Raw genomic sequence first — 72,089 nt, forward strand, 5'->3', positions numbered from 1 at the left:
GAGGAGGATGCATCAACCAGTTCGACCCTACTCGCCTGTGGATCAACATCAATGATAGTAAGTTTTTGTACATCGATAAACATCTCAATTGCATGAACATCACAGGACAAGGCAATGGCCACGGACAATAGTTCAGAAATTTCTTGGCGATGGAAAGGATTAAGTTCTAAAGTAAGCAGATCCTTGATTCGATTTAAATAGTGATCTACCCTAACTTTAATTCTTTTCAGTTGTGCCTTAGAAGGCGTAACGTCAGTAAAAGAAGAACATAATTCTCTCAATTCATCAACGTTATCATGAATAAGGGTAATCGACTCACCAACTGCCTGCCGGTCCAATTCGGGTACCATGATTGGAAAGTGGGCGGATTCCCACAGTCTTTGAACTTTGACAGCATTGGTTCCACTGGACTCGCATCCACGAATGTTCAGTTCGTAAGACAGCTCCTCGCTTCTCAGCATGCTCGGATCCATTATCGACCGTCCAGCCATCATGGGGGTGTACATGAAACAAAAGCCAAAATAATCAGTGGGGTTCACCTCAGCTTACAAAGACATACATAAATATTTACTTATTTCTTGGTGTCATTCAGGCTGCCTGCGTGGCAATTTCATAACTAGCTGTACTGCGTAGCTTCAACACAGAAAACCACGCGACAACGCTACCACAACTGCAACGCCCCTAATAAGTATGAGTAAATGACGATGGTCATAGGGACGAGCGCTTACAAATAAATTTTCAACAGAGCAAAATAATATAACAGTAAAACATACCCAAGGAAATAGACAAGAGGAAGCATGTAGGGACCAGGAGCCTACCCATTTAAATGAGAGAGGACGGGATCAGGAAATTGCTTAGCAAACACACCAAGAAATGACACCAGAAAAATTCAAAAATTTAAAATAAAATATAATAAATAAATCTTTTACACTACAATTTAAACCTTTGGGTCAAATTTAAATAAACTGAAAAAGGTATTAAGCTTACAATTAGCACCCAACATTTAGGGTAAAATAAATATACAGAAAATCACAGAATTATATAAGTAGAAAGAAATTCATTGCTAATAAATAAAATCATTCATTTCTTTAAGAACAACCATATTCATACACCTATATACTGATGCATCAGGAAAACTACGTAGGTACCATGGTACGCACATGTTTGACGTATTCTCAAATTAAATGAAATTTTAACATTTAAGCCCGAAAGTGGAGAAAGGGTTAGCAAATCGAGGACTGAGACAGCACCCGGTAGAAGTAAATGGCCCGCACCAAACCCGGATACGAAGGCAGCACCACGGAACGTGACAGTCAAATCAAGCCACGATTACGAACATGTTACAATCACAAGCTCACACGGCACCGATTAAAAGAAATATCCCAAGTTACAATAAATTTTCAAACACCAAACCTAGGTGAACAAACGTAAACATGAGCCACAGTAACATCAAGAAAAGCACGAACAGATCACTTGGCATAACCCAGAACACAATATAAAACCAACAGATTCAGAAGAAAAAACTCAATACAACGAATAATTTATGAAGTATAATACACGATACAGTCATCGGGGCAGACACAACGCACACACCCATCACACACTAACAATGTTACATAACTGTCAGGCCCGAAGTGATAATAACAACAATACCCACACAAAAGGATAAGATAAGGAACCATCCCATTCTCCAGGGGTGTCCAGCCCTCGACCTACTAAACGTTACTTGTATTGTTGAAACTGATAACATTTATACGATATTACACCAACAATGGAATGATATTTAATTTAAAGCCCTCAAAGGGAAGGAATATAACTAAAACAGACTCAACTCAATTATTCACCAAGAAAATTAAGCATAATTCAACTTACCAAAGGTGACTAATAATAATAATAATAATAATTAAAAAAAAGATTAAAGAAAATTATGGAGAGAAATGTAAGTGCATTGTTAGGCCAAAATACGGGCACAGGATAGCCAAAACATGCGACAACCAACACAATTCGCACAAGGAGACAAGCAGAAACACGAATATACGCCAAAAATACAACACGTAAGAAAACGATAAAATACCACAGTATAAAAGGAAGGCGGCACACGCATACGGGCATTACAAGGAAAATCACAAGCAAAAACACCAAAAGGTAAAGCCCGAGCGAAGAGAATGACAAATTTAGAACAAGGACACGATAAAAATTTTCAAATGTTATCTTAGCACAAGGATAGCTCACCGTTATGTACATCACGTACACTAGAAGCAAAACACGGCATCAGTAAAACTTAGATGTCCACAATGTTCGTATTCCACCACAAATTCAAATATTACACACACGCAGTAAAATAATATTAATAGCAATGATACTTTAAAATACTTACAAGCAAGCCTTATGCCAAGATAACTCACCTCGTAGTTCGACCTAACAATATCACTCAACAAGTATAAATAAACTACCTATATAATTACATATTTACAAATTAACACACATATTATACACCAAAACAAAATACTTAAACTCCCATCACTCGATGTGGCCTTTTTTGTTTATCATCCAACACCAGTTGGATTACACATCGTTCTGGTAACAGTCTCCTCGGCCATCATTGCTACAACCAGCCTCCAAGACATCCTGCGCAAAATGTCGCGCTACCAAGTTCGCCGCTAGGCGTGACACCTGGCAGACTCGATACGCGCCCCTGGCGAGCAACAGTCACATCACACTCTTTGGTACTACATTCAATCTGATAGATAGCGTAGCAGTCCCCGTAGCTGGCCTACCGTGCAATTACACATTTAGAAACTACACACATAGAGTAACCATACAACGGAAAGTTCATCTCTCCTCGTATATGCAGAGCAGGTACTTAGTAGCCAAACGTCCAAGGTGCTAGGGCAGATATAATCCAAGTTCACAAAATATGAAGTCTTTCTTAATTTATACTTCAAATATAGTCGAACTCCAGCCTCATATGAACGTGGTAAAATAATAGTTCAACTCAGTTACTAGGCTGGGAACCCAAGGTCGTTAGCAGAGAATAAGAATTACAAGTGTCAAAAATAGACACAATTTAAATAAATGTCCAATATCCGTAGATGGTCGAAGGTATATGATTCAATAAGAGTTTCTATTTTAATAACGCCACAATGCTCTTATGTAAACACCTTCGAGCTGGTAAGGATTGTGCCGAAACATGGCCTCAATATTAATTTGCTAACCATCTTCGCACTACATACACTACTGCAGACACTACCATTGTTCAAGTCAATTCCTAAAGCACCTAAGACTTGACTATGTACAGATTACACCATAATCCTGTCGTCGAGCCTACATAGTGTCTACACACCCTAACAATAAAATCTATATACACACGCAGCATCCTAAATCTATCGTTGAGCGTAAACGGGGATGTGTACTCATTCGTATACTCCTATGATACGCGCAACGTCCTAAATCTATCGTCGAGCGGAAACTGGGATATCTACCCATCCTCTACAATGTCAAGCGAAGTCGTAAATTCAAACAATATCGCTGATATTTAACTGTGAACCTTGTCTAAACTCTAGCAAAATGAAGTGAAGCTTGCCACAGAATGAACTCAAGTCTGGAAATATAACTATGTCCATTCTTGTAAAATAAAACGTGAAATTGAAATCAAACAGAACGCGGCTACTTTAATCTATGTCTCAAACACAATCTCAACACACGCAGTGAAGTTCAGAAAATCCAGTATAAATTCAACACTCGTCTAACTTTACGTACATATCGCCAAAACAGTAATCACCACCATCGCAAAATCCGCAGTGTAATCCAAGCATGAAATTCGCAAACGGCCTACCGTTCTCCATATTCCAGACATTCATATCCATGAATTATCCATTGAAGCGAATTTTCCTCAATCTACCCAGCCAAACTATCACTTTAATAACATCCAATATCTCATCCCACAATGTTTCCGATTTAATGATCATTTCGTCTCGTAATAAGAAATATACTGAATGGAAATTTGTTACAATAATTCAATAACACCATAACCGTGTTTCAGAATGCCCTTCTGTTCGTGAGGTCGCTTACCATAAAATGCACTATGCTGATTTTACATAAAATCGTCATTTGGACTTAACTGCCAAGAGCTACAATCTTCTTCAGAAATTGTTTATCATGGGGAATTCTTGACTTGAAATCATAAAAGGCGTTACAACGCATTCACTTAGAATATGACCACCATTAAATCAGTCAGCTGTTCCGGATTGCTAACGGGACATCACATACAGCCTGCTTCAGAAATATCACATTTGATATACAGCCTGTCTCAAAAATTCTTCGTAATCGACAAATATAGCCTGTCTCAAAAATTCTTCTCCGTCGCATATCATCACGGCGGTATTACTCATGAAATACAGTCTTCCTATGCCTTCAACGTCTTCACAACTATTCTCTTAACATTTCATTCCGAAACAATCCATTTCTTCCTGCCCCAAAACCTTTCAAACCCCGGTACTCCCATGACGAACAAGTTTATAAGAATCTTTTCATTCACTTCTTTACATCTTTCGGACCTCAAGGACAAAATAACATACCGTGATTTCCTATATCACAAAATACACGGTGTTACAAAAATTACCTTCCCACGAATAAATATAACTTTATCAGACTTCACTGGATTTCGAAAACAAACGCAAATATTACTCGATATTACTGTTAAATACATTTTTTAACATAGAAAATTTTATCCTGTTGTAAATTATTATTATTATTTTTATTATTATTATTATTAATTATTATTTGCACTCATTATATTTGAATTTATCATTTTCACCACCCCTATCTTATCGTTATCACATTCCTAACTTTTATCAGCTCGAACAATATTTTTTCGATTTTTAGCACGACATTTAAACTTCGCATTTTACAGTTTCTTAACGTGATTTTTACTACACTGAAGAGTTTCGCCCACCGAAAAGGAATATAAACACTTCGCCTGAACATTTTTAAATACTAAATCGACACACGTACTGGAGAATGTTATTGGGACAAACAAATTCTATCTACAACATTAATACAAAATAGACAGACCTGTAATGGAGTCATCTTGGAGTTCTGGTTATATATTAGAAATCTGGCCTCAGATTTAGCCGCAACACTGGAGAACAGGGTTTCTTCTTATAAATTACCTATAACTACACAGATTTGCACTCTTCATTAATAAAAAACACAAATGATGTACTCCCCTCGACCGTTAGCACGCGAACGTATCTTCTCTCTGCCAGACGACAGCAAACTGTCTCCGGGAGCTATGTTCTCATCCACCCAGTTAGGCCAGATGTTCAAAAGATAACAATATCGGACCTGTCTCTGACTATCCTCCAAACCTCCGTTGACAATTTCCAAAACACAATGGAATAAATGAAATCAGCTACGTATTTTAAGTAGATATCTATGCCTTCACGTTTTCGTCGGCGGAAGTTCATGAAATTTTATTTCACTTGAAATAAATACTCTAACGAGAGTCACCTACATGAACGTATAACACAAGTTAGTCTGAGGAAACAGATACGGCACTTTTCTCGGATACGAGCGACGTGGGCTCCTCCGTCCAAACTTCCAGATCGAGTGTGAGAATACTGATGGGGTGGGGGTATTTATAATGATGTGAGCTGACGCTGCCCCGGTCCTGAAGTCTGGTGGTGCAGTCCTCTAATCTCACAACTGCTGGACCAATCTTACTGAAATTTACTCCAACAATTCAGACAGAATTACAATTCACTATGGTGTTATTTTTATATTTTTCCCATACTTGCAACGGGCGTAATAAATTTAATTCTTACATTAACTTGGCTCGCTTTCTTAGGAGTTGACCTTCGCACGTGCCCCAAATCTACCAGTACAGACGCCAACTCCTCTCCAGGCTTAATTACATTTAAATTCACCCTGTGGATTCTGTCTTCATTTAATGTTTATTAATAATTTCAATCCTTTATTCCTGTATTAACTATGTTGCCAAAATCTCTCGTTATGAAGATTTTCTATAAATTGTTAAATTAGTCAGTTCTCGAAATCAGCCGAAGCGTTCCGGCATTTCACGAGCGGATGACTCGCTCGCCGGGGTGAGTTCGGTTCCCCCGGAGGATGAGAGAATCCCGCAATAAAACATGGCTGCGCCAATAAAGTTATTTGTAGCTGAAATATTTATCTGCAATTATTTATCATAGTATAATTATGGGTTCAATATTATTTTTATATTTTATCTATATTTAGTGTCATGTGCACGCTATGGGGTACGTGCTATTGCGGGTGACTGGAGGAAGGAAGTCCTAGTGCTCATTGCCTCAGTCATCTCGTATTAGACATCGTCTAACATCGGACCCCGGGCAGTACCCACTACGACCAGGTGGGTATTGCCACGGCTGCTTTGTTCGGCTACAGAGACCCCTGATCGGAGTGAGTGGCATTCGGTGAGGATGATTTTGGGCATGGCTTCGAAACGTCTTCAGGCTGCTCAAGGTGGTTCCCCACCGAAGTCTTTAACTTTTGATTCCTTGAAGTATTCAACCCCCTGGGAATACGCGCAGCGTGAAGGAATGCGATTCAGCTTCCCTAGGTTTCTGGTTGCTACCAGAACTGATGGAATTGACTTCAAGCTGGTCAAGTCTATTTTGTTTAGTAGGCACATAGAACGTGTCTACGGTGAACTATAAGACCTGAAAAAATGCGCAACGGTAGTTTCTTGCTAAAGACGCGCACTGCCATGCAAGCTGATCGGTTGCTCAAGTGCGACCATTTTGGCGATAATCCCGTCAAAGTAGAGGAGCACAAAAGCTTGAATCTGGTTCGCGGAGTTATCTTCCACCGGGATCTCATCTTGAACACTGACGATGAGTTGATGGAAGATATGAAGCACCGTGGCGTGACACACGTCCGGCGCATTACGAGCAAAGTTAACGGTGAAGACGTTGCCAGGGGTGTGTTCATTGTCTCCTTCAAATTGTCAGTGTTACGAGAAAAAGTCAGTGTAACAACCTATCGCTGTGATGTGTTGCTGTACATCCCGGCTCCCATGCGCTGCTATCAATGCCAGAGGTTCGGGCATATGGTATCTCGTTGCTCGAATCAGTCTGTATGTGGTACATGTGTCAGATGAACTCACGCACGGAAGAGTGCACAACTCCTTACAAGTGCATTAACTGTTCTGGTCTTCATTCACCCCAAGATCGGAACTGTCCGATATATCTCCGTGAGAAGAAGATCCAGGAGATCAAGACCCTGGATGGTCTTTCCTACCAGGAAGTGTGCCGTAAGTTCAATTCTATGAATGCACCCGTCAAGACGCTAGACTACACTAAGATAGCACAGAGTCTTCTAGGTTCGTAGTTTACTCATCTACACCTGTTACGATCATTGCGCCCAAGGCGCTCCAGTGAGCAAACCGCAAAGAGTAAAAACTCGAAGGAGGGCACCCCACACCAAAACGTCGGCGCTTACCAGGCGCTCGCGCATTTCTCCTGCGAAGGGGAAATCGTGCCCTCCATCCGGAGGGTATGAATTAGAGCTAGCAGGTATAACTGCTCCTAAACCTGAGCGCTCCCCTCGTAGGAGAAAATCCCGCCCCCAAAATAGGTCGATGTTCTGGGCGTCAGTCCCCTCGTCCGTAGACGACGGGATGGATGTCGAGCTTTCATCATACGGATGTAGATGCTGATGTCAGTGTTCCCTTTCGGCCCACACTATGGCACTGTTACAGTGGAAGACCTCTGTTGTACACGTTTGACGGAAACGCACGCTTCTTAAAGTATGTCACTCTTCCAGTAGATAACACTTACTTGGGCTCCTTTTTGATAGAAAATTATTGTGGGAGTGACAGGTGCGAGAGTTAAATGCACTAAGAAGTTCTTACTGGCACTACTTGGGGGACAGATCGCACGGTGCTCCTACGATTTTATAGGACACATATTTTATCCAGGTTAGACTACGGGAGTGCAGCATATAGGTCATCATGTCAAAGCGTCCTGAATAGCATCGACCACAGCAGAGTTAGGTTGACAACGGTAGATTTTCTTACAAGCTCCATTGCTAGGCTGCTCGCAGAATCTGGTGTGCCGCCTTTACACTTGAGGTGCTAGCAAATGTTGCAAATTTGCGACAGATGCCACTTCACCCAAGCTATCCTTGCGTATACCGCAATGAAAACCGTCGGCTGTACGCCGCTTATCCTCGAGCAACGCAGCCGGTTGGAATACGCTTGGATAGCAGTCACATATTGTTTGACGTACCATCGGTTTCTTGTCTTGTCACACAACCAAGTGGAGTACCTCCGTGGATAATATGGTGACCAGAAATAATCCTGAATCTGCATACTAGCCCGAAGGCCAACACGGACCCCTCGATTTATCGGAGGCTCTTCCTGTCCGTTGGTGGCCGGTATCCAGATTCAGTCGTCGTTTACACGGATGATTCGAGGGCAGAAACGAAAGTGGGCTGCGCGTTCGTTGTCGACAATGATAGATTTATTTTTCCTCTCCAGGAAACCTGTAGTGTGTACACAGCAGAGCTCTATGCCATCTGTGAAGCTCTGCGGTACACGCTGTCCGATGAGCGCCGACACTTTCTACTGTGTACCAACTCTTTGAGCGCTCGTTACAGTCTATGGATACATGTTTCCTCGACACCTTCTGGTGCAGTGGATCCAGGACCTTCTGGCCGGATGTTCGGATGTCCGCACCAGAATCACGTTTATGTGGCTCCCAAGCCACATAGATGTAGAGGGAAACGAGTTAGGTGATAAGGCTGCCAAGGAGGCGTTGCCTTACAAGGTTTCAGCAAGTGATAGAATATTCACTCTCAGCTGAGACATTTGGTTATGTTCCATTGGTAGATGGAGTGACAGGCCACTCCACTCCCAGATAAGCTGAGAGCGATGAAAGGAACAACGAAGGTATGGAGAACTTCCCATCGACCTCCTCGGAGGGAAGCAGTGGTATTATGTCGTCTTCGGATCGGCCATGGTATAGTAACGCATTCTTGTTTACTGAAAGGAGATACTTGCGGCGATCATATTCTCGTGATACACACCCTTACGGAGTGCGTTGACCTGGCCGATCTGCACCGTAGTCTAAAAGTCACGAGTACGATCTCCCTCATCCTTTAAGATGATGAGCAGTCAGGAGACCTCGTGATCCGTTTTATGAGGCACAGTGGTTTGTTTTATCGTATATAAACGTACTGATTCGTATTAATCTTTATACATTTTACTTCTTACTACGTTCTATTCTATTGACTCTGTTTTAGTTTGTGTTTTTATATTTTAATGTGCTTTTTATATTAATTTTCAGAGGTAGTCGGATTTTTGAAGGGCGGAAAAAAGTCCACTCGACACTCCATGTTGTACGATGTCGGCATGTAAAAGATCTCTGGTGATACATTTGGTATTTACCCGACAGAATTAATTAAATCTCAGCCATAGACGCCCAAGAGAGATCCGGTTTACTCTCTCTGCCATCTAGTGGGCCTAGAGTAAAACGGAACGTCGAAATTGACGAGCAGACAGTCAGATGGCGTCAAATTGAAATGTCTGCACACGGTAGCTGAGGCCATACGATTATATATATATATTTGCATGATATACACTGCTGGCAAAATATTAGTACACCTTCTTAGAGTTTACCATTTCACTCAAGATTTATTGTTGAAACAGTGGATATGGAGTACATGAAATGATTACATTTTCAGATCAATAGCTCCAGCGATATGAGGTACCAGATATCGATCCGTGCTGAAACACACATATTAGTACGTGGTGTATCCTCCACGGGCGGCAATGCAATGTGTTCCTTGTTCCTCAATACTGCTTCTGTTCCTGCCTGCAGTTGACGGGGTCCAAGATTATTTAGCAGTCCACCACCATCTTCATCTGCCGAGTCCTCATCTTACTCAATATTTGGGTCCGGAGGTTCTATGAAGATGGCATCCACCTCAATTTCATCCTCGTCCTCTTCTAGTATTCACAAAACTTCATGGACAGTCAACCTAAACAAATCCAGACGTAAACATGAGTAATCTGCTTAGTGTGCCATATATGGCACGGCAATGTACTTCTGTAAATAGCTCGGTCAATTTTAAACAATCAGAAAAATCATTACAATGCACCTAAACTATGGCCTTTACAGTACATTACCATGAGAAAAAATTTCTGCCGAATGATTCATATTGTTCATAAATAATTGCATACCTTTCTTGTGCATTCATTTCCTCTCATCGAGGCACGCACTTCTCAATTCAATAATGCAATGTTACAATAATGCACGTAGCTGATAAAAAATGACAGTTGAGTCACAGAGTATATACAACAAATAAGTGCAACAGAGAATAGGAAATGAAAATTCTCTTCATTCCTAGTGACAACCATACCAAAATTACACTGTGCCATAAATGGCACGCTAGGCAGAAACGGGTTAAGTTACATTCTGAAGGGGATTGGGATCAGATCCTGAGAAAGGAGGATTATCTACAATCTGTACAAAAATCAGTCCGCAGTGAAAAGAATCAAATGTTAAGAAAGAGAAGCAGCAATCCAGAAAGACTCCAGTTTGTCTCCTCTCCTTTTCAGTGTTTATTTAGAACAGGCAGTAAGGGAAATCGAAGAGGAATTTGGAAAGTAATTACAACCCAAGGAGATGAAATCAAAATTCTGAGATTTGCCTACAATATTGTGATCTTATCTCAGTCTATAGTAGATCTGGAAAAATTGCTTAATGGTATGGACACAGTCTTGGAGATGCAGTACAAGATGAAAATAAATAAATCCAAGGCAAAATTAATGGAGTGCAATTGAATGAAGTCACTTGATGCATGAAGTATTAGATTAGAAAGAAGTCTTAGAGTAGATGAATGCTGTTCTTGGATGGTAGAATAACAATGGCAGAAGTAAGGGAGATATAAAATGCAGACTAGCCATTGTGGCATCCATTCGATCATACAGATGGCCAACGTGGGAATAGACAAGTAAAATATCATTAGCTGCGCAGACACTATGTATACTTGATATTTTATTGGAACTGTGCCAGTGGTGTGTATTTTGACAAGAGGAAGACTTGGAGGAATATTGTATTCTAAACAGGCAAAACTTGCAGCTTTTGATGTCGTAATCAAAACAAACGTTGGGGTGTTTAGAATGACTGACGCTACGTTTATTTCCTCATATAACTCGATAGTTACCAGTGTAATTTAATCGAGACCGTGAAATTTAAAATACTTACTTGAGTGTTAATAAGTCCGCCTCTATGGTGTAGTGGTTAGTGTGATTAGCTGACATCCCCGGAGGCCCGGGTTCGATACCCGGCTCTGCCACGAAGTTTGAAAAGTGGTACGAGGGCTGGAACAGGGTCTACTCAGCCTCGGGAGGTCAACTGAGTAGAGGGGGTTTCGATTCCCTCCTCAGCCATCCTGGAAGTGTTGTTCCATGGTTTCCCACTTCTCCAGGCAAATGCCGGTATAGTAGGGCCTACCTAACTTAAGGCCAAGGCTGCTTCCTTCCCTCTTCCTTGTCTATCCCTTCCAAATTTCCCATCCCCCACAAGGCCCCTGTTCAGCATAGCAGGTGAGGCCGCCTGGGTGAGGTGCTGGTCATCCTCCCCAGTCGTATCCCCCAACTCAGAGTCTGAAGCTCTAGGACACTGCCCTCGAGGCGGTAGAGGTGGGATCCCTCGCTGAGTCCGAGGGAAAAACCGACCCTGGAGGGTAAACATATGAAGGAGAAGAAGACGAAGAATAGTGTTAGTAAATGATTTTCTATTTGAGATTATGTAAAATGAATTTATTGTTTACAGCATTTTTAACTGTCTCAAATTCAATGTTTGAGAAAGTCATGCTTGGCAGAAAGTACTTACATATAAATAAAAGTTGACAATAATTACCATATGATCAGTTTGTTTCTAGCTTTCGGTTGCATTTCAAAAGATACTTTGAATTCTTAAATTAAGTTAAACAGGAGCCTCCGTTGCTCAGACGACAGCGCGTCGGCATCTCACCGTTGGATACCGCAGTTCAAATCCCGGTCACTCCAGGTGAGATTTGTACTGGACAAAGAGGAGGCGAGTCAGGTTTTTCTCCGGGTACTCCGGCGTTCCCTCTCATCTTTCATTCCAGCAACACTCTCCGTTCTCATTTCATAGAATCTATCAGTCATTAATAAATCACTTTGGGAGTGGCGACCCCATTGTATTAGTAGCCTATATTATGTGGTTCATACATTACATACCTGACCCGGTCAAAGACTGGAAAAAAGGTTGTAGGTTTTCATTTTCAATTAAGTTAAACATATCTTGAAATACAAACAAGCTATGATTTTTTTTTTCTCGTGAAACAATATAAGTTTTGTTAGATATGTCTTTTTAGCATATTGTAGTTAATTTAATGTTAAAAATTCTGTATCTCTTAGCTGTTACACTGGTTGAATTCTCCGGAACTATGTACTGCTGGTTCTGGTAGGAACACTTCATTAAATTTCAGTAACTCCCTGTGCGAGACACTTCCTTGACACAGTACTGAGTTTAAAGATCCGATAGAGGATGTCGGCATCCCAGATAACCACCGTAGCGGGACTGCGCTCTTTCTTTGGAGTAGAGAGACCGCCATTGTACGTCCACCCTTGATTGCTATCTGGAGAAGGCTGTCGGGGCCCGGAACATCTGCCTCGCTCAGGATCATCACCCCACTTGGACAGAGTCCTCTGCTGCACCCTCGTAAGTTCCAATTTGCTGAACAACATAGTTACTCATTTCTCAGCAATCATGTAAAGATGCATATTATAAACTTAGTGTTTAGACTTGGAGAACCAGCAGCACTGCTTTGTTTAGAAGCCATTATTTTCAGTGTTGTCATCTTAAGAGTTCGTAGTCGGCCAAAATGTTGGAAATTAATTTGGATGGAAGATCTAATTAAAGAGCAACAAGAACGCCTGTGATCAACAACTTTGCTCTCTCTGTAATTTAGTGGTATAGTATCGCCTCTCGTATCCCAAGATCACGGGTTGAAACCTACCAGACTGGGCGAGTTGGCCGTGCGTGTAGAGGCGCGCGGCTGTGAGCTTGCATCCGGGAGATAGTAGGTTCGAATCCCACTATCGGCAGCCCTGAAAATGGTTTTCCGTGGTTTCCCATTTTCACACCAGGCAAATGCTGGGGCTGTACCTTAATTAACGCTTCCTTCCAACTCCTAGGCCTTTCCTATCCCATCGTCGCCATAAGACCTATCCGTGTCGGTGCGACGTCAAGCCCCTAGAAAAAAAAAAAAAAAGAAACCTACCAGAGGTAGTCGAGTTTTTGTAGCGCGAAGAAAAGCCCATTTGGCACTCGGTGTCGTACGATGTCGGCATGTAAAAGATATCTAGTGACATATCTGGTGTCTAATTGACAAAATTAATTAAAATTTAGACATGGATCGCCCAACAGAGATCCGTCTGTCTGCCATCTCGTGGAGTAAATTGGCAGACAACCTACATGGAATCATCAAAATGCCTGCACACGATAGCTGAGGTCATGCGATTATTATTATTATTATTATTATTATTATTATTATTATTATTATTATTATTATTATTATTATTATTATTATTGGCATTGTATGACTTCCGCTCCATTTGTAGATATTTATGAATTGACGTCATTTTGGCTGCTTGTGTATCATTTTCAAAGTTTTATTTTTCTGTACGGGATGGTAGAGTATGTGAAACGTTTTTGGGTGCAGTTTTGCTGAATTTTAAATAATTTTGATGTGTAAACATCAGAGATATTTTACATGCCAACATCATACGTTATGGATCGCCAAATACATTGAAAAATTCATCTAGGTCTGCCGGGTTTGAACTTGCGATCTTTGAATATCCAGAGGCAGACACTTACTCATTGACATCATACTCGTCTATCATGCCTCAATAGAATGTATCACTCGCTCTCTTTCAGGTGAAAATCATTTCCCTGTTATTCATCTCTCGCACAACCTTTTGACATTTTAGTCAATGAGTAAGTGTGAGCAGATATTTTACTTTTGTTGTATATTGCATAGTATGTGTGTGTGTTGTTTATTTTCGTACTGTACAGAAGTTGTTACTGAAGATTTTGATGCTGTGGTGTGCAGCGATAAGTCATGGCATAACTTGTACTGATACAAAAATTTGTCATGTGTTTTGTTTGTGCTTGGTTTTGTTATTTAGCTGTTCTTTCTTAAGAGTATTTTAATTACCGCTGTTTTCTTTAAGACCGCATTTAATTTTTTACTATTGTCTTTTGTTAAGCGATACGACAGCGCAGTAGTACCCCGCGTTGCCTGGTGAAATTTAATAATAATAATAATAATAATAATAATAATAATAATAATAATAATAATAATAATAATAATAATAATAATAATAATAATAATAATAGTTTTACGTCCCATTAACTACTTTTACGGATTTTGGAAACGCCGAGGTGCCGGAATTTTGTCCCGCAGGAGTTTCTGCGTGCCAGTAAATCTACCGACACGGGGCTGAAGTATTTGAGCACCTTCATATAGCACCGGACTGAGCCAGGATCGAACCTGTCGAGTTGGGGTCAGAAAGCCAGCGTCTCAACAGTCTGAGCCACTCAGCCCGTCTGGGGAAATTTATTATATGCATCCTTCACCCTTCGAGCCCATAAAAATATTATTTGTCTATTTTCTCCGCCGATTTACCATACACTTCAATGGTGAGTTTTTTATGTGCCGTAGTTTACCTCAGATTCTGTACAAACCAAAGTAGCCCCTGTAAACTCCCGATCCTCTTTAGTTCATACAAATTCTTTGTAGCTTAGTTTGTTCCGCTTGTTATCTTGAAGTTAAACATTGAATTTCACAGATTTATGTGCCACCGTTTTCCCGTGATTGTGTTGCGCAGAGCCGTTCGATATGGCAACCCTGTTGTCATAAGAGCAATACTGTTTTCTTAACGTGGAATGAACCATAGTAAACGGGATGAAAAGTCAAGTTGTAATTTTCACCAAGAGCAAAAGTCTTCTCAGCTTTAATGCTGTGTTGATGGCTGCGAATACCTCATTGGGATCACTGTAAGTGCCTAGGTGTTAATATAGGGTAAGATCTTATTGGGGTAATCACCTTAATAAGGTTGTTTTAAATAAAGATTACAGATCTTTTCATATGATTATCAGGGTATTTGTGGGTTGTAGCAAGGATGTAGAGGTAGAACGTCGACTAAGCGTCATGGACAGCTGGCATCACTAGACTGGATCATATTTCAAACGACGATACTAGGAAACGTTTTGGCATTGCACCGATCATCAAGAAAATGCAGAAAAACCATCTGCGCTGGTTAGGCATGTGTTGCGTGCAGAAGACAATTCATTGGCAAAGTCAGCATATATCTTGGAAGTCACTGGAAAGAGGCCCAAGGGACGACCAAGACAGCGATGGACCGATACAATGCACAACGACCTGAAAGCTGTAAGACTACATCCAGACATGGCCCGAGACCGAATTAAATGGAGACAACAAATCCACATAGCGGACCCTGCCACCAGGCGGGACAAACGCTAAAGAAGAAGAAGAGCAAGCATGTAAAGGAGAGGGTGTACCACTGGTAGGATGCCAGAATTATTTGATTCCAGAAATGGAAAAGATCCAAAGGGAAACAGCACGATATTTTTGTGCGTGATTTCCGACAAAAGAGTAGTTTTTCGAAAATTTTGCAAAATTAGGGGCTGAGAAGACGTGGGAGTAAGGAGACGAGCTGCTCGACTACGCGATATGTTTCAAGCTGTCAGTAGAGAGATGGCGTGGAATGATATTAGTTGACAAATAAGCTTGAGTGGAGTGTTTAAGAGGGGCTGCCTGGCCGAGGCGGTAAAGGCGTGCTCGGTTCGCCCGGAAGGATGTGGGTTCGAATCCCCGTCAGGAAGTCGTAAAATTTAAGAAACGAGATTTCCACTTCTGGAGGTGCACATGGCCCTGAGGTTCACTCAGCCTACACCAAAAATAAGTATCAGGTTAATTCCTGTGGGCAAAGGCGGCCGGGCGTAGAACTAACCACTCTACCCCATCAAGTGCCGAGGTTACGGATAGTGGAAGCCTTTACCTTCCACCCCTCCAAGGGCCTTCTTGGCCTGTACGGGGATGACTTTGCTTTGCTTTGGAGTTTATAAGAGCAAGAAAATCGTAGTAGCAAGATAAAGTTGGAATTCAGGACAAATTGGGGCAAGTATTCATTTACAGGCAGAGCAATTAGGGATTGGGATAATTTATCAAGGGAGATGTTTGATCAGTTTCGAACTTTTTTGAAATCATTTAAAAGATCAGGTACACAATTTATAGGGAGTGTACCATCTAGGTGAGAGCGTTAAATGCAGATCAGGGGTGATTGACCTTAGGCCCAACTACTACAGTTATGTCGTCACTGGCTTCTCAACAAGATGGCCATGACGCGAATCCCAGCCAATGCTGATAATAACGTTTTTAAAAGACATATCCCTATAGTTCGGGATCCAAGTAAAAATAAGAGTTTGCTTTCTTTCCTTTTCCCATTTTTAGTTATTTTTGATAATGCTTTTGATCTTGCTTCTTCCACCTCCTTGACTGAGTGGTCTGAGAGGGTCGGGGTTCAATTCCTAGCCGACAGTGAGACCTTAACTGCGGCTGGTTGATTGCAATGGCTGTTGGAGACTGGACGTTTTTATGATTTGTAGATTTCTCTACGCAAGCCTACAATTAATACACAGTACATAACACCTAACTTCAACAATATCTACAAACTAGGATCGAACTAGCTACCATGAAAACAAAACGGGCTGTGAGCTTGCATTCGAGAGATGGCGGGTTCGAATTTCGCCGTCGGCAGTTCTGAAGTTGGTTTTCTGTGGTTTACCATTTTCACACAAGGCAAATGCTGGAGCTGTACCTTAATTAAGGCTAATGCCATTATCTACCCAATCCTAGCCCTTTCCCATCCTTCCGTCACCGAAAACCGTTGATTTGTTAGTGTTTCGTTAAACCCCTAGGGGAAAAACATCACATTAGACACCAAAGTTATTCTTCTAACTCAACGAAGCTGGATGTGCTCGATTCTTGGACAGAAGATTGCAGACTGAACACTCCAACATTATATTGAAAATGTAATTATTTTTCCGTGTTTAAGGAAATTCGAAGGAATTATTCATTCATTGATTGTCGATGTCCTTTAACGTATTCAGTAATAATGGGAGCATCATTGCATAGCCGTGAGGGAGGCTACTTTGCTACGCCACTCCCTGATGTAAAACAGCACATTATGAGAGACAACATAAATAAACATGAGCTTAACAACATCTGGAACAAGGAAAAGAGAAATAGAACTATTTCAGTTTCATGTATTTCAATTATGACATTCGATAGCTTGGGAAGGTTGTGTACCAGTAGCTAATGGAATCTCGTTTACCTGAGGCAGTGACTGGTTTTTTAACCTGAGATATAGTTGTTTAGTCTCTATCCCGTGGGCATTGCGGAGGTTAACTTATTTTATTGTTCCTCAGCCTCTCCATACCATGCCATTTGATCGAGACCGCACTGCGGACTTTAAATCACCAAGATGAATATTATTTAAAAGTGCTGAAACTCAAGCCGCGATCTCGGATCGAGTTTGAAATGTCTAACAGTAAACCTCTCTAATATTGAACAGACAAGTAATGAAACAGCCCTGTTGACAGTGACATCTGCCTCCTTACCTAGATACTGGTGTTCTTTATACAAGCATACATTCACAGTCTCTGCTCAGATCCATCTCTAGTAAGATATACCGTAGTGTTGACACTACTCCACATCTTCTAGCACAGGCTAGGACTTTTATTAGTCCCTCAGTCTGAACTGTGACAACATGAAATTAACTGTAGTAGGGCTTCTGAGCAATGCTGGTAATAAAATGAACATCATGAAAGTGTCACTGTTGTGTGCATTTCAGTGGGCTTGGCGAATATGTAAGAGCACCTACTAGCTCTGTGAGGAAAACAACGGGAAACTGGATATTTGCCTAGTACGCCTCTTCAATGTTGTCTTGAGATTCTTGTGGCATCATATGGTGTGGCAAACATGCCATCCAAAACAGCTTCATGAGTGGGTTTAACGTCTCCACCGGAATTCTTTAAGCTGTAGAAATAAGCTAACATGATGCCTTTCCCAGGTTTCAGTCCCTTCTTCCCCGGTCTTATCATCAATGAATTTCAAAAGCCCCCGTTAGGACATCAGATAGTCTATACGTCTCAATTCACACATACGCCTATAGTGTAGATCGATCAGTTCAGCATGATACACAATCTGTAATATAGGGTCAGTAGAAGAGATTTCAGTGCTCTCATTCCAAATATCTCTTGGTGCTGATGCAGAATTATATTATTTTAGTAGTACAGATCCCTTTTGCGGCGCTCACAAGTAACCGATCGTGACAAATGAGCATTCAAAAGAAAGATAATAGACATTAGCAGTGACGAATTGCACTCTAATTTCATAAATATCTATAATTTTTTTTTTAATGAGTTTAAAAATTGTACGAAGTGTGCGATTTGCAAATACAGTTGCTGTAGGATAATACGCGCCATCATTACAGTCCACTTCACATTTTGGCCACTGGATGCCTGTTTTACTTCATTATAATATGCTGTAATTGTCAGTTAAAAAGAGAATGATAGTAAAATCAAAAATTAGTTCCGAAACATTCGTCAGTATAATAATGCACTTGCATTTGCTTCCGTTCAAGTGGATACCATAAATGTTACAAAATCAAAGATTACATTCAGTGGTAAGTAAGACTGTCTAATATTGTACTGTTTTGTGTATTGCTTAGTTCACCAGCAGTTCACCAGGGGGCTACTCCACCACATACTCGTACTTTATGAACATGCGAGATTTCTCGCACGGGCCCCCTTGTAAGTTTATAATCACGCTGTTGTTCTTACTGCGACATCTTGATCTTAACTTACCTGTATTTTAATGGTATCAATAGTACCCATAAAACTGGAGTCCACCTAACGGAAGTGGTAAGAATGCGCTTCTTCAGACACAAGGAACCAGAAGTGTAAATCTTATTTCAGTTCTTTCATTTCTTGACAAGGACTGAATCGACGTACCACCTCAATCTATAATTCTGGTATTTTGGAAGCAGGATCCATCATTTACTAAAGGTTAGGCATGTGCCTTGTCGTTGTAACCAACATTTTCTGTCTATTGACAGTACCTTCATCTCGTCATTGAAGCTGTATCTTGAGGTTATTGATGTATGAGAGCCTCGGTCACTTTCTTACATTTTAACCAATAATTTTCTCTTCCATGATGTTGCAAAAGAAACTGTTGATCCTCATGAGGTGTCAAAACATGTTCACCTTTCTTTTCTCTATTTTTCTGGTGAAATTTATCTTCTCTCAGCACTAGAGTGATAGTTTTCCTTTCAGTCCGGCTTCTCTGGTTTAATCATCTCCAAAACCACATCTCAGCCTCTCCTAACCTGTCCTCTTCTTGTTTCCTCAGGATCCATGTTTCACTTTCATACGTTAGTACACTCCACTTAAAAGCTTATCAAACTTTCTTCTGGTTTCATGAATTACATTTTTATTAAAAAGTTCTTTTTTTTAATTTTGGAACGCTTTCTTTGCCTTTCTTTGCTTTCTTTAAATTCTCTCATGCTTCGGTTAATATTACTGATGCTACTTCCAAGGAAATACAACTCCAAAATTTCACGTAGATTTCTGTACATGAATTGCTTTGCTTACCGTTATTGTTTTAGTCTTCTTTGACTTCGTTCTGAGCTTTAATTTACCTGAAGTTTTGCCATAATTTGTAGCATCGTATTCATGCCCTTTCCTGTTTATATAACAGCGATGTTGTCCATGGTTGCATATTTTGAGGAATATCTTCATGTAGTGTTTTCCAGTTTCCTACACGGACCCTGCCCACAAGCCGCCCAATCTGAGCCAGATACTTGCGGTTATGGCTTCTAGTAGCATTTCCTCTGCTGATGACCCATCACCCTCTCAGAGGGCTATATCTCCACCCAAAGCTGGATCTGATTAAATTACGACTCTGGATGACTACGTACATCTATGGAACTGATGAACTAAATATTATGAAATTCAATAATAATGGCTATGAACACTAGTCTGCAAATATTGTTTGAATAAAAAAATATATGACGAACATCAAGCTTGTTCCAGGGACCTTGAAGACAGAACAAGGAAAAGTTGAGAAAGCTGAGATATTAAAATACCTTGGTGAGATGTTCGGATACAATGGTTCAGAAAAGGAAGCAGTGAAGGCAAGAACCTGAAAGATAGAACTGGCATGTCACTTATAAAGGAATGTTCACAAAAAGAAATCTACTGAGCGAGTTAGCCGTGTAGTTAGGGTCGCGCAGCTGTGAGCTTTCATTCGGGACATAGTGGGTTCGAACCCCCCTGTCAGCAGCCCTGAAGACGGTTTTCCGTGGTTTCCCATTTTCAAATCAGGTAAATGCTGGGGCTGTACCTTAACCAAGGCCGCGGACACTTCCTTCCTTCCTATTCCATCATCACCATAAGACCTATCTGTGTCGGTGCGACGTAAAGCCAATTGTAAAAAAAGAAATCTATCACCTTGAAAACAAATCTAAGACGTTACGAAGTGGTGCTCAAGCCGGAATCTTTGTACGATGCTGAAACATTTGATCTAACTGGGAAAGATCTTGAGGAAAATTATTTTTTTAACCAGTTGCTTTACGTAGCACCGACACAAATAGCTCTTATGGCGACGATGGGACAGTAAAGGGCTAGGAGTGGGAAGGAAGCGGACTTGGACTTAATGAAGGTACAGCCCCAGAATTTGTCTGGTGTAAAAGTAGGAAATCACGGAAAACCATTTCCAGGGCTGCCGACATTGATGTTCGAATCCACTATCTCCCGAATACCGGATATAGGCCGCTCTATAGCGACTGGAGCTATCGAACTCGGTGAGGAAGATTCTAGGACTTACTGTAGGTACGCTTGATGGACAATAAGACGAAGAAGTGAAGTATACAAAGAACGCAAAGGAATTATGAAGTCGATGAGAAAAAAATAAGCCGTGTTTTTATGGATATCTTCTTAGAATGAATGAAGGGAAGCGAATATGTTAGGGGGAATATGTTGTCCCAGGTAGCTCGATGAAAATCCGTTCAGATATAGATAATATGGGCATCAGACTGAAAGGTAGCCTCTCCCCGATAGATACCGTTTCAGGCGTGTGCTGTCAGACTTCGAGGGCTTCCGAGAGTAAGTTCGAAAGAAAATCCATACTGGATACATTTTAGAAAAAATAAAATCGCGACGGAATGATGATGAAATACTTGCGGAACATCAAAGCTGATGGTCGAAGGAGATGAATTCAAATTAACTGTGGAATTGTTACTCCGTGGTCCCTGGTTGCCCACATCGAACAGAATAATAATGACATCATTACGTACGATTATCGTTTGTTGTGTAGAGGTGGGAGTGAATCTGTAAAAGGTTATTTCTCGTGCCAGCAAATCTACTTGCATAAGTCTTTTAAGGATTTAATCAATGAGGTACACGGTGCTGAGATTCAAAACAAAACTGTGGATACTGGAGGAGAATGTCTAGCCAGCTGCACAAAATAGTCGAATTATCAAGCTTAAAACCATTAACAAGGCCTATGAAATAAATGTAACAAATAGGATTCGAAGTAATCCTAAGAATATGTCTATTTAGAACATTGTGGTCAGACTTACGTAACCGTAAGCATCTGCTTACAGAAGAGCAGTGGTAGTGGTGTCTGCTCGTTCTGAAAAGGGGCAAGCATTCTGGTCATGTTCCATCACTTAGTCCAGCAACCTCGGCGTACAGCGTAGACAAACAAACCTCAGCCTTAGAATAACAGGCTGGAGCCAGTAGCAATAACATTCATTAATTTCGCCACCGAATGTCTGTCCAAGGAATACAGCGAGCCTCATCGCGGCTCTTATCTTTCCGGCATCAGGCCCCACTTTCCGCCCCACAGCATCTCAATGCCGCTCGATGCTCCTTTGGACTTGATTTTTAAAGAAGAAAATCCAGATAAAGCGCCCCCTAATAATTTCGTTGGGATGGCGTGTGCTGAAAAGACGACGGCTTAACCATTTGACAGCCAGGTACAATCGCAAACAATGGAGCAGCCGTAATTTGGGATCCAGTGCTTTCAGAATCCGAGCATGTAGTCGCCTGTTCTCTTTCACAAGTGAGGCGTACAATGATATAGACAAGGTCAGGGTTCATATCAAACGCCTGTGCAAGGAAGGGACGAAATAAAGTAAAATTTCAAGCAAATAAACTTAATCATTGAGATTGACGGTACTGAGATTTGAACCATAAATATGTATGCTGGAGGCGAATTTCCAGTCATCTGCACAACATAGTCGAACTATCAAGCTTAAAACTTTAAAAAGGCGTATCAAATAAATGTAAGGAGTAGGATTCGAAGTAATTCTTAGAGTATATCTATTTAGAGCATAAGAATCGGGATGTAGTATTCCCGAGCAGGGAAATTATTTATTTATTTATTTATGTATTTATTTATTTATTTATTTATTTATTTATTTATTTATTTATTTATTTATTTATTTATTTATTTATTTATTTATTTATTTATTTATTTATTTATTTTAGTTATTTACGGTTCGGCTCCGTGGCTGAATGGTCAGCGTCGTAGCCTTCGGTTCAGAGGCCCTGAGTTCGATTCCCGGCCGGGCTATTGCTTTTACCCGGGTTAATTTCGTGACGCCAACTGATTGCATTATAAATAACTGTATGCATTAGTAATGATGACAATAAATTAATACTCTATTCCTACTTATTCGTTATCCTTCATTGTGAGAGAAGGAAATGGTGTTGAGCCATCTGACGGTGTAGCGCACGCTTGTCGCTAAACATCATGGTAAAGATCCCCAATTAATCATCATGTAATGGCTGAGTCGGCATGCTTGGTCATTCCTGTCATTATGAGGTATGTTTTAAGCACATTTATTAGGTTTAAAAACTATGTTATGTTAGCTTCCTTATTCCATTTTCCATTTTCATTACAGCACAACATTGTCCTCTACATTTAAAAATTAAGACGACACAATTACATGGATTTTAATATTTTAATTTTGAACATTCACTGATGATGAAACTCAGCTTCCGAAAATCGGTTTTGAGTTAAAATATCTTAATTTGTGCTAAGGTAAGGTAAGGGTGTATTCTGCCCGAAGGCAGGTCCAAACCTCCGCAGAGGTGTACCTGAGCCGGAGTTTACGTGCGGTAGGTTGGCCAGTTCCTTTCCGCTCCTCCATTCCTTTACCCCCCCCCCTCCTCCAACAGCGCGTGGCAACCCATCCAACTCCTAACCACACCCAATGTTGCTTAACTTCGGAGATCTCACGGGATCCGGTGTTTCAACACGGCTACGGCCGTTGGCAATTTGTGGTAATATAGACTGTAATTTTAAGAAGGGTATCAAGTCATTAGCACTGTTTATAAAGGCTTTTATTTTTCACTGGAGCGTGGTATTGTACGGAAGTGAAACATGGACGATGACTAGCTCAGAAAGAAAGATAATAGAAGCTTTTGAAATGTGGTGTTACAGAAGAATGCTGAAGGTGAGATGGAGAGATCGAATCCCGAATGAAGAGATACTGAATCGAATTGGTGAGAGGAGATCGATTTGGCTAAATTTGACGAGGAGAAGAGAGAGAGTCCGCCTCTGTGGTGTAGTGGTTAGTGTAATTAGCTGGAACCCCCAGAGGCCCGGGTTCGATTCCCGGCTCTGCCACGAAATTTGAAAAGTGGCACGAGGGCTGAAACGGGGTCCACTCAGCCTCGTGATGTCAGCTGAGTAGAGGGGGGTTCTATTCCCTCCTCAGCCATCCTCGAAGTGGTTTTCCGTCGTTTCCCACTTCTCTTCCAGGAAAATGCCGGGATGGTACCTTAGTTAAGGCCACGGCCGCTTCCTTCCCTCTTCCTTGTCTATCCCTTCCAATCTTCCCATCCCCCACAAGGCCACTGTTCAGAATAGCAGGCGAGGCCGCCTGGGCGAGGTACTGGCAATCCTCCCCAGTTGTATCCTTCGACCCAAAGTCTGAAGCTCCAGGACACTGCCCTTGAGGCGGTAGAGGTGGGATCCCTCGCTGAGTCCGAGGGAAAAACCAACCCTGGAAGGTAAACAGATTAAGAAAGAAAGAACGAAAGGAAGAAGAGAGGGAACGATAGGACACATCTTACGACACCCAGGACTATAGGTACATATTTATTTATTTATTTATTTATTTATTTATTTATTTATTTATTTATTTATTTATTTATTTATTTATTCAGTGATGAACATAACAGGCTTTTTGCCCAATTACAATGTTCACAATACACAGTAAAATTAATAGTTACACTACTAAACATTAAATGATAAAAGACAATACAAAGAATACAATGAACTACCCAAACAATACAAAGTTGATAATACAATAAAAATATACAGTTACTACATTAATAATTATTATTTTACAGCGGTGCCTAACACAAAGTAACACATTCAGTTATACAGTCTTAGTATTAAACATGACACATGACACATTATCCAAAATAATATTCTAAAAGAGAAATAAAGTGTTTAATTTATAGGTCATTTGAAAACTGTGAATTCAAATAGAAGAGAAATAAAAGAACAACTAGAAGAATGAAATAAAAAACATATACAGAAAACAGAGATAATATTCAACAGTATGTGCATTATAGGAAAGTATCACACGTCAATTCAAAGTTGATTCGATTCATGAAAAAAAAAACATCCAAATTATATGTATTTAATGTATTATAAAGTTTCAGAATTTTATTAAGAGGAGAATTCTTATGGGCTTCTGTGCGGCATTTCTTAATGTAAAACAAATTCTTGAACCTGCCAGACTTCCGAGGAACGTAAAATGGTATCCTTCCAAGTAACTCTTCATCATCAATTTTACTATTCAATATTTTATACAAAAATAACATCAAGGACTTTTTACGTCTTTGTTCCAAAGTTTTAACACCAAAGTGTGATAACATTGTGGAGTAGGACATAAATGTCGGGTACTCGTGTGACTGTTTCCAGTACACATACTTTAAGAATTGCTTTTGTACTTTATCAATTAATTTGATGTACTTAGTGTCTGAAGGACTCCAGATAATAGAACCATATTCTAGTTTCGGTCTTATTAATGAGTTGTATAAAATAAATAACGTTGTAAGTTGAAAATTTAAGGAATTTCGAAATATGAAACCCAAATTTCTATAGGCTTTATTAACTATATATTCAATATGACTTCCAAATTTCAAATCTATATTGAACTGAATACCTAAATCCATTTTTTGGTCGACTACCTTCAAGACGGAACCGTTGATGTTGTAAATATACCCGATATGCTGGTGACATCTTGTGAAAGACATTTTAACACATTTATTTACATTGAATGGTAATTTATTTTCTTTACTCCACAATGATATAGCATTTAGATCGTTTTGTAAATTCTTACAGTCATCAGTGGATTTAATTGCTGAAAATACCTTCAAATCATCGGCAAAGAGTAATATTTCAGACTTAGACACGACATCTACAACATTATTAACATAAATTAGAAACAGTAAATGTCCTAGATTTGAGCCCTGTGGTACACCTGAATTGGCTATAAAGTTGTGAGATGAATATCGTTTATAACACACATATTGTTTTCTGTTGACAAGGTTAGACCTTATCAAGGAGTAAAAGCCCTGGGAGAAATTCAAGGAGTCAATTTTCCTTAAAAGTATATCATGATCTACTTTGTCAAACGCTTTCTGAAAGTCAGTAAATACAACATCAATTTGGGCTCTCTCATCCAAATGCTCTGAAATATACTCTGAAAATTGGATTAAATTTGTGGTGGTAGAACGCGTTGGAATGAAACCATGCTTCCGAATAGAAATAAGGGGTTTTACATGATTAATTATACGTTCGAAAAGAATACTTTCAAATAGCTTTGCAGGAGTTGACAATATCGTTACTGATCTATAGTTACTGATTAAGCTAACGTCACCAGTTTTGGGAATAGGAGTAATTTTTGAATATTTCCAAGCATCAGGAAAAATCGAAGAGCTAACAATCATATTGAACAGTATTGCCAATGGATACAGTAATTGATCTTTGCATCTTTTGAAAATAAACGGAGGAATACCATCTGGTCCTGACGATTTCTTTGGCTTGAGTTTCGTTATTGCTTTCTCGATCCCACAGATAGTTATTCTACCCAAGAGAAGCAAATCCAATTGTACGTTTGAGTTACCATTTGAACAGAGCGGATTGTATGATGCAGTATTTTCTGAGTACACTTTAGAAAAATATTCTGCATAACAATTCTCAATACTTTCATTACTATTGAATACTTTACCATCTAATTTCATCACTGTACATTTATTCCAGTTTTTTCTTTTCCAGAATGAATGTATGTTCGTTGGTATTTCTAACTCAATACTTTCGATGTATTGTTTGAACGTTATATTCATTTCCTTCTTAAGATTTGCTCTTAATTCTTTATACATAACCAAATTAAAATTATTTTTTCCTTTTATTTTCCTAATTTTTTTCTTTAAGCTTCAGTTTACGTATCAAATCCTTAGTGAACAAGACTGGATACCTCCGTTTATGGGACTTAGTTTTGGGAACGCAATTACTAAAAAATGAATACAACTTATCGTAAAACACATCTACAGCTAGATTTACATCATCACAATTCAGAATATCATTCCAATTTTCTTCCCTAAGCAGAACATAAAGGTGTAAAAAATCTGCTCGTTTAAAATTAAATCTATTTTCACATCCGTGGATTTTACTTGTTTTATTTTCTGTATATTTGATAGAGGCTAACAAAGGAGGATGGTGTTGATCAATGGGAATAAGTATCTCTGATTCTTCGCTCAGATCAACTGTATCTATATTTGAAAGCACAAGGTCAAGAATTCTTCCATTTTTATTCCGTACATAATTAATTGATTTTAAATTAAACAAGTGTAAATACTTTAGGACTTCTTTAACCTTGTTGCTACCTTGACTCATATCATAATTGCTGCCTGTTATTTCAGGTAAATTAAAGTCACTCATTATAATAATATTTGATGTAAATATACCTTTGATTTGAATTAGACTTTCAAACAAGAAACTATAGTCTGTCAGATCTGAATTTGGTGGAAAATAGGCTACGCAAATAATGTACCTTGCATTGTTACTAAGGAATGAAATGCATAGTGAATCAGCATTTCCTTCAACTAGATTTATTCTTTCAGTGATGATACTATTCTTTACACCAATCAACACCCCTCCACCTCTGCTCTTACTAGTGAGTTGTATATTTCTGTCCTGGCGATATACATGATACCTATCGTCAAACACTTCGGAATCATAAATAGAATTATGGAGCCATGTTTCAGTTAATACAATAAGATCATAAGAATTACACAGTACATTGTTATAAACTACGTTTGTCTTTGATCTGAGACCTCTGACATTCTGATAATAAATATCATAGAGTGAAGTTAACATTTAAACATTTAAATCATTTTCGCATTGAATTCTAATTATTTGTGAGCCATCTTCTTTCCTCATAAAAAATTTTCCGTTTCTGATCCAGAGGTATTTTACATTTTTTGAAATCTTAACTTCCCTAGCTTTCGAAAACAGTTTCCTAAGTGTAGGACAAAGACTCTCGTTTATATAGATAGGATTACTGAATGTGTGGCCAATATCCAGTGTAGAAAAGTTCCTTTTTATTCTCCTCTGACGGAGAAGTTCTTCCTTGAAATACCTACGGCAGAATCGAACAATTATGGTGGGGGAGTTCGGACTGTTGCTGTTAGGGAGCCTATGGCAAGCATCAATGTCAGTTTCTTCAATACTGACATTGAGTGCTCTACCAACAGCTACCACTTTTTCACTCACATTTTCGTTCTGTTGATGCGGAAATCCATGGATTTCTAAGGTATTCACCCTGGAATATTGTTCACAGTCAGTAATCCTCTCGCTTAAGTTTTCAATCCTTTTTTTAACTCATTATTTTCATTTTTAAGGGATTCGATCATGAGTAGAAACGAGTCAAATTTTCTCCCATGCTCAGCAATCATAGCAGAGTTACTGTCTAGCTTTTCATGACATAGTTCTTAAGATCTTCCCATTTCCCTTTCTTGATTTTCTGCGTGTCTTTAATTTGTTGAATTTCTTTCCTTAAATCCACCATTTTCCTTTCTAACATCCTTCAAAATTGTTAACACTTCCTTCAACGTCACTGTATCTTCATTTTTGGCTTTCTCTTCTCTAGTAGAAAAACATTCTGAACACTTCCACTGGCCACCGACTGCTCTAAGTTGCTCAATTTCCCCTTTCTTCAAGCTTACACATTTAGCATGCGTTGTTCTTTTGCATTCAAAACACTGCAATTTATCAGATTTATCTGATTTGTTTGGGAGTTTCAAATTACACACACAGCAATCGCTCATTGTAATTTAGTTTTATGGGATACTCCTAAGTAATTCCTAACGTGCGTTCTCATTATTTAACTGAAATGTTTGTTGAAAAACAAAGCTGTAACAGCAAGAAATACGTCACATGCAATGTAGAGTAAATTTAGTAACACGGAGTATACACCGACATCTAGCGGACCAAAACTCTACCTTGCGAGAGAAAAATGACGTTTCAAAGGTGGTAGCATTAAGTAAGTTGGCAGAATAATCACGGTCGACAGTCTTCAATTATCGAGATCATATAACCTCCAAATATTAGCTTGTCACTGCACAAAGCGAATTTTGATCTCATAACTTTTATATCGAAGTTAACCACATGAGCTAATGATATTAATTTGTTATGTACTACTTACAGCAGCAGAAGACACCATTTACAGCTAATGAACAGCACATATTACATCTAAATTATACACTTTAATCGGAGCACTACCCACATACGTCTTCACACCGCCATGTTATATCTATACTAATATTATCAAGAGGAAAAGTTTGTTTGTTTGTAACGAATAGACTCAAAAACTACTGAACCAATTTTAAAAATTACTTCACCTATAGAAAGCTACTCACCCGGAGGCCCCGGGTTCGATTCCAGGCCAGGTCAGGGATTTTTACCTGGACCTGAGGGCCGGTTCGAGGTCCACTCAGCCTACGTGATTAGAATTGAGGAGCTATCTGACGGTGAAATAGCGGCCCCGATCTAGAAAGCCAAGAATAACGGCCGAGAGGATTCGTCGTGCTGACCACATGACAGCTCGTAATCTGCAAGCCTTCGGGCTGAGCAGCGGTCGCTTGGTAGGCCAAGGCCCTTCAAGGGCTGTAGTGCCATGGGGTTTGGTTTGATTTTATAGAAAGCTACATTGCAAGTGAGTAACATGGGCTTTATTTTATTTTCAAAACAATTGGAGGTGAGGGGCACGGGGGACGGAGAGATATAAAAATAATAGGCTGATATAGGCAAAATATCGAATTTGTCGTATAAGGACGAGACAAAGCTCAATTTAATCCTCTTGACGCAAGGAACAAAACCCATGTTTTAAGGCCCTAATACCAACCGTTACGGAGATATTGGCACCACACTACCCCTGCTCTAGGAATCGGATAAAGTAATGAACTGCCGTAACCATGGCAACGTCAGCTCTAGGATTCTACAGCAGCGAAATTATCTACAATGAATCACAAAAACATAACATGTTACAGACATGAAAACTGATATTTGGAATCCCCTTTAAAAATAAAAGAACACAAATATTCCTTTTCAGAAAATCCATTTAGGGGGGGGGGTGAAAAGAAGTGAGGAAGGAGTTGAATTATTTATATCAGGATACATATGTCTCAAAAAATGAATTACAGACTTAAAAATTGGTACATGGAATCTCCTTTAAAAATGAACACACTTTCTTGGAAAAGCCACTTAAGGGGGTGAAAGAATAAAAAAAAGCGGGTGAATTTTTAAAAAGTATCTTCTTTTTCCATCGCTCTAGCCACACCTGTGGGGTTGCGGGTGCGAACTGCGTAGCACATGTGGATTTGACCCTGTTTTACGGCTGGATGCCCTTCCTGAAGTCAACCGTATGTGTAGCGGTGTAATTTATACTTCTATACTAATATTATAAAGAGGAAAAATTTGTATATTTTTTGTAACGGATAGACTCAAAAACTACTGAAGCGATTTTAAAAATTACTTGATGACGGAAGAAATCCACATTTCACATTTTACATTATTATTATTATTATTATTATTATTATTATTATTATTATTATTATTATTATTATTATTATTATTATTATTATTATTATTATTATTATTATTATTATTTCGTAGTCGTCGCCTAAGCAATGTCTGTCATTGCGGGGTAAAACCAATAAGAAAATATTAAAAAATCATATGGCTACTATTGGCCTGGTGCAGCCTCGTAAGTGGGCAGCGTCTGCCGTGTGTGGGGAAACTGTGTCTTAGTGTGGTGAAGGTTATTGTTGTGTGTGGTGTTTGAGCTGCACAAATAATGGGGACATAACAAACTCCCATTCCCCGAGCAAAAGGAATAAACAGTTTACGATTAAAATCCGTCAACCCGGCCGGGAATTTAACCCGAAACCCTGAGGACCGAAGGCCAACACTCTGACCATTCAGCCGTGAAGCCAGACATTGAGGAGCTGAAGCTTGTTATTTTCAGTACTGGTTAGTTTTCCTTCTATTTTCCGGCTCCGTGGCTAAATGGTTAACGTGCTGGCCTTTGATCACAGGGGTCCCGGGTTCGATTCCCGGCAAGGTCTGGAATGTTAACCATCATTGGTTAATTTCGCTGGCACGGGGGCTGGGTGTACGTGTTGTTTTCATCATCATTTCATCCTCATCACGACGCGCAGGTCGCCTACGGGAGTCAAATCGAAAGACCTGCACCTGGCGAGCCAAACATGTCCTCGAACACTCCCGGCACTAAAAACCATACGCTATTTCATTTCATTCCTTCTACGAGTATTATACTGTAGTTGTTAAGCGTCGCAGGTCTTTGGTGACGCTGGCATAGCAAAGGGCTTAAACTGAAAAGGTAGTGCTGATGGCCTTAATTTACGTACAGTGTCGGCACTTGCCTTATGTGAGAACAAGAGACCACAGAAAATCGTCTTCAGAGCCGCCGATCGTGAGATTCATCACAGCCGAATTGTATTTCACAGCCACATGGCCCATACATACTCCGCAGGTGAAGTATCAGCCTCAGGATCCCAATGTCGTAGGTTCAAACCCAGCAGAGTTAGTCGGATATTTGAAGGGCGGTAAGAGGTCCATTTGGCATTCCATGTCTTACGATATCGACATATGAAAGATCTCAGGGCCGATGATCTTAGACGTTAGGCCCCTTTAGACAACAAAAATCATCATCATGAAAGATCTCTGGTGACACATACGGTGTGCACCCGACAAAAATAAATAAAACTCGGCCATAAATGGCCCAAGAGAGTTCCACTTTCTCTCTCATATGGTAGAGTAAAACAGAACGTCGGAGCTAGCATGCAGGCACCCCGAAAACCAAACCAAACCCCATGGCGCTACAGCCCTTGAAGGGCTTTGGCCTACCAAGCGACCGCTGCTCAGCCCGAAAGCCTGCAGATTACGAGATGTCGTATGGTCAAGCACGACGAATCCTCTCGGCCGTTATTCTTGGCTTTCTAGACCGGGGCCGCTATCTCACCGTCAGATAGCTTCTCAATTCTAATCATGTAGGCTGAGCGGACCTCGAACCAGCCGTCAGGTCCAGGTAAAAATCCCTGACCTGGTCGGGAATCGAAGCCGGGGCCTCCGGGTAAGAAGCAGGCACGCTACCCCTACACCAAGGGGCCGGTATGCAGGCACCCTAAACGCGTTAAATCAAAATGCCTGCAACACAGTAGCTGAGGTCACACCGTTTATTTAAAAGTTGCGCCAGTTGAAACTCCTCTTCTGGAGGAAGGTTGAACTTTATCTATTCTATTAATTCTCTACTTTCTCAGAAGATGTCACCACGTGGAAAATTTTGAGTTTTTGAACTGTGTCACTTTTGATGTGTTTTTGTTTCGCTTGAAGTAAGAAGTGTGAACTTTCTCTTCTAGAGGACACTACTGAAGATCAACAATAGCGCACCCTAGTGCGGAGTCAAAGAACTATTTTGTTGGAGAAATTTTTATTTCAAAAGTTTGTTTCTTGTTAAATTTCTTTCTGTTATTGTTTAAGTTGGCTGTATACCCCTCTTTTTCCGCTTGTTTTAGATTTATCCAATCCCGAATTTCTTTTAGTAATTTCTGACCAATCTGGTGTATCTTCCCCCAACTTGTATCTGTTGCGGGGTCCTATCCAATAAAAACATTGTGGGCGGGTGTTTTCATTCCCCTAACGCCTAGAAACTTCCGCGAGAGTATTTAAACTGCTGATTTTGGGGTCTCCGGGCCACTTCTGTTCCATCTTTCAGTGTATTAAGTACATAGCAGGAGGCGGGAAGCGCCTCTTTCTTCTTCAGCCGTTCAACACCAGGTAATGGCCTATTAATAACTTCTTTTCTTGCTAGGTCGGCAGTTTAACACTCGCGGCGGGTTCGAAGCATTTCCATCATGTAACCTTTTCCTAAAATGTAATTACTCTTTTCATCTTTTTCTTGTAAAGCTACATATTGGGATAGAGAGTGCTAACCCTCTCGAGCTCCCACTCACATTTGTTTTGAGGTGAACTTATTTTCTCAAACTATTCTTCGTTTATGTAATGTAAAGTGTTCTTCTCTAAGTCACCTCTGTAGTATGGGATTAGCCCTTGCGTTAGCGGCCCAGAGCCAGATTAGGTTTTAAAAACAAAGTGTATTAGGAGTGCAAGTTCGCCTCCTCTCAAATTGTTATTTTAGAGGTCATGTAATCAACCTTCTTTTCATGTAATAGACCTCCGTAGGTTGGGTATTTTACCCCTGTGAATACGTCCTTAGAGGACAGCTTGAAGGTAGAGTTTGGTGTGGCCTTGTGATAGGCTTACAATTTTGAGAGCGGATCGCTCTTTGAAATTTGTTTCTGTATGCCTCGTGCAGGCTTTATGTGTAATGTTTGGAGCCAGTGCTCCTGGGCATGAATGGGGTTTTCTGCCCCTTGGCTAAAATTTTTTTTTGGAGTAAGGCGGGGCTGATTGCCCAAGAGTTATGAAGTAAGGGCACTGAGCCCGAATCCAGTAATATTGTACCTACATTTTTGCTACTCTGTACCTGTTATGATTGTTATCTCTTGTTTTTGGAAAAGAAAATATAACCTAGTTAAATTTTAAATTAATTTTACATTGCACGTTAATTTCGTAGCTTGAAACCCATTCACACCCGCACCTTCTTTCACCTCTACCTACCACGGATATCTCCGTAACAAGTGGTAGCAGAGCGTGGTTGAATGGGTCTCAATTTAGCCCCTTTTGACGGCTAAACATTGCTTTAATTCGAACTCTAACAATTTTCTCAGTTGCTGGAATTTTTTGAGTTTTTTTTTAATTTGTTCTGTCATCATGTCCGGCCCTCGCGATGTTCTCCTCCTTAACTATTTGCGCAAAGTGGAGTTGATATACGAGTTAACTATCAGAAACGTTCAATCTGGAGGCACGGTTGCAATAGACACTAACAAGCTTAGAGAGTCCCTTGATTTGCCCATTTCCATCCCCAATTTGGGAGAGAAAGAAATTGACGACTCTCTTTCCACGATCACGGAGAATATTACTGGGCTAGCTTCCGTAGTTAGTTTTTTTGATGAAAATGATCCGTCTCCTAACCAAATTAAGCGTGTGCAAGGCAGATTATATCACTTTTCAAATAGAGTTAATGATCTGTTGTCTCTGAAGGTGAATGACGTTCAGAGGAAGCAAGCTAATACGCTCCTTGAAACTATCTCTGAATTGTCTAGTAAAGTCACTCAATTGTTAACTGGGGAAGTTCCTCCCAAATCTGATCAGCCCACCATAGTGAATGTAAGTAGTGAGGAAGAACCTGCTAAGGGAGAAGGCAATAGGATAACCGTTGCTGCTCAAACTATCTCTGCCCCATTGGACAACGAGTCTGAACGCCGCACATCGTTGAACAATGTACGTGCTGAATTAACTTCCTTGCCATTGAAACCTTTACCTACTATGTCGCCCGGGTTTAGCAGCTTGCCTCATCCATTGGCAATGTTGCTCAGAGGTATATCCAAGTTTTCCGTTAATACCACCAGTGATGTAATTTCATTTTTAAGATTTCTAGTGGAATTTCAGGATCATGCCCTTGTGTTTTCTCTTTCCCCATGTCAAATTTTGCAAATTATCTATCCTTATGCTATTGGGGTTCTCTCAGATAAAATAGTAAGAGCCATAGCTGAACAGTCATCTATCGAAGATTTCCATGCACATCTGCTTGCAAATTTTATTCCTGCCCGCGCGAGGTCATCTCTTATTCAGAAATACTATTATCGGGTACAGCGCTTGGATAAAAACCTGGCAGACTTCATCCAAGATATTAAGTTTTATACTAGGGTGTTTGCTCTCCACTTCCCTGAGGATCAGATCGTGCAAGCTATTATCGAAGGGATTTCACCACCCTACAGGTCATATTTGTGTTTCGCGGCGTGCCCGCAAACCTTCTCTGAACTGGAAGCATTAGCCGTCTCTGCGGAAGGAGTTAGGTATGCCGATTCCTTGCGTGTGGCAAAAGAACCCCCGCCTTCTTTTAGTAATATTCGGCTTCCACCTCGCCGATCAGTCACCCCTCGTAAATGTTATGCTTGCGGGTCGCCTGACCATCTGCGCAATAAGTGTCCTCTGATCAAGTCTAGTAGGGCAAATAATGGAGCTGGTTCATCACAAGGCTGTTTTAAGTGTGGGGCCTTCTCACATATCGCCAAAAATTGCCCAAACTCAAATAGCACCCCCTCCTGCTCAACTTCTGGTGCAAATTCCACCTATGCCAATAATAAAAAGTGACTAGTGGCATCGGCTGAGTCGACTAATCCATCTTCCCGAGACTCAGCCCCTAGTAAACAGGTTGTAAATGCAGAGAACAATCAGCCTTCAAATTCATCTTTTGAATGCCCTAAAGAATGTCTTAGGATTGCGGCGGATACCCCCGCACCTGTTCCTTTTCTTAAGATTGAGTTAAATAACGAGCCTATAACAGCTCTCTTAGATTCAGGCAGTGTTTGTTCGATTATTTCGGCTGAATGGTATTCTAAATTGAAATCTGTTTGTAAACTACCTGACCATGTCTCAGCTCTTATTCAATATGTTTCGGCTAATTCATCGCCATTAGAAATTCTAGGTTCCGTACTGGTCAAAATTCGTATTTTTAAATTTACATGGAAAATCAAACTGTTTGTGGCTAAGCACTTGTCTTGCCCCATCATATTGGGAGCGGACTTCATTTCTCACACTGGTCTTGTGCTCGATCTCCAGAGTAGGTCGTGCACATTCAAATTTGCGTCCAATTGTAGAATTCCCTTGTTAAAGTGTAATTCTGTATCATGTTCATCTATTTCGCCTACCCAGGATGAGATGTTGTTAGACCTTAGACATCTACCTGAGGAGCAGGCTGATAGTATTCGGAAACTGTGTCAGTCGTTTCCCGAGGTGTTCTCTGATACTCTTGGTGTTACTGACCTTATTGAATACAAAATTGAGGTCACGGATTCGATTCCTGTCCGTTTTCCACCGTATAGGCTATCTCCACCTAAAATGAAGGCTCTGAAAGAAATCATCGATCAGATGTTGAAGGATGGTATTATTAGGCCCTCTAAGTCAGCGTATTCTTCGCCTATTTTTCTAGTCCCGAAACCCCAAGGAGGCTTCAGGCCTGTCATTGATTACAGGGCTCTCAATCGGAAGGTGGTATTGCAATCTGTGCCCCTTCCCGACCTTCATTCTTGCTTTTCATTGTTTCGTAAGGCCAAGTTCTTCACCATCTTGGACTTGAATCAGGCCTATAATCAAATTCCCCTTGCCGAAGAGTCTAAACATCTTACAGCGTTTGCCACGGACTGGAACTTATACGAATACAACCGCGTGCCTTTCGGGCTCCCCACGGGGGCAGCTGTGCTCACTAGGCTACTAGATAGGGTCTTTTCCGACATCAAATTTGAGTACTTATATCACTACTTGGATGATGTCGTCGTATTTTCCGAGACTTTTGAAGAACATCTAGATCATCTGCGAGAAGTTCTGAATCGCCTTCGTAAGGCGGGGTTAACTGTCAAGTTGTCCAAGGTTGCCTTTGCTAAGCCCTCTATGTCATTCCTAGGGCATATTGTGTCACCCGATGGGGTAGCTGTCGATCATTCTAGAACACAGGCCATCCGTGATTTTAAACCTCCTAAGGACATCAAAGGTATCGCTAGATTCATTGGTATGGTGAATTTCTTCAGGAAGTTTATTCCTAACTTCGCTAATAGAGCGGCGCACTTAAACCTTCTTCGTAGGAAAGGCATCAAATTCGAGTGGGGACCTTCTCAACAAGCCGCTTTCGAAGATCTTAAATTAGCTCTCTGTAATGCCCCTGTACTTGCTATGCCTGATTTCTCGAAGAAATTCATCGTCCAAACGGACGCGTCGTCGTCAGCTGTAGCTGCAGTCCTTCTTCAAGAGACTGAACTAGGGAGGCGTCCCATCGCCTATGCATCTAGGACTCTATCGGCTCAAGAAGCCAAGTATTCCATCTATGAGCTCGAAGGGTTGGCAGTCTTATTCGCCTTAGAAAAGTTCCGTCTCTATCTGGAACATGTCAAATTCGACCTGGAGACAGATAACCAAGCCTTAAGCTGGGTCTTAGGTAGACCGCGTCGTACTGGTCGCATAGCCCGTTGGGCCATCCGTATTTCCGCCTTCCAATTCGATGTCAGGCATATCAGAGGTACCGAAAATGTTGTGGCTGATGGACTCAGCCGTATGTTTTCAAACGAGGTCGAGACCCATGAACCGGTCGACAGTTCATCACCTTCCGAGTCCATACTATCCGAGGTTAATGCCATCCTAACCGATGCTCCCATGCTTTTTAGAGATATTGAGAAATACCAACGTGAAGATCCTACGCTGGCTCCGATAATGGAAACCCTTTCTTCTGGGGAACATGCTGTCCCTTATGTTCTGAGGAATGGTGTTCTATGTTGCCCTTCGAGGCATGATAAGATGATGAAAGTTGTTGTTCCAGCGGTTCTTGTACCTATGATCTTCAAATACTATCATGAGACCCCATTGGGGGGGCATCTTGGAATCTTTAAAACTCGTGAAAAGATTCGTGAAATGTTCATATGGAAAGGTATGGACGGTGAAATTCGGGAACTCGTAAAAGCTTGTAAATCTTGTTTGATCAGTAAACCCACCATGTCCACTAAAGTAGGCCTTTTGTCTTCTCATCAAGCGTCGCGCCCCATGGAACGCCTGTATATTGATTATGTGGGACCCTTCCCCCAGTCAAAGGGCAATGCCAACAAGTTCATCTTTGTATGTGTAGATGGTTTTACAAGATTTTCCTGGTTATTTCCGACTAAGCTGGCTACCGCTCAGTCAACCATTACTTGCTTAAATTCTATTTTTGCTTCTTTTGGTCCGTGTCAATATATTGTATCTGATAATGCTAAGGCGTTCACATCAAATTTATTTCGTAAATTCTGTTTTGACTTGTCCATCTCTCATGTAACTACTTCTGCTTATTACCCTCAACCATCTCTGGCTGAACGGGTTAACCGTAATCTCAGGTCCGCACTCATTGCCTATCATCATGAAGATCCTTCCAGGTGGGACACGTCCCTGCATTGGATAGCTTTTGCTTTGAATTCGGCGGTTCATGAATCTCACAAGTTTACTCCAGCTTCTTTGATGTTCAAGTTTGTTCCCAACTCGCCGCTCTCTAACCTCTGGTCTTTGAATGACATTCTACCCGAGACAATAGATCCGGATAACATTAAAGATCTTTGGAAGAAGGCTAAAGCCAATCTTAAAGTGTCTCATGAAAAGGTTAGGGAAAGGTATGATCGTGGACGGAGACCCACCACTTTGAAGGTAGGTGACCAGGTTATGGTCAAAAATTTTGTTCCCGCGGGCAAGCTTGCCCCCAGATTTCATGGGCCTTGTATCATTCTCGATTTTCTTACGCCGGTTACCTTATTGCTAAGTAATCCAGCCACCGAGAGGATATTTAGAGTTCACCTGTCCCAGGTGAAACCGGTGTAATTTCTGTGTTAACTTGCTTCATATTATTTTGAAAGGATATGAAGGTTATATTTTTTTGAGTTTCACTTTTAAGGCATTCTGCCCCTTCTGTAATATTTTGGTTTTAGATGTAAGCCTTGTGTAAAACCTGCCCCGACCCGTTAAACTGCCATCCTGTTCTTGCCACGGCCATTACCACGCTCCCGTCTCCTGCTCCACCTTACACTGTGGCTTCATAATAGTAAATGCAATGGATATCTACACGCCGCTGGCCCCTCAACCTCTCCACAAGCCTGTACCCTCAAAGAAGATGATAGTCCAACACAATTCTGCCGCCTAGCTTTAATGTTTCAGCGCCCCCGCAGCCGCGCAGCGCCGTGCAGCGACTGGGGAGGGGGATGGGCCCCCTCCTCTCCAGCGAGGACGACATGTGCACGGCGAGCCGGAGCTCTCCTCCCGGCCAAGGCTGATGTGCGGCGCACGACCTGCTACATGCCCGCAGCCTGTATCTGTTCACCGCGGGCGCGGCGTACTTCAACACCTCTGCTCCCCTCATAGTGCGGGCGAGCGGTATCTCAGGGTACTTGAGGGGTCCGAGCGGCCTCCGTTGGACGCAAGCTGCAACGGCCGGTCTGGCCATCCGACTCAATCTACATCAACTACATGGACAGTCACCATAAGCAATAACTACACTTGGGAATTCAACAACAATATTTGGTGGACATTGCAAAATGTTTCTTCACCTTTAAGTATTAAAAGTTTATCTTCAGAAATTCGAATTCTACAAACATAAAGACTTTCATTCACCTGCAACAACAACATTTTGAAACTGAATTAAGAAATCTTGTAAATGCTTCTGCTATCTATCTTCGTATCAACATCATTACTTGGACTTTGTTTCAAACTGATTTCATGTGTCACCCCTGGAGGAACTTTTGGGGGGGGGAGGTCTGTACCGGGCGGTACACCTCTACACCGTTTATTTAAAAGTTGCGCCAGTTGAAACTCCTCTTCTGGAGGAAGGTTGAACTTTATCTATTCTATTAATTCTCTACTTTCTCAGAAGATGTCACCACGTGGAAAATTTTGAGTTTTTGAACTGTGTCACTTTTGATGTGTTTTTGTTTCGCTTGAAGTAAGAAGTGTGAACTTTCTCTTCTAGAGGACACTACTGAAGATCAACAATAGCGCACCCTAGTGCGGAGTCAAAGAACTATTTTGTTGGAGAAATTTTTATTTCAAAAGTTTGTTTCTTGTTAAATTTCTTTCTGTTATTGTTTAAGTTGGCTGTATACCCCTCTTTTTCCCCTTGTTTTAGATTTATCCAATCCCGAATTTCTTTTAGTAATTTCTGACCAATCTGGTGTATCTTCCCCCAACTTGTATCTGTTGCGGGGTCCTATCCAATAAAAACATTGTGGGCGGGTGTTTTCATTCCCCTAACGCCTAGAAACTTCCGCGAGAGTATTTAAACTGCTGATTTTGGGGTCTCCGGGCCACTTCTGTTCCATCTTTCAGTGCATTAAGTACATAGCAGGAGGCGGGAAGCGCCTCTTTCTTCTTCAGCCGTTCAACACCAGGTAATGGCCTATTAATAACTTCTTTTCTTGCTAGGTCGGCAGTTTAACACTCGCGGCGGGTTCGAAGCATTTCCATCATGTAACCTTTTCCTAAAATGTAATTACTCTTTTCATCTTTTTCTTGTAAAGCTACATATTGGGATAGAGAGTGCTAACCCTCTCGAGCTCCCACTCACATTTGTTTTGAGGTGAACTTATTTTCTCAAACTATTCTTCGTTTATGTAATGTAAAGTGTTCTTCTCTAAGTCACCTCTGTAGTATGGGATTAGCCCTTGCGTTAGCGGCCCAGAGCCAGATTAGGTTTTAAAAACAAAGTGTATTAGGAGTGCAAGTTCGCCTCCTCTCAAATTGTTATTTTAGAGGTCATGTAATCAACCTTCTTTTCATGTAATAGACCTCCGTAGGTTGGGTATTTTACCCCTGTGAATACGTCCTTAGAGGACAGCTTGAAGGTAGAGTTTGGTGTGGCCTTGTGATAGGCTTACAATTTTGAGAGCGGATCGCTCTTTGAAATTTGTTTCTGTATGCCTCGTGCAGGCTTTATGTGTAATGTTTGGAGCCAGTGCTCCTGGGCATGAATGGGGTTTTCTGCCCCTTGGCTAAAATTTTTTTTTGGAGTAAGGCGGGGCTGATTGCCCAAGAGTTATGAAGTAAGGGCACTGAGCCCGAATCCAGTAATATTGTACCTACATTTTTGCTACTCTGTACCTGTTATGATTGTTATCTCTTGTTTTTGGAAAAGAAAATATAACCTAGTTAAATTTTAAATTAATTTTACATTGCACGTTAATTTCGTAGCTTGAAACCCATTCACACCCGCACCTTCTTTCACCTCTACCTACCACGGATATCTCCGTAACAATTATTATTATTATTACTGTATTATTCAGAATGTCCAGCTCCTTGGCAGATCGGTCTGCGTCGAAGCATTCAGTTCAGAGAGTCTCGGGTTCGATATACCACTCACCCGATTGTTTCGTCGGCTTTGTGGCGTGCCACGAATTTTAAGGCCTGTCGACCGGAACCGGTCCTGAGAGTGCTATTTGAGTCAATTTCATGCCCTGACTTGCACTGCTTACTGATACTGGGTTGACTGAAACGTGAGGACATGACTGACCAGTATGTGGCCTGGTGCTAGGCGCGGGTATTTAAATTACCTTTGGCCTCGTAATTGCCTAATTGCGCGATGAGAGGGTTGCCTATGTTGGATAACCTAGTGTATAGTTTTGTGACCATTTTCCTCCGTCTCTCCCTCAGGGTCGTAATTTGATATTCGTCTGGATGTCGGCATTACGCGTGAACCGATCAGTTCCCGTGATAAGGCGAAGTGCCCATTTCTGGACAACTTGCACCTTATTTAGGCCCTACATTCGTGGTCCCATCGATAAACACTGCATAGCAAAAGTTGTACAAAATGCAATGTTTGAACGTGAATTTAAACTTTCGTTACTTAGTCCATATCAACGCCAAGCCACGAGAAAATGGTACAACAGAATTGAACGAAAATCGATCTATAAAGTCGTAGAATAAAACATTACAGTCTAGGCTATAAAATATTTTATTCACTCTGGTTGAAATGGTACTTTAGGGGAAGACCTAAAATGTAATTCTCAAATATCTGTGCTATTATTGGCTATATCGATAAATACTACATAACAGCTGCCTGCTGTCATTTCTTGATGGTTACAGTACTTTTGCATCCATCTCTTGGCACAGGCCAGAGTAAAGTGTAGCTTCCACCGAAGTCCCAGTCAACATCCATGGCTGTGACAATATGGAAGCTGCTGGGGTATGGATAGTGCTGAATAATGACATTCAGAGCACAACTAGTGCATCTGAGTGTTAGGAAAGGTGCTGCTCACAGGGTCAGTTGTGCTGCAATAGTACTTTCTAACCCAGTGAGGAAAGCAATGGCAAACTACCTCACTCCTCATCTTGCCTAGTACGCCTCATTTTGGTGCTGCCATTGGTTTTTTTGGGTTTCCTTATAACCGCATAACCTTTGGTGGTGCTATTTGAGGATCCAACCAGCCTCTGGGCTGTTGACCTAACAGACAGACACTACATAACAAATGTTACAGATAATACGATTTCCGATTATTTTTGTCTGATATAGTTTTACCGTATCGGCTATGATGATAGAGATATTCATAATTTAATACTTTGTTACTTATTCTATGACCGGACGAGTTGGCCGTGCGGTTAGAGGCGCGCGGCTGTGGGCTTGCATTCGGTAGATAGTGGGTTAGAATCCCTCTTTCGGCAGCCCTGAAGATGGATTTCCGTGGTTTCCCATTTTTACACCAGTCAAATGCTGGGGATGTACCTTAATTAAGGGCACGGCTGCTTCTTTCCAACTCCTAGGCCTTTTCTATCCCATCGTCGTCATAAGACCTATCTGTGTCGGTTAGGGTTAGGCAGATCGGAACATTCACTTGTTCCGCAACATTAGGAACTTGAGGCGGAGTGTTTCGGTACAGAGTGCCGAGACACGGGACACAGGACTGTAACTGCGTCCTAGAGAGAACTTCGAGAGGCAACAGGACATGCTCCGCTTCAGCTGGATGTGCCTGAACCGAACGTGCTGTGCCAAGGCCGCACTAGATAGATTAGTTGGCCTTGGCTGTCTGCCTGTCGATACCGGCTATGTGCCGCCCTGTGTTGGAGTGTCAACATTTTTTCATCCAGTTATATCTTTAATTCTAAAGCGATGACCCGTATTTTTCTTGGGCTTAAAAGTTTCCTTAAAGTCCAAATTAATTTTTAACATCAATCCCCGAGAAAGTGTTGAGGGAAATTTTCGAGATATTGAAGAAAGTAAATGGAAGTTGAGAGGGAAGGAATTCGAAGTGCATAGAGCATAACAGCACCAAAGTACATCAATGTTTTCATCCAGTTATATTTTTAATTCCAAAGCGACGACCCATATTTTTCTAGGGCTTAAAAGTTTCTTTAAAGTCCAAATTAATTTTAACGTCAATCCCCGAGAAAGTGTTGAGGGAAATTTTCGAGATATTGAAGAAAGTAAATGGAAGTTGAGTGGGAAGGAATTCGAAGTGCAGAGAGCATAAGGCGGGGCGCACATTGGGACGCAGGCGAAGCAGCTAAAGCAGTGCAGCGCAGAGCAGATTTTTGTAATCCACACAAATCATTGCACCATCGCAAGTTGACAGACAGGGCAGGACAGAGCAGAGCAGGCCGGTTCTGCACGTACTTCCGCCTACCATGCGATGTCTTCGAAACACAGTTTCCTGCGCACGTGTCACGCAGTTAGTTAAGAAATGGAGGAGAAAATTACCACAGCCATGTTTTGTAGGTACTACGTGAATCATATGGACTGCAACGCAGTATGTACGTATATATGTATGTATGTATGTATGTATGTATGTATGTATGTATGTATGTATGTATGTATGTTCGTGAGTAAATGGCTGAACAGAATTTAATGAAAATCGGTATGTAAATTCGGTGAATAAGGCACTACAGTCTAGGCTATAAATCATTTTATTCACGCTGCGTAACAAGGTAGTTTAGAGAAAGGCCTAAAATGTAATCCACCGAGCAAGTGGCCGTGCGGTTAGGGTCGCGCATCTGTGAGTTTGCATTCGGGAGATAGTGGGTTCGAACCCCACTGTCGGCAGCCCTGAAGATGGTTTTCCATGGTTTCCTATTTTCACACTAGGCAAATGCTGGGGCTGTACCTTAATTAAGGCCACGCCCGCTACCTTCCCAATCTTCCACCCTTCTTCCGTCGCCGAAAACCTTCGATATGTTAGTGCGACGTTAAACAAACAGCAAACAAAAGAATGTAATCCTCATATATCTATGAAACAATCCATGACCCAAGTTCTCGCAACATATAGAATTTAAGACAAAGATCTAATGCTGATTATGGAGAGCATCATCGCCGACTCCGTCGCCGTCATCCATCATCACATTTATGTGAAGAGATAAATACGGAAAATCATTTATCACGTCTTTTCAAATATAAATGCAAACGCGTTGACAACAGATTGTCAATGTTGATTGATTTTAGTATCTTGTGTCTTGTGACAACTAGATGAAAATCTAGCAGTACATTTGTAAATACATATTTTTCCCTCTCCCCCACTGTGATCCTATTAATGAATTTACCATGCAAGTTGGTCGTGCGGTTAGGATCGCCTTGCTATGAGCTTGCATTCGGGAGAAAGGGGGTTCGAACCCCACTGTCGACAACCGTGAAGATAGTTTTCCGTGGTTTCCCATTTTCACACCAGGCTAATGCTGGGGGGGCTGTACCTTAATTAAGGCCTCGGTCGCTTCCTTCCCATTCCTAGCCCTTTCCTATTCCATCGTTGCCATAAGACCTATCTGTGTCGGTGCGACGTAAAAAATATAAAAAATAATCATGAATTAAATTCTTTGCTTAGTCCATATGAACGCCGAACATCGGTAACATAGAAATATTGTTCAGTCTTGTAAACTGGCGAAGGTGTTTGTTTTTATTGCGATTGTCTTAAGCTGAATAACCGCGTTGCCATCAGCACAAGGGAAATTGTGAAGATAACTAACAAAATGAGAAAAATCGCGAATGCTTGAAGAAAAAGAAAAAAGAGCCTCTTTATACTGGATGCCCCAGTATCACAGAGTCTAAAGAAAACATGTTATTTCTGAAAACCGACGAGACCCTGCGTGGCAATGTGCGCTCACGTCCACTTTGCAATTTCGTAAGCTTCGTGCTGTTCTGTTCTGCTTTGCTCTTCCCTGCTCTGCGGCCAACTGCTTCTCAATGTGCGCCCGGCCTAACAGCAGGAAAGTACAACAATGTATTCATCCAGTTATATTTTTAATTCCAAAGCGACGACTCATATTTTTCCTGGGCTTAAAAGTTTCCTTAAAGTCCAAATTAATGTTTAACGTCAATCCCCGAGAAAGTGTTGAGGGAAATTTTCGAGATATTAATTACTCACAATACAGGCCAATACATTCAACTGGTGAAAATATTCTTGAATTGGTTACTTTTAAACACCTGCACTGCCATTGTAACCGTGTTATGTGTATTTTATATTGACCGGAAAAATCTTAACCTAAAAGCAGCCTTTAAACGTGATTAGTGGGCGCGAATTTCAGTGTTCCGACTGTTCGTTCACGTACCCTGCAGCTTTATGCTGGACCATGGCCATAACTACACACAGGCACACACCACACAGCACGTTCCGTACAGGCACACTCCCAGTTCCCACTGGCGCGGAGCATGTAATGTTGCCTCTCGAAGTTCTCTCTACACTGCGATGTTACAGTCCCGCGTCCCGTGCGCCCGCTGCACAGTTCAGCTAGTAGGCGAAGGGCAGTGCATAGTGGCGCTTCTGATGGGACAGCGAGTCAGTGTCTCCGGGTCGCTTGAGAATGTTTCGGAACAATTGACACTCGGTGTTCTGGAACAGCGGAACATAACTGTGCACCGGCACCTTGTGCCGAAACAGGGACATAAAGCCCAACCCTAGTGTCGGTGCGACGTAAAGCCAGTAGAAAAAAAAATAGTCTATGTCAACACCAACTATCGCTAACATGGAAATATTGTTCAGTCATGTTAACTGGCAATGGTAGTGATTTTGTCGTTATTGTCTTAAGGTAAAACGCGCGTGGTCATCAGGTCATATCGATAAGGCAAAATGTCAAGATGATTATCAAAATGTGAAAAAATTGTGATGGAACATCGTGAAAGGAGGGAAAGGGACTTCTTTTATATTGGATACTCTAGTATCAGGGGCTGCCTGGCCGAGGCGGTAAAGGCGTTCTCGGTTCGCCCAGAAGGACGTGGGTTCGAATCCCCGTCAGGAAGTCGTAAAAATTTAAGAAACGAGATGTCCACATCCGGAGGTGCATATGGCCCTGAAGTTCACTCGGCCTACACCAAAAATGAGTACCACGCTAATTCCTAGGTGCGAAGGCTGCCGGGCGTCGATCTAGCCACTATACGCCATCACGTGCCGAGGTTACGAATGGTGGAAGCCTTTACCTTCCACCCCTCCAGGACCGTCATGGCCTGTACGGAGATGACTTTGCTTTGTCTACCCTAGTATCACTGACTCGGAAGAAAACTACATATGGAAGCCTACAGTATCCAAAGTTCATAAAATTGATCAGTAACAATACATTGACTATTGTTTGTTGTGGTATGCTTTGTCTCCGCTGCTCCCACTCGTCTCCCGATAGATGGCATTACTGCTGCATGTCCCGTAGAACAGCATGTTTGATTATTGGTGGGAAGTAGCTGGCAAATTAGATAGCTCTCTTTTCTGCATACCATTCGTCTAGTTCAGCCATGCTCTGATAACTACTGGTACGTGACACACTGGTTCATCATGGTATTAAAGCTATTCGATCCCTGCTATGAAGCGCTGATAGAAATGGGCAGAGTGCGTATTTAATAGAAACCATCAGAGGCAAACAACTACAATAACAACTTGCACTTCGTAACAAACCAATACAGTGAGTCAACAGTCACAAATATTTAGGAATTACACTGGACTCATGACTCAACCTACAAGAACATATTAACAACACCATACAACGCGCAGGACAACATAATTATACTAATGCTTTATCCACTAATTACTAATATATAAACACACTATCCCAGGAAAACGTAAAACTCATATACACCACACTTACACTACCTGTTGTTATATACGCATACCCAGCCATAGGCTTCAGAAATTACAGAGAATACAAAACTGGTTACTGCACTTAGCTGTTAAAGGTTACACCATTAGTACTACACGATATAACAAAAATACCTTACATACTAGACTAACGGTACACATTTACAACAGTAATAAATCTTTACAATACCACCCAACTACACGACAACCCTTTAATTAATACATTTGGCCAATACGATCCAGTTGGAAACGACAAATATCACCGACGACTTAAATACATATTACTAGTGATAGATATTCTAACAAACCCTGATTAAATGCACGCATCACATAAATACCACAAAATATGTCCGGCTCTATGGCTAAATGGTTAGCGTGCTGGCCTTTGGTCACAGGTGTCCCGGGTTCAATTCCCGGCAGGGTCGGGAATATTAACCTTAATTGGTTAATTTCGCTGGCACGGGGACTGGGTGTGTGCGTCGTCTTCATCATCATTTCATCCTCATCACGACAGGTCGTCTACGGGCGTCAAATCAAAAGACCTGCACCTGGCGAGCCGAACATGTCCTCGGACACTTCCAGCACTAAAAGCCATACGCCATTCGTATATACCACAAAAACTGACAATAAAAACGCTAACATTTAACACACACCATAAATCACAATAAATCATACAGACCACACCAACACAAAGATAAGGCCCGTTTTACATCCCCTGCGCCTCCCTCTTAACATTCACTTCTTGATAGTTTCGTCCCCTACTATAGCTGCCAAAAATTGCTGCTAATACTTAAATATCCAGCCGCAAATACTTATTCACAAATAAGTAAGCGACATAAATATACGATGCAGCGTTGCAAAATTTAAAGCAACATCTAAAAGCAAAGGAAAGTCATCTCCGCACAGGTCATGAAGGCTCTTGGAGGAGTGGAAGGTAAAGGCTTCCACCATTGTTAACCTCGGCACGTGATGCGGTAGAGTGTTTAGCCGCCTTTACCCCCAGGAATTAACCTGATACTCATCAGGTAGGCTGAGTGAACCTCAGGGCCATATGCACTTTCGGAAGTGGAAATCTCGTTTCTTAACTTTTACGACTTCTTGACGGGGATTCGACCCCACGTCATTCCTTTACCGCCACGGCCAGGCAGCTCCTTTAAAGCAACATCTAGCTAGGTCAAACCCTGAATGGGTAACCAAACAGGTCAAACCACACCGCATTATTAAATTACTGTGTCAGCCATCACAAACTGAATACCGTCGACCCTGGTAACACACACACACACACACACACACATACACACACACACACACACACACACTACGTCACTAACACATTAAACACATAAGATATTAAACAATATGAGAGAATAACTTTAAAATATTATTAAAATGTATAGCCTCTAATACACTTTTAACAGACCGACAGAGGAGCACCAAAGAGTGCTCCGGCATCGGTACCTCACAACCCACCTACCGGTATCTCTCCAGTGATAGGTGGCACATACGGATAATCAGGGCAGTGCTCACCGCTGTCTGTGGCAGGATCATTCCAGCTCTGGAACGTGCCATTAGTTGAAACGCCAGCGTAAAATACTAATCGCGAAGAGGAAGAAACGGTGCCGTTTTTTATTTGATCGAAATGTTTCATACGATAACATAACTTTTAAACGTGACATTCCAGTTGGTCAATATTGTTCTCTGACAAAAATACTGACGTGATTGTAATGACCTGTAGAGAATACAATTTATTATTTGTCTGTGTCCATTACAGCACCACGGGAAATTGGATGTGCGAACTGAATCGGTGATTTGAAAAAGGTACACATTCCAAAATCCTTACATTTCAGGAGAAAGTAAAAGCTGTTTTGTAGCTAAAAGAGAGGTTTGATCAAAAAAGTTACTATTAAGAATTTATACATCAGATATCTGCGTATTTAACTACAAAGTATGGAAATCATATTACGTACGGTTTTCAGGTTATACCACTTTTTATGTCAAGGAAAATGTCCCTTTTTTGCTGTCAAATTTGAAAAAGATCTTTGTAGAGGCAGATAATGGATAATAAACTAGCAATTTCAAAAGTCTATTAAGCAATAACATATTATTACACAAAAATACGCCCAACTATAAATTAATTTATAGTTATTCAATGTCCTGGCCATCAGCTCTTGCCGTTGGCCAAGTGTGGCCCTACTCCTAAAAATGTATATAACTGGTCTGGGATATACTTGACAAGCTTTAAAAGATCGCTTGTCTTGCTGGAATTAATTGGCACCTGAAGGAAATAATAATGATAATAATAATAATAATAATAATAATAATAGTAATAATAATAATAATAATAATAATAATAATAATAATAGTAATTGTACCGGGAGGTACACCTCTACGCCGCAAGTTTAAATATTGCGCCAATTGGAAATCATCTACAGGAGAAACTCTGAACTTTAAAAACTGTATCAACTCATAAGTTTTCTCAGAAGATGTCACTACCGTAAATTTTGTTATTACGAAGTTGTCAGTACTGTGTGGAGTTCAACTTGTTTTGTTTTCTATTGGTCAAGAAGTGTGGACATTCTCTGATAGATGTCTCTACAAAAAACTATGATCATGCACCCTGGTGCGAAGTTAAGGAACTTTTTGAAGAAATTTTGTATTCATAAGTTTTCTCTTTACTAAATTTCGTTCTTTCATTTGTGGGTTGGCAATATTAATATTTTCTTTCCGCCAGTTCTGAATTGAGCCAATCCACAACTTCTGTAATTAATTTTTGACCAATCATGTATTTCTTCTTCGACTTTGAGTGTATTTTCAAGTTGGACCAATAAAGAAAGAGGGTGTCTTTTGATTATTCATGAAAGGTCTCGAATCTTCTACGAGGGTATAAAAACTGCTGATTTTCTTGTCTCTCGGCCACTTCATCAACATTTAACTCAGTGTATGGACATGTGGCAGGAGGCGGGAAGCACCCCTTTTATCAGGCAGCAGCTCTTCAATAAGGTAATGGCCATTTAACATCTTTATTTCTTGCTAACTCAGCAGTTTAACCCGCGGGGAAGGTCCGAAACCTTTTACAAATGTAACCTATCTTTTCAAAATGTAACTTCTGCAGGCTTATGTAAAACTTACATCTGTAACTGTAATTTGGGGATAGAGAGTGCTTTACCCTCTCGAGCTCCCCTTTATTTTGCCTTGAGGTGATTACGTTTTGGTAACTTTTTCTTCCTTAATGTATTAAATTTTCATATAAGAGTCACCTCCATAGTTTGGGAATAGCCCCTGGGTCATCGGCCTAGTGCCTCTTAGGTTTTAAAAAGCTTTTATCTAGGAGTGCAAGTACACGCCTCCATTCTACTTGGTGCAGGCCATTTACTTAACCTTTTCTTGTCGGCTAAGGCCCAGTAGGTTGGGTACAAGATACCCCTGTTTCATTGTAAGTTGTGCCTTGGCGGCAATCATGTGTAAAAGTCTGGTATTGCCTTTAATAGGCTTGAAAGATTGAGAGAGGGTCAGCTCATTCTAGTATTTGGATATGTGCCTCCAGGAGGCCTGACATTGCTAGGTGGGAGCAAGTGCTCCATGTTATTAGGGGTTTTCTGCCCTTTGGTAAATATGTGGGTGTGAGCTGAGAGCTCAGAAATGGTAAAAAGTGGGGCTTGAAGCCCAGATCGTTAATTTGTCTCTAAATTTTGGCTTTCCTGGTCTTGTACCTGATTATTTGTTGACTTGTTGTTATTTGTTGAATGTTCAAATTCTATGTGAAAATTGTTAAGTTTTGCTATTTTCGAAAATATAACCTTAATGAAATTTTAATTCATATCTCGGCTTTGTGGATAGACCCATTCCAGACCGCACCTTCTTTCACCTCTGCATTCCACGGGTAGCCCCGTAATAATAATAATAATAATAATAATAATTTATTATTAAAAATACACAAAAGGCAAAAAGAAAAGGTGCTACATACTTACCTTTCCACCATAAGCTTTGCTTGAAGGAAGCATTATGTTGCTGGTCTTTATTTTATTATATTAATGATATATTATTATTATTATTATTATTATTATTATTATTATTATTATTATTATTATTATTATTATTATTATTATTATTATTATTCATCTGTTTACCCTCCAGGGTCGGTTTTTCCCTCGGACACAGCGAGGGATCCAACCTCCACCGCCTCAAGGGCAGTGTCCTGGAGCTTCAGACTCAGGGTCGGGGGATACAATTGGGGAGGATTAGCGGTACCTCGCCCAGGCGGCCTCACCTGCTGTGCTAAACAGGGGCTTAGCGGGGGATGGGAAGATTGGAAGGAATAGACAAAGAAGAGGGAACGAAGCTTCCGTGCCTTAAGATAGGTACCATCTCGGCATTTGCATGGAGAAGTGGAAAACCACGGAAAACCACTTCCAGGATGGCTGAGGTAGGAATCGAACACACCTCTACTCAGTTGCCCTCCCGAGGCTGAGTGGACCGCGTTACACCTCTCGTACTACTTTTCAAATTTCGTGGCAGAGCCGGGAATCGAACCCGGGCCTCCGGGGGTTGCAGTTAATCACAGTAACCACTACGCCACAGAGACGGACATTATAATAATAATAATAATAATAATAATAATAATAATAATAATAATAATAATAATAATAATAATAATAATTTATTAAAAATACACAAAAGCCAAAAAGAAAAGGTGCTACATATTTACCTTTCCATCATCAGCTTTACTTGAAGGAAGCATTATGTTGCTGGTCTTTTTGAGCTTGAAGGTGAGTTGGACTACATCATCGATGAACTCAAAGGTGCCCTGTTCATTCTTTGGTTTACCATGGTATAATGTTATTTCTCCCTTCCTCTGAAAACTGCGCCTTATGAACCCTTGAACTTACCAGTCCATCGTTGGTCGGCCACAGCTGCTGCAGTAGAGCAATGTCGAACTCTTAAATCTTGGGGCCGTAATGGGAATATTTCGGCCACGATCTTAACCAAACGATGCGGTTCAGAAGAGCCTAACTACTTGAAATGAGGAGCAAATATGCGCTTACTAAATTTTATTGAATTAATTACGTGCAAATATTTATTTTTATAAAATCATTCATCAAAAAATTAATTATTTAATGTTTCAACGCAGTCACATTGCATTGCGTGAGTTTTATCAGTTACATTTATCGAAGAACTTTCTTCGCAAAAAGTAGAAATATCACAGATTAATGGACAGTGAAAACTAGATAAACTAAAATAAAACCTGAAAATCGGTCACCTATTGATCCAAACGATAACTGAGTATTAATTCACACTATCCGTGGAAAATCTGACCTTCAACAAGTAGAGTTCCAGATTTACATTTAATTAAGGTTATCCACCAGTCAAATACCCTGTCGGATATGGGAAGAACCGCCGAATGGACCCTTAATCGAACCAAATTGACTATCAGTTGCTTTGGATAGGTTGCGAAATACTACTCGAAAGCATGGTGTTCACTACAAATTAACAGCAGCAGTCATAATTAAAAATAAAATTCCACCATGTATTGTCATCTCATGACATCCTTACGTTATAGAATAATCCCGATGCTGAAACGTGCATCACCCAAACAGCTGTTCAGAAGGAACCAACAACAACTCGACCCGAGAGGATCTTACGTTACGTCGTTCTGAAGGAACAAAACTGCGAAATGCAGGAAACACTTATTCATCATGCATTTAGAAGAAATGCCAAACACTGAATTTAAGAGAAAGTGGTAAATCACTTGAAAAATATTCTTATAAAACCAACTTTCAGGTTATAAACGGTTACGTTAAGTTTAATAAAATTACAAGTTTACATGATAAAATAAAATCAAAAATACCAAAACAATCTAGGGAATTCTTTCCTTTACAACTATGACTACCATTACAGATCCATATACTTATTGTTTGTCCCAATAAACTAACTACAAGCTATTGATCGACTATTATAAAACAATGAAAGAACGAAAAATTGAAAATAAAATATATTCCCATTTAACGAATCGAACCCGCATTCGTAACTCAAGTCTCGCATAAATAAGCTAAGTGTCAACACGCACACTAACAAAGCAATCGGACGTCTGAACGACGAAACAAGTAAGTCCGTAAATAAATTAAAATGCTAAAGTTCAATGAACTCAAACGCGCATGGCAAAACAGCAATAATACTCAATCACCGTTAGCTAAGTATCCAATGTTGGACAACTCTCACGTTCATGCCACTAGTGGTTCCGTAATCCTATGTAAACATCTTCCAGCTGATAAGGGTTTTGCCGAAACATGGCCTCAATATAACTTTGCTAACACTCTTCGCATTGCATACACTACTGCAGACACTACCATCGTTCAAGTCACTTCGCAAAAACACCTAACCTAAGACTTGAATACATACAGACGACACCTTAAATCTATCTTCAAGCCTACATAGTGTCTACACACCCTAACACTAACATCTATGTACACACCCACCTTCCTAAACCTATCGTTGAGCGTACATGGGGATGTGTACTCGTCAGTATACTCCTATGATACGCGTAACGTCCTAAATCTATCGTTGAGCGGAAACTGCGATGTCTACTCTTCCTCTAGAATGTCAGGCGAAATTGTAACTTCAAACACACTCTTTGATATTTAGCTGGAAACCTTGTCGAAACTATAGCACACAATGAAACGAATCTTTCCACAGAATGAACGCAAGTTTGAAAATGCAACTAATTCCCTATCTTGTCAATAAAACGTGAAATTGAAAATAAATAACGCGTGGCAAACAATCCACAACTCAAACACGATCTCGACATACGCAATGGAGATTAGATAAGTAATATGAATTTCAGCACACGTCTAATAATCCGTGAATATCGCCAAAACAGTAATCATCACCACAGCAAAAATCCACACTGTAATTCTAGGGTGAGGCCCAAAATAGCCTACCATCTCACTATTCCAAACATTCATATCCATAAACTATCCAGTGAAGCGAAATTCAATGAATCTACACAGCCAAACTATCACTTTAATAACGTCCAATATCTCATCCTACAATGTTTCCGATTTAATGATAATTTATTGGCTCGTAATATATGAAATATACTAAATGGAAATTTGTTACAGCAGTTAAATAACACCAACCGTGTATTCAGAATGTTCTTCTATCCTTGAGGTCGCATACTATAATATTCACTGTGCTGACTTTACATAAATCGTCATTTGGTCTTAAGTGCCAAGAGCTACAACCTTCTACGGAAATTGTTTTTCACTGGGAGATCTTAACTTGAAATCATAATGTGCGTCACAAAGCACTCGCTTCGAACCAACCTTCACCCGGTCATCTGTTCCGGATTGCTAACGGAATCTCAATACAGCCTGCCTCAGAAATATCACATTTAATATACAGCCTGTCTCAAAAATTCTTCGCCATGGACAAATATAGCCTGTCTCAAAAATTCATCTTCATCGCCTATCACGGCGGCATTACTCATGAAATACAGGCTTCCTGTGCCTTCAACATCTACACAACTATTCTCTCAACATATCATTCCGGCACAATCCATTTCTTCCTGTTTCAAAACCTTTCAAACCTCAATACTCCCATGACGAACAATTTTATAAGGATCTTCTCCATTCATTTTATTACAACTTTCTGACCTCAAGAACACAATAGCACACCGTGATTTCCTATATCACCAACAACACGATGTCAAAAAAATTACCTTCACACGAATAAATATAACTTTATCAGACTTCACTGGATTTCGAGACGAACGCAAATCTTACTCAACATATCTGTTAAATAAACGTTTAACGTAGAAAAATGTTATCCTGTTGTAAATATTATTATTATTATTATTATTATTATTTCGACTAAAAATTTTCTGAACTCATAGGATATTCGAAATTATTGCATTCACCATGACTACGTTATCGTTATCACCTTCCTGACTTTAATCAGTTTGAACACTATCTCAAAGAATTTTAACACATTATTTAAACTTTGCATTTTTCAGTTTCACGACGTGAATTTTACTGCCATGAAGAGTTTTACACGACGACCAGAAATATAACACATTCGCCTGATCATTATTAAATAGGCTATTAATTCGACACACGCACTGAAAATTTTATTGGGACAAACAAATTCTATTCTACAACATTAATACAAATATAGACACAGGCCTTTAACAGTAGTCTTCTTGGAGATTCCGGCCACATTTAGCCAGCTGTCTTCGTATTTAGCCGTCCATGGCTACAGTATACATCATCTTCTTTTATATATAACTTAAAATACACAGATTTTATACTCGCTATTAACACCGCAAATGACGCACTTTCTTTGCGTTTTAACATGCGACGAAAATTCTTCTCTACTGACGACTGCCACTGTTTTGCCAGGACTCTGCTTTAGTTCACCTAATACTGGCCAGGTGTTTCAATAGATAACAAAAATCAGACCTCACTGTCTAGCCTCCAGATTCCCTTTGACAATATCAAATACACACAATGTAATACAGAGAGAAAACCAGCTACGTATTTTAAACAGATATCTATGTTTTCACAGTTTTCGTTGGCGGAAGCTCAGGAAAATTTCTATCACCTTCAGTTTAATAGTCTACTTGAACCATTGACACGAATATATAACAAGTTATATTGGGAAATAAACCCCGCACTTTCTTGTAGACGAGCGATGTGGGTTCCACCATCCAGACCTTCAGATAGAATGTGTTAAAGTAGGTAGAGGGGATTTCATTTATACCTTCTGAGGGGACACCACCCTCACCATGAAGCTTGGTGCTGCAATCTGCTAATTCTACAACCAGTGGACCAACTTTCTTGAAATTTATACCACAAATTCAGACAAAATTATAATTCGTTATGGTGTTAATTTTATATTTTTCCCATACTTGCAACGGGCATAATAAATTTATTTCTGACATGTAATTTCGCTGTCTTTCTTCAGAAATGACCTCGACACGTGTCGCAAATCCGCGAGTATGACGCCAACTTTTCTCCAGGCTTAATTGCATTTAAATTAACCCTGGGGAATCTATCTTCATACAATGTATATTAATAATTTAGATACTTTATTCCTGGGTTAACCATGTCGCCAAAATCTCTCGTTATGAATGATTTTCCGAAATTGATAAATTAGTCAGTACTCGATGTCGACCGAAGTGTAACGGCATTTCACGAGATGGTGGCTCGCTTGGCACGGTGAGTTCTGTTCCCACGAGAGAGCGAGACTCTTGAAATAAAACATGGCTACTCTCAAAAAAGTTATTTGTAGCTGAAATAAATATCTGCAATTATTTTTCATCGTAGAATTATGGGTTCAATACGTCTTTTTCTGCAACTGCAATCAGGACCAGTTTTATTGGCTTCTACCAATAAGCCTTTTGAGGTTATAAACTCCTCGCCTCTACGTCTGGCCTTTTTATCCGTTTCTCTAGCATATTCGTCTTTATTTACCTTACACTTCTTTCGCCGTGGTTCTGCATATTTCCTATCTGACTCGGACATCACCAGTCACTCACTATAACAGATTAAGTATGGAGATACAAAAATGCTGTGTTCGGCTCACAACACGCTTAACAGTTTGTTAACATGATTGTCAACAATAACGCACTATTGCTTCGTACCGTAGGACTGATTTGCGCTGACAGCTGGCGCAGCGTTGAGTTGTAAAGGGGACTTATTCCAAGAACGTGTCCCTTCTTCCACTCAATGAAAATTCTCGGTAACTGGAAAAAACTGTCCACTCCATTGGAATGTGTACCCTTTTCAACGCAATAGATAGGGCTTACCAACGGGAACAAAATGGCTATCTCAGTTAAATTTTCGATTTTTTGGAATATGTTGTTTTTTGCACTCACCAATTCAATTGTATTGGCACTTGGTATTCCGTTTAGAATAAGGTTGAGTGTGATCTTAGCTATACATTTTTCAAAAAATTCTGCAGACAGGGTGCGGTGTAGGGATAGCATGCCTCTCTCTTGCTTGGAAAACCCGGGTTCGATTCCCGGCCAGATCAGGGATTTTTACCCGGAGCTGAGGACTGGTTCGTTGTCCACTTAGCCTACGTGATTACAATTGAGGATCTTTCTGACGGTGAGATGGCGGCCTCAGTCTAAGAAGCCAAGAATAACGGCCGAGAGGTTTCGTCGTGCTGACCACACGGCACGTCATAAACTGCAGGCCTTCGGGCTGATGAGCAGTCGCTTGGTATCCCATGGCCCTTCGCGGGTGTTTGAGCCACTGGGGAGAGGGGGATGTTCAGAAGGAGCCTAAAGTATCAAACTCGATATATTATCATTCTTACGGTTGATTTTACACTAATATAGTTCACGGCGATTTTTTTATGTACCTCTTCCCGATACCGCCAAAAATAAGGGAAATATCAGTGGCAGCCGTGTGAAAAGTTTAATTCTAAGAGCAGGTAACTAACTCTACAGATTGTAAAGAAAGTGGTTCCAGTAACGTTTTAAAGGCTTTTTACACCTGTTAGTAGTTTTTTTAATATTAACTCAATACATTGCTTTCTTTCATACGGTTAAGAAGAGATCAAAATCAAGATCAATAATGCGAAAGAATATGGAATTGCAAAGGGCCACAGAGAACAAAGAAGCGAGTACGTCACAACAAGCAGCTGACAGGTAGAGGCATGCTTACTAATATGTCTCAAAATCTGGGGGAACAAATGGACAATCATGTAGATGATTGTGCCTTCAACGACTGGTACTCCAGCTAGTAAAGGCCTAAATGCAACACGCATAACACTAACAACCACAGAAGCAAGCAATTGCGTTAGGAAGGGCATACGGCCGTAAAACAGGCCTAAAGTCTACATACGCGACCCAGTTCACAGCCATGACACTACCTGGGTATGGGAAAATAGCGGTAGAAGAAGAATTATGGAGGTCACATACACTACTGAATTCAACGGCCGTAGCCGTGTTGAAACACCGGATCCCGTGAGATCTCTGAAGTTAAGCAACATTAGGCGTGATCAAGATTTGGATGGGTTGCCACGCACTGTAAGGGAATGGAGGAGCGCAAAGGAACTGGCCACTCTACTGCACGTAAACTCCGGCTCAGGAACACCTCTACGGAGGTTTGGACATGCCTTCGGACAGAATACACCCTTACCTGACCTTATACACTACTGAAGAATAGCAATTATTAATCACAAAGATGAACTTTGCGGAACGCTACATTTGACAACTGCGGTGGACTGTTTCCTAAACGGAACTAACTCCTACATTCTTTGTACCGGTACAACAATCAGCTCATACCTGTTGCAGACCATCGAAAGGCGGATGCACAACTGTCTGCTTTGTTTAGAGCTTGAGACCCCAACTCTGTCATTTTTCCGCCAACAATAATGAGCACTCCCCTTTTCTTCATGTCACGAGCTGTCTGATCCCGCAGCACGGAAAACAAATGATACAAGCTGTCAAAGAAATCTCGGCTCCAGAGCATTGCGAGTGCCACCTTGCAATGCCAAACAAGCGACTCATCACTACGAGAATGGCAGCTCTCTTCACGAATGCAATCAGTAATCTTATACTTGCTTGAGAATCAAGCAGTCCTTTGTGGAGTATTATGCAGTCTGACAGACCTAAATGATCGATTATCGTACTATTTTGAATACTTAAATGTGCGGCCTATGCTTCAAAGAACCTCTACAAAAGATCAGATGTATACATTCTGGTTAAGTTAATGTAGCTTCGTTTAGGGGCTAGGGAGAGGTCTTCCGTGTCGTATATTTATAAAGACAAGATGGAGTTTTACATGACTATTCGATGACTGAATTAATTAATTAATTAGTGACATTTATTAGGCAACTCGTTAATTAAGAGATTTATTTTGCTATTTGATTTACGTCGCACCGACACAGATAGGTCTTGTGGCGACGAATGGATAGGAAAGGCCTGGGAATGGGAAGGAAGCGGCCGTGGCCTTAATTAAGGTACAGCCCCAGCATTTGCCAGGTGTGAAAATGGGAAACCACGGAAAACCATCTTCAGGGTTGCCGACAGTGGGGGTCGAACCCATTATCTCTCGGATGCAAGTTCACAGCTACGAGACCCTAACCCAATGGCCAATTCGCCCGGTGAGAATTTTTATTTTTTTTGGCAATTTGCTTTACGTCACACCGACACAACTAGGTTTTACGGCGACGATGGGATGGGAAAGGGCTAGGAGTGGATAGGAAGTGGCCGTGGCCTTAATTAAGGTGTGAAATTGGAAAGCTGCCGACAGTGGCGTTCGAACCCAGTGTCTCCCGAACACAAGCTCACAGCTGCGCCACCAACTCGATCGGTAGAGGAAGAATTAATTAATAGTGAGAAATGTCATCCATCGTGAATAGTCGTCACTCCGAGGATTGGTCAGCAGCAATTTTTCATTCTGCTTTATTTCCAGACTTCCGTTTTAGTTACTCATACGTTGAGCATCATAAGGCTTTTATCAGATGGGTGATGTACTGCTAACGTGGTCTTCCTCTACAGGTCTTGCCGTTAACTTGACCTTCAGGAAGCTTACGTGCCGCAGTGTTTGCCCGATTAACTGCATTCGTCTCTTGACAATGCTGCACCATAACCATTTCTTTCCCCGACTGCCAATTAAGTGTTGCTTATTCCATCTCCCCTTAGCACTTCTTCATCTGTTATTTTTCCAGTGAAAGAAATCTAAACTTAGAGTAATTCAATCTAATGACTGGTTTGCCCCTGAGATGTGTCTTCTCCAGCTGGGGTCGATCCTCTGCAGTACGTTTTGCGTCTGCATAGCTCTTGCATCTTGTGTTCTCAAGGAATGTCATCATGAATGACTTTCTTGGACTTGCTCGAGGGCGCTTTCCTAGTATTTTCGCCGTCCTCTTCGTTATCTGTTCACTCTCCAGGGTCGGTTTTTCCCTCGGACTCAGCGAGGGATTCCACCTCTACCGCCAAAAGGGCAGTGTCCTGGAGCTTCAGACTCTGGGTAGGGGGATAGAATTGGGGAGGGTGACCAGAACCTCGCCCAGGTGCCCTCACCTGCTATGCTGAACAGGGGCCTTGCGGGAGGATGGGAAGATTGGAAAGGATAGACAAGGAAGAGGAAAGGAAGCGGCCGTAGCCTTTAGTTACCTGGAGGGAAGGAAGCGGCCGTGGCCTTAAGTTAGGTACCTGGGGGAGAAGTGGGAAACCACGGAAAACCACTTCCAGACGGGGTGATGTGGGAATCGAACTCACCTCTACTCAGTTGACCACCAGAGGTTGAATGGACCCCGTTCCAGCCCTCGTATCACTTTTCAAATTTCGTGGCAGAGTCGGGAATCGAACCCGAGCCTCTGGGGGGTGGCAGCTAATCACACTAACCACTACACCACAGAGGCGGACTCCTGGTATTTTACCTTCCAGAATTTCCATGAACACATTCCCATGTCGAAGTCTATGTCCCATCCAAGAAAGTTGTCTCTTCCTATCTGACTCAACAGACGTCTCTTTTCTTGGACATTGTTCAATACCTCAGTGTTGGTCTTCTTTTCCACCCAACTTATCCATTGCAGCCGACGCCAACACCACTTCTCAAAGACTCCTAGCCTCTTAAAATCACTCTTGGTTAACGTCCAGGTCGCAGCACAATGCAGTGCATTTCATTATTCCTTTACGTAAGGTGAGGGACGTAGTTTTCTGAAATGATCTGGCCAAGGTATTTGAACTGTGCTACTTGCAGTAACAGGCTCACCACTGATCATCACGTGCAATGGACGTGGGTTCCTGCTAAACATCATGACTTTTGTGTTATTAATATTCTAAACGTAATTATTATAAAATACATTCCCTGGTGGGTGTCAGTCTGTGGTTATGGAAATAATTTCCAAGACCACCGAACGGATTTTGTATGGGGCATTTGTCGAGGATGGTTTTGGAGTATGAAACATTGATCTACTACAAAGAGAAGTCGGGCAAGTGAACGAAATAAAAGCGCTTTCTTGGCTTTCGCTGCGTAACTGTCAACGATCATCCCCTACCACCACCACCACCACCACCACCACCACCACCACCGGGAAGGAATTTTTCAGCACAAAGACCTGTACAGAAATATTCGCGATGATATATACCCTTCAGGAAATGCTCTCAATAAGCGATTGTTTGGTATAGTTTGCAATAAAAATTAAACCATAAAACTGGAAACTATATTTTAAGATTAATCAGGTAAACATAATCAAACTAGCTTCAATAATACGCCTCATTAAAACGGTCTTGTCGAGATTTCTTCTTAAATGCTTGAACAGCTTGTATGAATGTTAGTGTGAATGAGAGCAAGTATGATTTAGAGCTATTGTTAGGTGATGTAGATAGATAATATTAATCATCAACAGAATAACAGGTGTAGTGGTTAGTGTGATTAGCTGCCACCCCCGGAGGCCCGGGTTCGATTCCCGGCTCTGCCACGAAATTTGAAAAGTGGTACGAGGGCTGGAACCGGGTCCACTCAGCCTCGGGAGGTCAACTGAGTAGAGGTGGGTTCGATTCCCACCTCAGCCATCCCCGAAGTGGTTTTTCGTTGTTTCCCACTTCTCCTCCAGGCAAATGCCGGGATGGTACCTAACTTAAGGCCACGGACGCTTCCTTCCCTCTTCCTTATCTATCCCTTCCAATCTTCCCATCCCCCAACAAGACCCCCGTTCAGCATAGCAGATGCGGCCGCCTGGGCGAGGTACTGGTCATTCGCCCAGTTGAATCCCTCGATCCAGAGTCTGAAGCTCCAGGACACTGCCATTCAGGCGGTAGAGGTGGGATCCCTCGCTGAGTCCGAGGGAAAAACAGACCCTGGAGGGTAAACAGATAAAGAAGGAGAAGAAGAATGCGATATGGCGGAGGTTAATTGAGAACATGGGATGTCGCAACTCGCCGTAGTAATAATAATGTTATTGTTTTTACGTTCCACTAACTACTTTTGGACGAAATTTTATCCCTCAGGAGTTCTTTCACATGCCAGTAAATCTACCGACACGAGACTGACGTATCTGAGCTCTTGAACTACAACCGTCTAGGCCACTCAGCCCACTCGCCGTAGTTTACAGATATTTGCAGTTAACCTTAAGTACAAATAACTAACATACTCGTTAAACGTATTTAGGGGTTGCCTGGCCGAGGCGGTAAAACCGTGCTCGGTTCTTTCGGAAGGACGTGGGTTCGAATCCCCGTCAGGAATTCGTAACATTTAAGAAACGAGATTTCCACTTCCGGAGGTGCACATGGCACTGAGGTTCACTCAGCCTACACCAAAAATGAGCACCAGGTTAATTCCTGGGGGCAAAGGCAGCCGGGCGTAGAACTAACCACTCTACCCCATCACGTGCCGCGGTTAACAATGGTGGAAGCTTTTACTTTCCACTCCTCCAAGGGCCTTCATGGCCTGTACGGAGGTGTCTTTGTCTTTGTCGTTAAACGTATTGAAACTTAATGCTGCAAATTTATAACAATTTTTGCTTTACGTCGCACCGACACAGGTAGGTTTTATGGCAACGGTGGGATAGGAAAGGACTAGGAGTGGGAAGGAAGCGGACGTGGCCTTAATTAAGGTATAGCCCCAGCATTTGCCTGGTGTGAAAATGGGAAAACACGGAAAACCATATTCAGAGCTGCCGACAGTGGGGCTCGAAACCACTATCTCGCGGATGCAAGCTCACAGCTGCTCGCCCCTAACCGCACGGCCAACTCGCCCGGTAGGCTACAAATCAACAACGGCTTAGTTGAAAAATGTAAGCTAGTGGTTTTACGTGAGAGTTGACATCGTGGTCGTAGCTTCTGTCTTACGTGGAATCCGAACGTTCATTTCAAAAATCTCCACCTCCGTAGTACAACGGTTTGGGCTTTCGGCTGTCGTCCTCGAGGGCCCGGGTTCGGTTCGAGGTACCGCCAGAAATTTCAGATTAGCGGGAGGGCTCATATGTTGTTAAAACGGTGCATCCGGCTTACATCCATTAGGTGCGTGCCTGAAAAGAGATGCACCACTTCGGAACGAGGAAATGAATGTACTTTCATTTCAACAATTCCACATTGGTCGGGTTTTCCACCTTGATGGGAAGCCAGTGCGTTTACAACTCGGCCATCACGCTTCCTCGTCATAGATCGCCACGAAGTTATGTAACAGACATACCGTAACGAATAAAACACTATTTTATTAGACTGATTTAATCTTGGATGACCCAACACACTCAATTATACTTGACAATGAATGACAACACTTCACTAATTAGTGGCCATTTACGAAAGTCCTCACAGTAAGTTTCCGACTGGCTGGTATTTATCTGGAATGAGTGATCCTTCCGTAATCTCGATTGACCTTTTACTCACATTCCGACGCACCAATCACTTCACACAGAAACTCCATGCAGATAGATTCGAACACACGTTTGTTGACTATTACAACGAACGACTGCTGTACATTTGACTTGAATCTAGACAAGACTGATAACTTGCACAATTAATTCATGTGACCGCTCCCCACACCGAACTACTCAACACATATAACTCAGCAAGACAACACACAGCATTACTCGACTACTACGTGAGGCTAACACTCAACTACACTATTCTAACACTACTCGTGCTCGCGTCGAGCCTGCTTTTATATACCTGATGATGTTCTAGAGTCTTCGCGGTGCGTCCAGAATAGCGGCGTTCTAGTTTCGCCTCCTAGAAAATCCACAGAGAAACCAGACGGAAAGCCCAATAGAAGCAGAGGCCATCATATGCCCTCAGGCCGGCCGGGAGCTTCCCAGGCTGATACAATCATTTAGTTCATGAAATACAGAAGGGGGCTACAGCGGAGCTGACAGTCGCACGATCACGTAACCATATTAAAACATTAGCTGTATCAAACCTCAGTGCTGTATGTATATATCCGGTCCTCCGCCCAATTCTACCATCAGTTGAAGAGATGTATGGTGATTTCCCCTTATTTTCCTCACTAAGCTAGAAGGTTCTATTGCCTGTCCGTCTACCAAGTTCACAGTAATGCATTTACCAACCGACCCTGAGTCACCTTTACAACACTGCACTGACTGCAGAAGGAATAGTGTTACTAATATCGCTCATATTCCAGGCCCTTTCATATTGTCCAAGCCAAAGGTGAGACTGAGAGATATGAACGTAATGAATTAGCTCTAGCCCATACCAGAATATATATAGTAGGCTAGACTGTAAATACTGTATCTCACTAGAAGTAGGTCTGGGCTGATGAAGTTCTGCACATGGGATTAATTTAAGTCCATTTCTCCATGAATTGTTTGTTTTCTTGCTAGTTGTTCTACGTCGCACCGACACAGATTGGTCTTATGATGACGATAGGACAGGAAAGGCTTAGGAATGGGAAGGAAGCGGCCGTGGCCTTAATTAAGATACAGCTCCAGCATATGCCTAGTGTGAAAATGGGAAACCACGGAAAACCATTTTCAGGGCTGCTGACAGTGGGCTCGAACGCACTATCTCCCGGATGCGAGCTCACAGCTGCGTGCTCCTAACGGCAGGGCCAACTCGTCCGGTAAATCGTTTGAAGAATCGTAATGCCTACATTTAAACTTTTCTAGAAATCGTGATAAGTAGGTAGTATGGAAAGAAAGTGCTTAATTCGATCTATCAGATATGACGCCTTTATACTATAGTCAGATTGTTCCGGCAAGTAAAAGTGGTTTGTCTATCGACGTCTTCTCACTCACCTTAATCGATTCTTTTTCAGCTGTACCCGGATTATTCTCATAGGTATACTCAAGTTGATTATCTGTCACTGACACGACAGTATGCTATGGACAGTGGTAAATCTGTCCCATCAACATACCGAGACAGCCATTTACAAGAGGACTACAAGTTCTTGACCACAAACACCAGTGAGAAGGTACATGCTGCTTCCCTTTTTACACAACTTGAATATGTTCTTCGCATACTCCTGAGTGCTTTTTAATGTTTCTTAGGGTTTGTAAATTTTCCTCGCTGATGTCCGTATCGAAAGCCTGTCCAATTACGGATGTCGTCTGAGTATTACTTGGGATGTGTCGACATTTCTTTGAGTTATAGTGTCGATGGATGTCTGAAACGTACAAATAAAGACAGTATCAATGAATGAATGAATGAATGAATGAATGAATCAATCAATCAATCAATCATCAATCAAGGAATCAGTCAATCAATCAATCAATCAATCAATCAATCAATCAATCAATCAATCAATCAATCAATCAATCAATCAATCATCCTGGTAGCAGATAAAGCATATTCGTCTGACACCTGGGAACATTCCGCTTAGTCGACCTGTTCGTCTCTTTACTCGCAAGTTTTCACAGCCCAAAGTTTGCAATATTTTCGTAAGACTACTCTTTTGTCGGAAATCACCCAGAACAAATAGTGCTGCTTTCCTCTGGATCCTTTCCAATTCTCGAATCAAATAATTAAGAGAACGTTTCCTCCTAATGAAACTTACAGCCTGACTTTTCATCCCGCTTACCATTATACCATTGTCTGCTGTCCACGTCACAACTTTGTCGAGGTATTTTCGCAATCGCTCACGATTACTCCATATTATAAGTGTAACGTTATCGACAAGAAACCTTATCTGTGATTCCATTTATGTATATACAACCTGTGACAAGGTGAATAGTCCTGTACTATCAACATCGATAAACAATGCATGGCAGTGACCTTACTGTCCCTCCCATAACTATGCACTGCTGGGATCGGCGATACATGTCCTGGAAACTACAAGAAAGCTTCCTTTGGGATGGTGTTCAAAAGTCTCGTCACGTTTCGTTGAATGTCAGGAATATCGTCAAATCTCTTTCCTTTCAAAGCGAGTTTGATGCGTGACTTTTTGGCTCTGGCCTTTTCCGACGAGGGGATCCCGGAGAACGCCATTCCATGCTTTGTCGTTTCGTTTCAGGGTCGTACCTGAGACACCATGTTTCATCCTCAGTGACGTCCGACTCGTTGGCTGAACGGTCAGCGTACTGGCCTTCGGTTCAGAGGGTCCCGGGTTCGATTCCCGACCGGGCCTGGGATTTTAACCTTAATTGGGTAATTCCAATGGCACGGGGAGTGGGTGTATGTGTTGTCTTCATCATCATTTCATCCTCATCACGACGCGCAGGTCGCCTACGGGAGTCAAATAGAAAGATCTGCACCTGGCGAACTGAACCCGTCCTGGGATATCCCGGCACTAAAAGCCATACGACATCTCATTTCATCCTCAGTGACGATGCAGTTCAAGAAATTTGGTGTCGCATCCGCCGTTTCGACAAATTCCTGTGAAGCCACTAAACGTGCCTGCTTCTGATCGTCAGTCAAGTGATGTGGCACAAGATGAGAACACGTTTTCCTCTTTCCTAACCTCTGGGTAACGATTTGTCGCACGGATTCACGGTTAATCTGCAGTTCATCCGCTATCATGCGCACAGTTAATCGCCGATAGTTCGTGATTAAGGTCCTCACCTTCTCAATGTTTTCGTCACTGACGGCGGTCGCCGATCTTCCGCTACGGGGGTTGTCAGAAACACTTTCCCGGGCTCCTCGAAAACGGGCGAACCACTCGTACACACACTTCAAGGACAGTGCTTGATCTTCATAAACACGTACCAGCATCGCATGCGTTTCTTTCGGTGTCTTGCCAAGCTTAAAACAAAACTGTACATTGATTTTTTGGTCGATCATGTTCCTGTTCGCAATTCAGAACCAACGCACTAAACACGCACTATGTCGAACAGGTGTTACACGGCACACACACGATGCTCAACTGAACAACGTTGGGAGCAGGTGGTCAAAACCTGCTGCTACGCACGTGCAGCGTTGTGTGTCGCCAGTGTTGCCGGGTCGACCGTTCTGACTTCATTCACCGAACTTTATTGTCACAGGTTGTATAATAAAACACAGAGGTCCAATAATGCTGCCTTGATGGACACCCTCTGAATCATTACAGGATTAGTTAATGATTCACCTACTTTACTCTAATTATCTGAGTTCTGTTTTCTTGAAATTTCGCCACCCATTCAGCCACATTTTTGTCTAGTCCTGTAGCCCTCATTTTCGTCCGTAATTTCTCATGATCTACCCTGTCAAAAGACTTCGGACAGGTCAATAGCGATACGGTCCATTTGACTTCATGTATCAGTACGATATATTTCAACTCAACAATAGGCAACCACAGCACTCACAGCTGAGTCTGACGTTACTTCCACTTACTTGTATCATGCTCCACAAAATTTCCTTCGTACCTCCTTTGGTATGCCTTTGCTGGCAGGACCTAGTGTTTACAGTGCACTATGTCTTCTGGTATAGGCAAGAGCAATTTTGTTACTTTCATAGATCTGTCTCTGTCTTATCCTTGGCTTTGAAAATATGAAAGTGACTGAGGTATGAGCGATGCTAGTAATGCCAATCCTTACGCAGCCAGTCCCTGCTATGAATGGTGTGAAAATGTTGCTCATAGGGTCGGTTGGTGAATGCATTTCAGTGGGCTTGACAGACTGATATGCAATAGCAACTCTGGCTCGGTGAGGAAAGCAACGGCAAACTACCTCTCTCCTCATTTCCCTAGTACGCCTCTTCAGTGATGCCTAGGCCATCTATGACAGCTGATGTCAGAGCTGTTGAGGATCCCACCAGTGGAATCGCTGACGGACTGTACATACATACATACAGACATACATACATACATACATACATACATACATACATACCTCCTTTGGTCAGCCCTGATAGTATTGGGATGCAGTACGTAGTGACACTTTCAGCTCTCCCAGTGCCATTGAACTGTTATTCACATATCATTGGCTGTGGCCGACATAGCTTCACATGTGGAAACTGATGTAGTGGCAAGTCCAAGAGCTGTAAACTACACCATCTGTAGTATATCGTTACCACTTCACTTGCGTAGGAGTTCAAATGTTAGAAGTGTGCGTCGTATTTTTGTGACGTGCAGATGCAAGTAGCTTAGTTCAAGCAGAATGAAGATATTTATCGAGCCTTTCCTAACATGACGGATAACACGCTTGTTGTTTACGAGATTGTGATAACACCAATGTTTATGTCGTCTGCAAACGCGCGGCTGCTGTTACAACGAACTTTCATCATTCATTAATCTAAGCTTCGTCACTGGCAGTCAGCCAGGACAACAAGTGACCATGACGTCACACTAGATGTTGTACCTTTCGTCTTGAAAGCACCATCCGAAAAATTTCTTTGACTTGTATGCTGACCTCATGATATCTGAAGGTGCGACATAGCGACTGAAGAAGGGAAGAGCAGAGTGAGGAGAAGACTTTGACAGTTTACAGACCTGGATTGCAGGAGCGGCGATTGGGGATTAAAAGCGCCGGGGCAAAAAATATACAGACAACAAACAGTGCCCGGGTTTGTAGGATGTAGCGGATGGGGTGAGGGTGGGGGATGTGTTACATCAAAACTGAGAAACAAGCTACAGAATGGTAAGGTTTTTGATGCTCTCTGAGTGAATTTCGACAGAGAGGTAAAGGTTGAGAGTTTACCAATTTAAGAGCAGTAATAATAGTTATTTAAAGATTTTGATCCCATACTACACAATAAAACTTCCACTAAAGGAACAATATTACAATATTACGCATTTATTATAATTAAATATAAGTACGGCATGATTATACAATTAAAATCATTTAGTATTTGATTACACACTAAGGAATTAACGGACACTGATAAGAATGCCATACTGACGAATGCGCGCGGCAAGAGAGTGAATCATACCTGTGTCCATGGCCTTGGATATATACTATCTGCGCACTTTTTAGCGATAGATTTACACCCTAGAGCTGAAGCGGTCGACCTCGGCAATCTTCGAGACTCGTACTGGCAATCTTTGAAATACAAACTATGAATCGCTTATGCATCGCTGTGCGACGTTTGGCGTACACTTTACGTACTAGTACTGTTGTTATCACGGCCGACTGGATACCTCGCTGCGCTCAGCTAGAGCGACGCATCAAGTCGGCCGTGGTTGTTATTTACACAGCAAAGCCAAACTATAGAATTCACTCTAGGAATAAGTTTCGCATCGAGAAATGTTATATAATGTTATATAATGCGTGTGTGACACAGTTATTGGCTTAAAATAACAAAGATTTAGAAAATTCATATCGATCGATCATATTATCGACTCATACCAGACTTCATTTCCATTCAGTTGGCAGTACTTACGGAACCGGAAGCGCTCCCTTCTTACTCCTCAAGCCCGTACAGGAATCTATCGCTAAAAAGTGCGCACCGGGCGAGCTGGCCGTGCGCGTAGAGGCGCGCGGCTGTGAGCTTGCATCCGGGAGATAGTAGGTTCGAATCCCACTATCGGCAGCCCTGAAAATGGTTTTCCGTGGTTTCCCATTTTCACACGAGGCAAATGCTGGGTCTGTACCTTAATTAAGGCCACGGCCGCTTCCTTCCAACTCCTAGGCCTTTCCTATCCCATCGTCGCCATAAGACCTATCTGTGTCGGTGCGACGTAAAGCCCCTAGCAAAAAGAAAAAGTGCGCAGATAGTATATATACCTGCTGTGGCGCTATACAAATTGGTTAGCTGGGACGAACGACATGTTGTATATCCGTTAATAATTTTGTTAGTAATGAAATAAAACAAAGGAAAGAATTAACTGTTAAGACAACAGGACTTGTACAAATTACTTTTTTTTAAATAATTCCTAGTTTCAGCCGGCACAAATGCGAATAGTCCGCCTCTGTGGTGTAGTGGTTAGTGTGATTAGCTGCCACCCCCGGAGGCCCGAGTTCGATTCCCGGCTCTGCCACGAAATTTGAAAAGTGGTACGAGGGCTGGAACGATGTCCATTCAGCCTCGGGAGGTCAACGGAGTAGAGATGGGTTCGATTCCCACCTCAGCCATCCTGGAAGTAGTTTTCCATGGTTTCCCACTTCTCCAGGCAAATGCCGGGATGGTAACTAAAGGTCACGGCCGCTTCCTTCCCTCTTCCTTGTCTATCCCTTCCAATCTTCCCATCCCCCCACAAGGCCCCTGTTCAGCATAGCAAGTGAGGCCGCCTGGGCGAGGTACTGGTTATCCTCCCCAGTTATATATCCCGATCCAGAGTCTGATGCTCCAGGACACTGCCCTTGACGCGGTACAGGTGGGATCCCTCGCTGAGTGAGGGAAAAACCGAACCTGGAGGGTAAATATATTAACAAGAAGAAGAATGCGAATAAAAATTTAATACGTTCTCCAAAAACTGTGGCGGGGGGGGGGGGGCAACTGCCCCCCCTCGCCCAACCCCCTAATCGCCGCTACTGCTGGATTGCAAGTATATATATATATATATATATATAATATGCAGTTGACATCGCTTTCTTTCGTTCGCGTATTCGTAGTTTTGAATTACTTATTGAGATGAGTGACTTTGGCTATCAGTGGGTGGGCTTGTCCCGCCGTCGGCTGTCCTGAATTTTCCGTGCTTTTCCATTCGCCTCACTAACTCGTAGGGCGAATGGCGGGACATTTCATTTTATATGCCACGAGCGCTCCGGTCTCTCCTTCTGCGCACCTCAAATCACCGCAACACATCTCCTGGCTTGATGACTGACTTTCAGTGTCTGAAAAACGCTTATGAACTTGTGTGCTGATACGACTGTTGGATAATAATAATAATAATAATAATTGTACCGGGCGGTACACCTCCACTCCGCTAATTTAAAATGTGCGCCAGTTGAAACTCCTCTGCTGGAGGAAGTCTGAACTTTATCTACGCTATTAATTCTCTACTTTCTCAGAAGATGTCACTACCTGTAAATTTTGGAGTTTTAGAACTGTGTCACTTTTGATGTGTTTTTGTTTCGCTTGAAGTAAGAAGTGTGAACTTTCTCTTCTAGAGGACACTACTGAAGATCTACAATAGTGCAACCTAGTGCGGAGTCAAAGAACTATTTTTTTTGAGAAAATTTAATTTCAAGAGTTTGTTCTTTGTTAAATTTCTTTCTGTCATTGTTTAAGTTGGCAATATTTACCCCTTTCTTCCCCTTGTTATGAATGTATCCAATCCCGAATTTCTTCTATTAATTTCTGACCAATCTGGTGTATCTTCCCCCAACTTGAATCTGTTGCGGGGTCCTACCCAATAAAGAGTTTGTGGGAGGGTGTTTTCTTTCCCCTAACGCCTAGAACCTTCCGCGAGAGGATATAAACTGCTGATTTTCGGGTCTCCGGGCCACTTCTGTTCCATCTTTCAGTGTGTTAAGTACATAGCAGGGGGCGGGAAGCGCCTCTTTCTTCGGCAGCGGTCAACAACAAGGTAATGGCCGATTAATAACTTCTTTCTTTGCTAGCTCAGCAGTTTAACTTTCGGGGCGGGTTCTAAGCGTTCAACCATGTAACCTTTTCCTAAAATGTAACTACTCTTTTCGTATATTCTCTTTTAAAACGACATATCGGGATAGAGAGTGCTTAACCCTCTCGAGCTCCCACTCACATCGTCTTGAGGTGAACTTATTTTTCTCAACCAATTCTTCCGTAATGTAATGTAAATTGCTATTAAGTCACCTCTGTAGTCTGGGATTAGCCCTTGTATTAACAGCCTAGTGCCAAGTAGGTCTTAAGCAAAGTGTATTAGGAGTGCAAATTCGCCTCCTCTCAAATTGTATTTTTAGAGGTCATGTATTAACTTTCTTGTTATTTAACGGACCTCAGTAGGTTGGGTATTTTACCCCTGTGTATACGTCCTTGGAGGACAGCTTAAAAGTGGAGTTTGGAGTGGCCTATGATAGGCTTGGATTTTAAGGGGAAGTTGCCCTTTCTTGAAAATTGTGTTTCTGCCTCAAGGAGGCTTTTGGGTGTAATTGGAAGCAAATGTTTCTGGCATGTTTGGGGGTTTTCGGCCCCTTTGTTGTATGGTGTTCATTGTAAGGTTGGGCTCATTGCTCAAGAATTATGTTTCTGACTTTTGAAGCCCCAAATGGGATACCTATGTAAATGTATTTTTCAATAGTGTTTCGGCTACTAAGTACCTGTTCTATTTGTTGTTATCTAATTTTGAAAAGAAAATATAACCTTGTTAAATTTTAAAATTAATTTCACTTTAGTAGCTTGAGACCTATTCACCACCCAGCACCTTCTTTCATGCATAACTACCACAAAAACACGGTAACAAGTGGTAGCAGAGCGTGGTTGAATGGGTCTCAATTTAGCCCCTTTTGACGGCTAGACATTGTTTTGATCCGAACTCTAACTATTTTCTCAGTTGCTGGAATTTTTTGAGTTTTTCAAAATTGTTCTGTCACCATGCCCGGCCCTCGCGATGTTCTCCATCTTAATTATTTGCGTAAAGAGGAGTTGATCTATGAATTAACTATCAGAAATGTGCAATCTGGAGGCACGGTTGCAGTAGACACTAACAAGCTTAGAGAATCCCTAGATTTGCCCATTTCCATCCCCAATTTGGGAGAGAAAGAAATTGACGATTCTCTTTCCACGATCACGGAGAATGCTACTGGGCTAGCTTCTGTAGTTAGTTTTTTTGATGAAAATGATCCGTCTCCGAATCAAATTAAGCGCGTGCAAGGCAGGCTATATCATTTTTCAAATAGAGTTAACGATCTGTTGTCTCTAAAGTTGAATGACGTTCAGAGGAAGGAAGCTAGTACGCTCCTGGAAAATATTTC

This window comes from Anabrus simplex, chromosome 1 (genome assembly GCF_040414725.1).
Source record: "Anabrus simplex isolate iqAnaSimp1 chromosome 1, ASM4041472v1, whole genome shotgun sequence".
In the NCBI taxonomy this organism is placed as follows: Eukaryota; Metazoa; Arthropoda; class Insecta; order Orthoptera; family Tettigoniidae; genus Anabrus; species Anabrus simplex.